The sequence below is a fragment of the Eretmochelys imbricata genome, chromosome 4, assembly GCF_965152235.1.
Source record: "Eretmochelys imbricata isolate rEreImb1 chromosome 4, rEreImb1.hap1, whole genome shotgun sequence".
Taxonomy (NCBI): Eukaryota; Metazoa; Chordata; order Testudines; family Cheloniidae; genus Eretmochelys; species Eretmochelys imbricata.
In genome coordinates this window covers 100,361,474-100,433,562 of record NC_135575.1, presented here as the reverse complement: position 1 = coordinate 100,433,562, position 72,089 = coordinate 100,361,474, and the positions used below count along the sequence as shown (strand labels likewise).

The 72,089-nt window shown below is 43.8% G+C and overlaps 1 protein-coding gene across 1 annotated transcript; it reads left to right on the top strand.

Annotated features, from left to right (window-relative positions):
• The first annotated feature begins 40,032 nt into the window (after positions 1–40,032).
• CHRNA9 (cholinergic receptor nicotinic alpha 9 subunit) lies at positions 40,033–48,057 on the top strand. The gene is made up of 5 exons (XM_077814597.1): positions 40,033–40,102; positions 42,268–42,413; positions 43,219–43,373; positions 44,987–45,519; positions 47,489–48,057. The coding sequence occupies exons 1-5, from the start codon at positions 40,033–40,035 to the stop codon at positions 48,055–48,057; spliced, it is 1,473 nt and encodes a 490-aa protein (XP_077670723.1).
• Positions 48,058–72,089: the final 24,032 nt, after the last annotated feature.

Here is a 72,089-nt window from a genome sequence, read left to right as displayed (position 1 = left end):
TGGTGTTACTGTGTCGGCGTAACAGGCCACTTATGTCAGTGGAAGACAAATTTAAGTGTGGACACATAAACAACTAGGTTGATGCAAGGCAGCTTACATTGACCAAACTTTGTAGTGTAGACCAAGCCTAAATAACTCCCTAGTAAAGTCTGAGTCCTGCAGAAAAGGAAGAAATAGTTTTCTTATGTTTGTGTGAGGTTATGCTGTCTGCTACATTGATAGCCTTGGACACTATGGTACCATATTTACCCAAAGAACAGGTAGAGCATGGGTAGTGCATACTTTTCCATGCTGCTCTTTGGAGAAGTTCAGTAGCCATGACTATTCAATCTTTGACACCTCCAATGAGAATGCTACACAGGGATGCCAATTAATGTCATTTGTAATGTGATGTGGGTTTTGTTTTTTTGTTTTTTTTTTTTCCCATTCGGACATCTGTTTACTGGAAACTGACTGAGACCACTAACTCTATTTATTATTACAAGCATTTTTATAGTAACCATCACTTTCTTATCAATGGCATTTGTCATATTATAGGCCACCAAATAGCAATGGACTGGAGTTGAACCTAGAGGCAAAATGTTCCCATATCCTTTGGTCTAACCCAGTCTGGCCGTTCTTATGTTCTTATCCCACTGCAATTTTATTCAACTATCTAATCCAGTGATACTCAGACCTCATTGGTTCAAGAGACAAATTAGCGATCAGCATTATCCCAAAGAGCCACAGTAGTGTGAATTCATTGTTTCATTTATTATAGTACTATATATTCATATTTAAACAGTATGATGGGAAATATTGTGTGAAATAAGATAAACACTTAGTGCAAGTTGATAACTTAATTGGTTAATAACATAGTAAAAGCATTCTGACTGGTTAATAATTAAATCACACAGTGTTTTAATGTCACATGCTGCAAAGAGCTGTAGGAGATGCATTAGAGAGCCACTTGCAGCTTCCGTGCCTCAGTCTGAGCATCACTGATGTAATCCCTCTTGTATATGAATCTCAAAGACCAAGATAAAGTTATTTCCTTCTCTCTTAGGTGATAAGCAGATATTTCAGTGTTCTTCACTGCAAGGCCCGCGAGCCAGTGGTGGTTCCCATCGACCCTAAGTGTGGCTCACTAAGTTCCCTCTAAGCGGCACAGCTGCACAGCAGGCTATAAATAGCCATGCAGCAGCTCTAAAGGGCCACACAGCAGGGACCTGGAGAGGAGAGAGGTGGTGGTGGGGAACTGGGGAAGAGAGCAAGTTGGGGTTTGCAAGGCTGCTGTGGTCCTCTCCCTCAGCCCCAGAGCTCCTTGCTGCTGGAGGGGAAAGAGGGTCCCCTCCCCTGGAGCTCCGTGCTGCCTGCTGGCAGGGAAGAGAGAGGCCCCTTCCCCAGAGCTAGATGCTAGTCCTGTGGCCCCAGGCCCAGTGCAGCCTGCCTGCACCCCAAACTCCTCATCCCCAGCCCCATCCAGAGCCCACACCCCCATCCAGAGCCCTCACCCATTCCCCACATCCCAATCCTCTGCCCCAGCCCTCAGCCCCCTCCTGCATCCTGAACACCTCATCCCTGGCCCCACCCTGCAGGCCTCACCCCCACACCCCAACCCTCTGCCCCAGCCCTGAGCTCCCTTCCACACCCCAAACCACTCATTCCCAGCTCCACCCAAGAGCCCTCACCCCCAGCCAGAGGGGGTGAAAAGAAAACAGGGAACAAACTGACCAATGAACATATGGACTGCCTTACTAGTATTGCGATGACAGATTACAAATACTGCATGAACAAAGTTAAAGCGGAACAGGCACACTTTCACTCATCCAGTTTTTAAAGTAAGTTTTGCATTATTCTGCTCTTAAAAAGTTCACTCACATAGGTGTCTTTTTAATTCCATATATTTTCCAGGTTATTATTTTATTAAAGAAGTATCGTTTTATTGTACTAGCAGACTTTGTTTTAGTTACACGACTGGCTTTGTAACATTACGTCATTAAGGAGTAGTAAGTAATGTGTTAATTTAGTAGGTGATGTGGCTCTCACACTGAAGGTTTTTTGCCAAAGTGGCTCCCCTTTCAAAAATAGTGAAGAGCACTGAGATATTTGTTTCCTTCCTGTTCATGCTAAGGACTGAGTTCTTTCTTAAAGTGTGGGTGCAAAAAACAGTTTAGCATTTCGGTCTTTCTACCCCTCCATAAGCTGTAGTAAAATTAGAAAGCATTTAGCCAAGTGGAAGGAATATTATTTCATCATAGTAAGACAATCACCTTCAACCTTTATAATGAAGCCACATGAAAAAGTGAAACTGCAGTCTCATGAAGTTGTTTGCAGAGTATATGAGTCAGAATGGTTCTGAATTTCCATGCAACAACTCATTAGGATTGTGTATAGATTAATAATTTCCATTCTCTGACAGAGATATTGCCATATTTACTGTATATGAAGTATACTCTGTGACCTAATAAGTAATCTCCAGCAAATTTGCTGTACATTTTCAGTTCTTAAATCATTACAATGTATTGAAATGTTTAGTTTGAATTGTTTTAATACTTAGGCTTCTTAGACCATGTCTAAACTAGGAAAAAGGTGAGTTTTTAACATTTGTTAACTAACGCATTAAAATCCCAGTCTAGATAAGGTCAGTTGTAGTTTTAACACTTCTTTGCTGGTCAAGGTGAACTCCAAACTCCTCAACGCTTTAATTCAACCACACAACTTGCCTTGTCTACACTACGATTTTAACATATGTTATTTAACATGTACCACAGGTTAAAAAACATACCTTGTTCCTTTTGAAGATAGGCAAAGCCACTATGAACGGTGACTTGCACTGGTTACCATAGACTTGAAGTTGCAGTTTATTCTGATTTTGAGCTGAGTTAAGCTACACAGGTGCAGTCATGGTTTATAGCAATTGGGCCTATATTCCATGCTCGAGACATCCTTTGTTGCAACTAAATTGGCTGAAATCTCCAGTCTAGAGAGAGGATTTAGGTCTTGTCTAGAAATAGACATTGCACCAGTTTAACTAAAATCAATTATTGACTTTAAACCAAAATAAGACACATTTAAATGAAATAGGCATCCATACAGACTTTGCAGCAGTTAAGAGCTTGTCTACACAGGAAAGTTAAATCAGAATAAGGTAGGGTGTGAATTTATAGAGGAATATGTATATCAGAATAACTACTTGTGTAGATAATCCCTTTCTAAATCAGTTTAAAATCACACCTTAAATTAAACTGGTACAACTTTCTGGTGTAGTCAAGCCCTTAGTTTCAGGTGTCTCATGTCATTCCTTTCTTTCTCCTCTTGTTCTCCTGTGGGACAGTTTTACACTTCAGGTTACTTGATCTGCACCCCTGTATCCTCATCCACAAAAACGTTTATACAGATATACACTCTGAGAACGCTATGACAGTCTGGTATGAAATACCCATTTTATGTGTCCCAAATCCATGCATAATTTTATTCACTGCTTTGGACAAGCTGTTTGTGATTCCTGTTATTTCTTTTTGTGTATGTCAACTAAAGAGTCTCTCTTTAAATGTCAGGTTTCAGAGTAACAGCCGTGTTAGTCTGTATTCGCAAAAAGAAAAGGAGTACTTGTGGCACCTTAGAGACTAACCAATTTATTTGAGCATGAACTTTCGTGAGCTACAGCTCACTTCATCAGATGCATACCGTGGAAACTGCAGCAGACTTTATATACACACAGAGAATATGAAACAATACCTCCTCCCACCCCACTGTCCTGCTGGTAATAGCTTATCTAAAGTAATCCCCCACTGTCCTGCTGGTAATAGCTTATCTAAAGTAATCATCAGGTTAGGCCTAACCTGATGATTACTTTAGATAAGCTATTACCAGCAGGACAGTGGGGTGGGAGGAGGTATTGTTTCATATTCTCTGTGTATATATAAAGTCTGCTGCAGTTTCCACGGTATGCATCTGATGAAGTGAGCTGTAGCTCACGAAAGCTCATGCTCAAATAAATTGGTTAGTCTCTAAGGTGCCACAAGTACTCCTTTTCTCTTTAAATGTGCCTCACATAACAGTTGTCTCTTAGCCTATCTGATCTTATCATCTTATTTCTTAAATAAGCACCCTCCACTTCAAATGCCCTCTGTTTTTTTTCCCTTGCCTCATGTCCACCTTTTTCATGTTAATTCACCAGAGGTATCAATCTGAATCCAGACACTGTTTGCAGAAAATGACAGGATATATAATAATATTATTTGATACTTCTTTCTTATATTGCTATATATTTGTCTTATAATTCCCTCAAGTTTATTTTACTCTATATTAAAAAAAGACCTCATACATTAATGCTCAGTCACAGAGTTATTCATAAGAGTTAGGTTTCAAGTGTGGCATGTTACAAAAAATACCTTTGAAGTGTAATTAGAGGTAGATTCTGACCAATTGAAACAAAAACTCTAAGAAGCGTGAACTGCCTTCATTCATCTCAATAGGGTTGTAACTTGAACGGCTTATAATGAAAATTTAAATTTAATTTAGTTCCCTGCTTGTAATTTCAACAGTCACAACCAGTTATTGTGCTTATCTAGTAGAATGTGCTATTCATTTGAAAAGTTGTTCCCTAGGAATGTAACTAACATGTAAAACATTGAATGGGGCGCCGCAGGGATCAGTTCTGGGACCGGTTCTCTTCAATGTCTTTATAAATGATTTAGATAATGGCATAGAGAGTACATTTATAAAGTCTGCAGATGATACCAAGCTGGGAGAGGTTGCAAGTACTTTGGAGGATAGGATTAAAATTCAAAATGATCTGGAGAAATGGTCTGAAGTAAATATGATGAAATTCAATAAGGACAAATGCAAAGTACTCCACTTAGGAAGGAACAATAATTTGCACAAAATGGGAAATGACTGCCTAGAAAGGAGTTTGCAGAAAAAGATCACAAGCTAACTATGGGTCAACAGTGTAACACTAAAAAGAAAAGGAGTACTTGTGGCACCTTAGAGACTAACAAATTTATTCGAGCATAAGCTTTCGTGAGCTACAGCTCACTTCATTGGATGCAGAAAGCAAACATCATTCTGAGATGTATTAGCAGGAGTGTTGTAAGCAAGATGCGAGAAGTAATTCTTCCACTCTACTCTGTGCTGTTTAGGCCTCAACGAGAGTATTGTGTCCAGTTCTGGGCGCAATGTTTCAGGAAAGATGTGGACAAAATGGAGAAAGTCCAGAGAAGAGCAACAAAGATTATTAAAGTTCTAGAAAACATGACCTATGAGGGAAGATTGAAAAAATTGGGTTTGTTTAGTCTGGAGAAGAGAAGACTGAGAGAGGACATGATAACCATTTTCAAGCACATAAAAGGTTATTACAAGGTGGAGAGAGAAAAATTGTTCTCCTTAACCTCTGAGGATAGGGCAAGAAGCAATGAGCTTAAATTGCAGCAAAGGTGGTTTAGATGGACATTAGGAAACACTTTCAAACTGTCAGGGTAGTTAATAACTTGAATAAATTGTCCAGGGAGGTTGTGGAAACTCCATTACTGGAGATTTTTAAGAGGAAGTTAGACAAACAACTGTCAGGGATGGTCTAGACTAAATGATACTTAGTCCTGCCATGAATGCAGGGGACTGGACTAAATTACCTCTCAAGGTCCCTTCCAGTTCTACGATTCTATGGTTCTACATAAATAAAGCTTCGTATTTATTATTGATCGCTCAGAGTGTGTTTGATGCTATACAAAACCTGAAGTTGCAGATCTGAAATGTCTAGTTTCAGAGTAACAGCCGTGCTAGTCTGTATTCGCAAAAAGAAAAGGAGTACTTGTGGCACCTTAGAGACTAACCAATTTATTTGAGCATAAGCTTTCGTGAGCTACAGTTCACTTCATCAGTATGCATCCGATGAAGTGAGCTGTAGCTCATGAAAACTTATGCTCAAATAAATTGGTTAGTCTCTAAGGTGCTACAAGTACTCCTTTTCTTTCTGAAATATCTAGGTACTCTGGAAGCAGAGGTTCAAATCCTTTCTAGGCTGAGCAAGCCCTTCATTCATTTAAGGCCATGACGGTACTGGGATCTCAACCACTAATGTAAGCTGCCCCCAGTGCAAACCCCTAGTATAGATACAGTTTACACTGGTACACATCTCGAGGCATCTGTGTAATGTGTAACTAATGTGTTAAAATCCCAGTATAGATAAGGCTAGTTGTAGTTTTAATACTTGTTTGCTGGTTAAGGTGAACTCCAAACTCTGCTGAGGGAGGCTTTAATTCAGCCACACGACTTGCCTTGTCTACACTAAGATTTTAACATGTTATTTAACATGTACCAACCACAGGTTAAAACACACCTTGTTCCTTGGGAAGATGGGCAAAGCCACTATGAACTGCGACTTGCACTGGTTACTGTATACTAGGATTTGCATTTCAGTATTATCTACATAGCTGTCACCACCTTCCCCAAATTATTTTAATAACATTATCTGTTTATATTTAGATTGTTTTTCCTGATTTGCAGTCTCTGTCCATACTTTCTGATTTCAGGCAGGGGCTATAAGCATTAAGCTGATAATGTCTTGGGCAGGAATCATCAGAGCAACATTAGGTAACACTCAGCCAAGGTCAAATTGCTGGGCTGGGACTCTGTTTATGGATAGACAAAAAGTTCCTGTATTCTGCTTGCTCCCCTATGGAGCTAGACCTGGGAGAACAGGAGGATACCCCTACATTTTTATTGCAGGAGATGGACAACGATTCACAGGGTCCTGGGAAATAGTCTCACATTCCACAACTGGCAAAGACCAGTCAGGCTCCACTCACCACCACTTTGGATCATGGTAGGAGGCTCACACCTGCTGTGCCAGCCATCTAGGAAGCAAGCAGACATATATCAATTGTCAATTTTAAAATTTCCCTCATATTAAAAATAGTTATAGAACTACTATCTATTTAGGCTAGAGAGAGGTAAGATGGGATAAGAAATCAGGAAATCTAGAGGCTTACTTTAATATCCCTACTTTGGGGTACATCAGCATATTTCCTCTAAGATCTAGAGTTACACCTAAGTAAAACTGGTATAACTGAAATCAAAACTAGGCTCATGAGTTTTATTCCTGGCTCTGCCACAGTCTGCCTGGTAACATTTAGCAAATCATTTATTCTCAATGTGCCTCAATTTCCCCAGCTATAAAATGGGGATAGCAATACTTCCCTATCTAACAGAGGTGACATAAAGCTAAGTCAATGTTTCTAGTATGCATTGCATACTTAGGGCTTGTCTACACTGGCACTTTACAGCGCTGCAACTTTCTCGCTCAGGGGTGTGAAAAAACACCCCTCTGAGCGCAGCAAGTTTCAGCGCTGTAAAGCGCCAAGCCGCGCTCCAAGTGCTGGCAGCTACTCCCCTTGTGGCAGTGGTTTTTCTAGACCGCTGGGAGAGCTCTCTTCCAGCGCTCTGTTGCGACTATATAAGCCATGTTAAAGCCCTTCCGTGGCAGTGCTTTAACATTGCCAGTGTAGACTAGCCCTTAGATGGAAGTTATTAAAGAAGTGCAAAGTATTATTTATAGTTGGTATGGTGTTTGTTTCAAAGATTCACTCGAGCAGTGCCAACATAGTTTCTCTAGTTTAGAGTTTGTGGGTATTGCAACAGAAAAGTGATTTTAATCCAATAATACAAATATCTTCTTTCAGTTACCCTGAAGTTTCAACATTTGTGTAAAATAGTTATGTTTCAGTGTTACTGTGTCCCACAAACTCTGGAGTTTTTCACAACAGGCCCCAAATAAAGTGGTTGAGCCTCTTATGCTCTGAGCTGATTGGTGAGTGCGATGAAGTACAGTAAACTTAGCAGCCTAACCACAGAGAGATGTTTTCTTTCTGCACCGGAAACACCTGCCAAAAACGCTGGGTTCACTCAAACTGTATGTAGAACAGCTCAGAATTAAACTTCCATCTGTACAAAAGTTAGAGAGTGATATATTACATTTGGTAAATCAATTTATATTAAGTATATATATTGTATTATATTGCCAGGTATACAACAAACATAACTGCAAGTTGAAGCAAGCTTTGTAAATTGCACTTTTCGCAAGTGACCATGCACTGCCAGTTTTAGACTAGTAATTAGAGAAAAGTGCATATTTTACTCCCAAATGAAATGAAAAGACCTTGGAAAACACACCACAGCACAGTGATTAAACATGATTTGTGTCCATGTTGACTTCATACCCATATTTTATTCGCTTAAATCCAGCTAACAACCAAGGCTGATGCATGATTGTTGCTAAGTCCAGTTACAGAAACAGTCCCTCTGTTCAGATGGGAACACAGTCATGACTGTAGCCTGGCTAGTAGGTCTTCCCAAAGCATTGCATCACACAATAACCAGGTTTCCCCACCACATTCCCATTAGAACAGATATTCCACAAAGAAGTAATACTTGAATAAACAAGAAGTTCAATACTTTTTGCCCACTCCTTGCTGTAAATAGTCACAATGCACAGCTCAATGTCAGCGTACTTTCTTTCTTTTCTTTTAAATAACTATGCAGTTTGCTAGCTATTCCCATCTCATCAAATGGAGACCTTCAAATCTGTGCATGGTCAGATATCAAGATTAAGACCTTCCTTGCAGCTTGGGGTGAGACCATCCAACCTGATCTAGCTTTTTGCCAGTGGAACCAGCAGGGGGTATAAACAGATTATAGGCACAAGTGCCAAATCTGTTAGGCACATAATGATGAGAGACAATAAAAACACCAAGGATCGGGTATCACTGAAGGGTACTAATTGTAACTCAGCAGTTTCATGGCAGTCTATAAGGTGCCAAAGGACTTTTTGCTGCTTTTATTTAAAATGAGATGATCCAGCCTGACATACAATCCTCATTGTGATGTTGTACCTGCCACCTCTTGAGACCAACAATTGCAACAGTGCTAATATTGTCATCACAGATGAGGGTGTGGTGGCAGCCAGGGGACAATGGTGACTCGTCTCCAGAGTATTTTCAGGGGAATCAATCCTAGGACGTATGGCGTTTAATACTGTAATCAAATCGTGCAATGGCATTAGTACTTGTGAGAACTAGAACTCAGGAAGGTGTGGTGGGGCCCTTGCCCTGCCCGACTGTCAGCCGGGTAACTATGGGTAGATGTAGATCTCACACTCCTTAAGGAGTTACTAAAACCTAGTTGAGGAAAATCTACCTCCCCACAGCGAACCAGCCCTGCCCTGCGTTTGCACCTCGCCTTGCATGGCTCAGTCACTCCGCAATCCACGCTGGAGGGCGCTGTTGGCACCGGCCTTTAGCCACACGCCAACAACAGACGGCCCAGGGAAGCGGGTTATGGGCGGCTGAGCAACAACCACTTGGGTGCGAGGAGCGCCTGCCCAGTCATTGGTCAAGACACCAGCGAATCGCAGCGTCCTCCGGAGTGGGCGGCGCAACTTTGGCTTGTCAATCGCCAATTTCACCAATCAGGAGAGTCGGAAAAGGCGCCCCGATTGGCTCGAGAGGGCCGGCTCCGATACAAAAAGGGCGGGGGAGGGGGCGCCGGCTGTGGTAGGTAGGACGCTCGTTGTGGGGGTTCCTTTGCCGCTTCAGCCCGGCAGAGGCCAGTGCCACCGATGCCCGGCTGGAGAAGCCGCTGCCCGCACAGCACGGCCGAGCCCGCTGCCTGCCCGTTCTGGGCGATGCTGGGGCTCCTGGCCCGGGACCCCGGCATGGGGTGGCTGGCGGAGAGTCTCTCCGAGCGGGCGGTGGCCGTTGGGCAGCCGCAAGCGGCGTTAGCGCCAGCCCAGGTGTTCATGCGGCTTCAGGCCAGGCGAGGATGCGGAGCCCCAGGGAGCAGCGGGGCTGCCTCGCAGCCGCGGACAAGCCGGAGCGGCCGCTGCCGTGGAGTAGGCGTCAGGAGACGCGCCCAGCGGTGAGTGCTGGGCTGCGGCCGGTGGGGACTCCAATCCCCAGCGTGCACTGCGGCGCGGGCCGCAGCGGCCGGGCGGCTCGGCCCCGGTGCACGCCGGGGGCTGGAGTCTCGGAGCGGGGGGCGGGGCTTGCGTTCCCCGCTCTGCGCGGCTGGGGCCCGAGGGGAAGTGGGGCATTGGGGTCGGGGGACAGCGGCCAGGGCGGCTTGCCGGGGGGGGGGGGGGGGAAGGGTGTCTCGGCGGGCCGCTCACGGTGGGTGGGACTGTGTCACGCAGCCCCGACTTGAGGCGGAACGAGCGCGGGTGCCTCGCGCCACGTGCCGCCAGCAGGCTCGCGGGGCGGGCGCAGTCGGGGTGCTGCGGAGCGCCTGGGCGGCGGCGAGCTCCCGCCGAGCGGTGCGGTGGGCCCCGCGCTCCCCGGGAGTAGGGTGTGTCTCCCCTCGCTCCCGCTTTCCTCGGCCGCTTCTAATGTACGTGATCGAAGCAGCTGGAGGGTTGGTAAACAGCCTCTGACAATACACCTGGAGACGCGGCTCCGCTTCCTTCTCTGGGGTTGACATATGTGAGGCCTAGCGTTTGATGCTGCGGGCGGCGGGGACAGGCTGTACAGGAAGATAGAATATCTTTAAGTAAAAATCTACAAAGGATTAAAAAGCCTCAGAACAATCCTTTGATCTCTGACAAAGGTCTAAGCGTTTGGGGTTTTCTAATAGGATTTATGGCTTGCTTATTTACCTTAGACATGGTAAAAGCACACATTCTGGTCCTCTCGTTCTGAGCTCAAACCTCCAATTGAAGAGGTGGGTGAATCTCTATTAAATGCTTTCTTACCGGGTACAAGAGGGCTTGCCGAAAGAGTCAGGCTTTAAACAGTGAAACTAATAATCCTCCCCTTGCTTACTTGATTTGAGAGGGCTAGTAGTAACTTCCTTCCAGCACGAACCAAGGGATGCACCCCACCCTTGTGCTTATTCACTACCCCAATACTGACTTTGGTTCTAAATACATTCTACAGGTGACATACCTGGGACCACTTATCCACTGATGTTTTTAAAAACTCACGCACCCCAATCTAGGTCTAAGATGGTTACGTACTATGTATGTATCCTGTGAACCTTGTAACCAATACTTATAATCCCTCATAACTCAAGCCTGACCCCAGATATACAGTACCTTCTCTCTTAACTTGTGTAAATTTGATTTTAAACATTAGCTTTAATAAAATTTTAAATCTCATTTTAGTGTAATGTAAAATTAAATCTCTCAATTTACCCATTTGGTCTGCTTTCACATGGGAAACCAAACTTGCATCAATTGGGCTTTTGGGAATGTAGAGTGTTGCTGCAGCACCTACAGTTATTTGACTTCTTGTCACTTCAAGATGGTTGTCTCAGTGTGGTACCTGTTGTAGTTTACCATTTGTAGTATTTAAACTCATCACCGCTTTACGTCTGTTTTCTGGTGTAACCTTTTGGAAGGCCTAACTGGTTAAACTATCTGTGGACTTGCAAATGTACTTTGCCGATGAGGGTGGCAGCTAGGTTTCAAGAGTCTGCTAAACTACAGACTTTTAGGGGAGGGTAATCTGGCCCACTGACTTCAGAATTATTTCCAGGCATATCAGTTGCTGAATTTTCTCCCATTTTGGTGGCAGGCCTCAGGTTGGGAGGATGTTGAGATTCCTTAGAATGCATGGTATCAGACGAACAAGTGCTGAGACTAGAATGGGGACAGCCATCTGTCCAACTTCTAACCCTTATTTTATGATTCGTGTCAGATGTTAACTGATTCTGATCTTGTTTATTGCAGGTGGATGTATTTCTGGACCTCATATAGGAGATGGACCTAGCCTTGTCTCTGATCAGAGTATGTTGGGCTCTTGGCCCTGGAAGGCCTTGGACTTGTTGGAGCGTGCAGGAGATGCCAGAATTTGGCAAGCCTACCATGCAGGCCTGGTGTACTACTTTCTCTTTAGAGAGAAGAGATGGGAATGCCTACAGTTTGGCCAATTCCAGAGGATCAAATTAGAGGGTTTGTGGGGGCTATGGAATCACAAGGCTTGTCTTCACCAAAAATACTGATGTACTTGGCATCACTCTCCGATATCTCCAAAATCACAGGTCACCCTGATCCTCTTCAAGATTTTGTAACCTGTCATATGGTGACAGGGTTGCAGTGGAGGGAAGGTAATCAAAGATATTGCAGATCTCATGTAACCATTGAGGTGTTGCGATCTCTCTTGGGCACAGTACAGTCTGTGTGTAGCTCTCTTTATGAATGTTTGTTGTTCCGTGCCTTGTTTACTGTGGCTTTTTTTGGGGCTCTTCGTGTGGAAGAGGTGGTAGCAGAGCACCGCAGCTGGGCACAGCCAGAGCTCCTGTACATGAGTGATGTCCAGCTGACTGAGGAAAGAGTGAACATTTACCTGCATACATCCTACCTGGGCCAAGAAAGGTTTTTGATCTCTCATGGATTATCTAGAGACATGGGTATGCCCTGTTAAGGCACTGTGCAATTACGTGGCAGCTAGGCCACGAGGGGACGGGCCTCTCTTTGTACACTGGGATGGCACACCATTGACAAGGAGACAGTTCTTGGTTGTCTTCCGTTCTGCTTTAAGGTTACTTGGCCTTCGACCAGAGCAGTATGGTGTACATTCTTTCTGGTTGGGAGCTGTTGTGACCGCTGTATGCTATAGATGTTCTGAAGAAGCTATTCTGCACCTGGGAAGGAGGCAAGGTATCCACCCAAAGAGGAGACCAGAAGTAGTCAACCACAGAAGCCAGAAGAACAGCTAAGGTTCTCTGGTCTCTTCCCCTTGCTGATGCAGTATTGTTTCCTACAGTGTGTGATCTAGTGCTCTGATGCGTAAACTTAAAAGTAATGGAGCAATTTCTTCAGAGAACATTCTAGTTAATTGACTTTTCTGGAGTTTGCAGTGTGCTGTCCTCTGCATTTGTTTGTAAGCTGTATCTGTCTGTTGGGGATTGGACTTCCATGTCTCTTTGCAAAATTAATTTGCAAGAATTGCTTACCTAGTACAGTCTTCATGATCAATAAACTTGCAGTGCATTTTCCTTTCAAACTTGTCTGGCCTTCATTGTGGCAAGTCAACAAGCTGTTTCTATGCCACATCTTAGCAGCAAATAAACTAAGTCTTGCATCCTTATTGCTGTTAGATGGTATTTTTACGTGGGACATGAGGACAAACAATCTTGTAGGTGGGGATTGCAAGCAGTATATTGCTAAACTGAAACTTTCTAAATATAACTTTAGGCAAAGTGTGCAACTGTTAAGTCAATTTTACAAATCATAGATAATGAAAGAACAAGATATGTTCAATTAAATTAAAAGGTGAGAAATTCAAAACAATAGTTTAAGTAAAAGGATGGCAGAAGAATGGAACTTGCTGTCACTGGAACTCATTGAGGGCAAGAACTTAGCTAATACCTTTCGGAATCATGTTATCTACGTGGATATCCAAAGTGAGCATAATTGACTATAAACTGTTTTAGCATTCCTTCCAATAGCTAAAGTCCGTCTGAGACCTAGATGTGGTAGATATAACAGCTCCCCAAATTCTACCAGAAGTTTAATTGCTAATAGTCACACTTATGGCTGAGAGTTCAGAGAATTTAAACTTTCAGCATCAACTTCAGGTCTCTCCACTGACCCTTTGCCTGTTGGCCAAAGAAGTTGAAGTTACTGTTAGAAGGATTGAGCTGTCTTCAGTATTGCTAAAGATTAGTTAATATGTACTGAACAACAAACTGGGAGCATTAACTCGTCCTTCAGTAACCGTGAAGGGCCTTTTGCTGGGGCACACAAACTCTTCATAGGGATGGAATTAGAAATTAGGTGGAAGACTGGAATCCCTGCTCTGGCCCATTTAACCAGGTGAAAAGGCAGAAGTAGCATAGAGGTATTTAAAAACCCTGGATGTGGCACTGAGGAACTTGACCATGAGGCAGCCCCTGTGTAGAGGAGGCTGTGGCCTGCAGGGATTCCAGACACTGCTTGGCCCACAGGTAGCTCGGGGTAGACTGTGATAACTTAGGCAGCTTCCCAGGGCTGTCTAAGGTCATGCTAGAGCAGCCAAGGAGTAGGACAGTACAAGAGCTCCCATCCCCGTAGTTACAATTTCTGCATATCTCCTAATGATGTAGCACTGAATCTTATCCCAAACTAGGATCACACTAATATGGGAGAGGCTTTAGGAAGCTTATTCTCCACTCCCAGTCAAACCCATTTTCAACCAATACAGATATCTAGATCCCAAGATGCTATCTGCTGGTTGCTTCCACTTCTACTATACTGCCATCTTAAACATTAAATATAAGCTATTACTTAAACCAGTTTCTATTTTTGCTATTTTCACTTACCCTAAGATTGTTTTAGTAAACATACTTCCGATGATGATGCTAAAGTCTAGCTCAGGATGAGATATACTGAAGTTGACTGATGGCTTATCAAGAGGGCTTGAGTTCACGGGAGAAAATTCAGGCAATGATGTCCTTGGAAATAATTCTGAAATCAATGGGCCAGATTATCCTCTTCACGAAGTCTGGAGTTCAGCAGACTATCTCTGAAACTTAGCTGCTACTCCCATGTGCAAAGTACAATTGCACGTCTTAAGATAGTTACCAGTTAGCCCTTCTAAAAGAGAGACCAGAAAATACATTTAAAGTGGTGGTGAGTTTAAATGCTACACAGAGGGTGAAACTTTTTATCTTGTTACTGCTTTATCTGTGTGACAATGTTGGATTCTTGTCTTGCTTGTTTCAGCCTTTCTCCATTCCTTTTGGTCTCACCTTAAGTTCTAGAGTTTCACTCATTTCTGTATTCTGACTACCCTGATGTCATTTTTTCTTTCCATGATTTCAAAGCTAATTACAGTATCCTTTCTCTTCTGTTTCCATATATCACATGACTCATTCCACTGTTTTTATCTAACCTTGTTTGATCAGTCTTTGGTAAAGACCAGGTTGAGAGAGGGACCTAAACAGCAAACAGGGGAGTTAGTCCAAACAGCTTTTCTAATTTCTCACTGAATTCCCTGTCTGAATAATTGCTGTCCAATGCTGCTTATTCTGCCATAATTACCTTATACTTTTCAGTCTCTATTTAACCTGTCTGCCTCAGCTGCTGCTTTGTCTTTTTTTGCTACCTTCCATTAATGCTATAGATTACTTCCAACTCTGCAATTGAGTGATTGGCTTCCCTCTAACGATTTATAGTGAGCTTGTTGCTGTAACCCTGATGCAGCTTTGAGAGTACTTGTATAGATTGCCAAATGCTGGTGGCCCGTCTACTGTAGTGCTCTCACCATTGCTAATATTGAAGTTGCATTGAAAGAAACAATGGGAGATTTCAGAAAAAGTTGAGTAGAGAGGCTGTGTCCTAATCTCTGCTGCAGTGAGAATCCATAGCATTGCCTATATAACCTGTAAACAGCTTTGCTTTCTGAAGTGAACTCTTGCACTGCTAATTCTTTGTCTTCTACCTTACATCTGGAGAGCAGATGTAAAGCAGGCCATGTCAGTCTTGCATTAGTCCTCTTCACTCTAAGCAGCCTTTAGATGAGGACCTGGTTGTTCTCTGGGATTAGTTAAATCATTAACTCCTGCTGTAGGAAAAGTGGCAAGCCTCTTGGGATTCTTGTTTGGGGAACTATGCCTAAGGTATAAATTGAGGTTGGATGCAGAAGGCCCCAGCTACCAAGGAAGAAGCAGTTTTTGTCCTTACCTACTTTGAGCAAATTGTATGGTTTCAGGCTGGAGCTAAACAATGGGACCTCTGCCTTCTGGTGGTGGGAGATGAAGAAATAAAATCCCAAAGATAAACTTCTGAGTATTTCCCAAAAAGCTCCCCAGGAACAATTTTAATGGGTCTGTGATGGTTGGTCTTCTGGTACCCTGAGTTCTAGCCAGGTTGACATCTCACAGCTTCCTCGCTATATTCTGGGTAACCATTAATTTGGTTTAGGCAGAGTTCCTTTCCTTGTGCTCTCTGGAACCAGCAACTGTGATTCCTTGTTATGTTGTCGTCCCCCTTACATGCTAAATGCTGGGTAGCCTGTTCAAGTGGCTTTAACACACTGGTGTTCCCAGAGATGGTGTCAAGGTTCCTCCCCCACTCTGAACTCTAGGGTACAGATGTGGGGACCTGCATGAAAACCTCCTAAGCTTACTTTCACCAGCTTAGGTTAAAACTTCCCCAAGGTACAAATTAATTTTATCCTTTGACCCTGGATCTCCACTGCCACCACCAAACTCTAACTGGGTTTACTGGGAAACGTAGTTTGGACATGTCTTCCCCCCCCCCCAAATCCTCCCAACCCTTGCACCCCACTTCCTGGGGAAGGTTTGGTAAAAATCCTCACCAATTTGCATAAGTGACCACAGACCCAAACCCTTGGAGCCTAGAACAATGAAAAAGCATGCAGTTTTCTTACAAGAAGACTTTTAATAGAAGTAAAGGAATCACCTCTGTAAAATCAGGATGGTAGATACCTTACAGGGTAATTAGATTCAAAACATAGAGAATCCCTCTAGGCAAAACCTTAAGTTACAAAAAAGACACACAGCTAGAAATAGTCATTCTATTCAGCACAGTTCTTTTCTCAGCCATTTAAAGAAATTATAATCTAACACATACCTAGCTAGATTACTTACGAAAAGTTCTAAGACTCCATTCCTGGTCTATCCCCAGCAAAAGCAGCCTACAGACAGACACAGACCCTTTGTTTCTCTCCCTCCTCCCAGCTTTTGAAAGTATCTTGTCTCCTCATTGGTCATTTTGGTCAGGTGCCAGCGAGGTTACCTTTAGCTTCTTAACCCTTGAAGGTGAGAGGATTTTTCCTCTGGCCAGGAGGGATTTTAAAGGGGTTTACCCTTCCCTTTATATTTGACAGATGGAGATAAATTGTTCATGTAAGAATATATAAGAAATTAATGTGTAATATAGATGACACATCTTGCTTGGGCATCTGGAAATTGAGTCAAAATTGATCAGTGATGCCATGTTCTTCTGGGAACCTGGTATCTTGCAAACATGGAAACAAACTTAGTGACTGTCACTATATAGTACTTTAACAATGGATGTTTTCCTTTGCATAAACCAGTATTCTCAGATCACGAACAAATGTTTTAAGGCTTTCTAGGCATGAGAGCTTGGAAAAGAGAAAACTAAAGTGTTTATTTCTGTTTACATCCTGTAGGCATGGCTGGAATCACTGATCTTATACACATAGAGCAGGAAGTGAGTCTTGCAACCAGCTAGAGGAAGATTTCAGAGTGGTAGCTGTGTTAGTCAAAAAGAATAAGGAGTACTTGTGGCACCTTAGAGACTAAACCTCTTCAGCGCATCATCAAGGATCTACAACCTATCCTGAAGGATGATCCCTTACTCTCTCAGATCTTGGGAGACAGGCCAGTCCTCGCTTACAGACAGCCCCCCAACCTGAAGCAAATACTCACCAGCAACCGCACAACAAAAACACTAACCCAGGAACCTATCCTTGCAACAAAGCCCGTTGCCAGCTTTGTCCACATATCTGTTCAAGGGACACCATCATAGGATCTAATCACATGAGCCACACTATCAGAGGCTCATTCACCTGCACATCTAGCAATGTGATATATGCCATCATGTGCCAGCAATGCCCCTCTGCCATGTACATTGGCCAAACTAGACTGTCTCTGTGTAAAAGAATAAATGGACACAAATCAGACATCAAGAATTATAGCATTCCAAAACCAGTCAGAGAACACTTCAACCTCCCCGGACACTCAATTACAGACCTAAAAGTTGCAATTATTCAACCAAAAAACTTCAAAAACCGACTCCAAAGAGAAACTGCAGAACTGGGATTAATTTGCAAACTGGACACCATTAAATTAGGCTTGAATAAAGACTGGGAGTAGATGGGTCATTATACAAAGTAAAAACCATTTCCCCATGCTAATTTTTCTCCTCCTGTTACTCACACCTTCTTGTCAACTGTTTGAAATGGGCTGTCCTGATTATCACTACAAACGTTTTTTTCTCCTGCTGATAATAGTCCACCTTAATCGATGAGTCTCGTTAGCGTTGGTATGGCAACACCCATTTTTTTCGTGTGTGTATGTGTAGATAGATAATCTTCCTACTGTATTTTCCGCTGCATGCATCTGATGAAGTGGGCTTTAGCCCATGAAAGCTTATGCTCAAATACATTTGTTAATGTCTAAGGTGCCACAAGTACGCCTTGTTCTTTCAGCTAGAGGAAGTGACTTGGGCTGAGGAATTTGTTATTGACTTTAATGACTTGTGATCCCAATAGAGCTGAGAACAAAAATTATATTTTAAAGGAACACCGATGACTGAGAAGGTTAGTTCTTTCTTACTAGCAAAACTTTTTTGATGGTTTGACATATTGGATAACAATGTATATATAATTCTTTTAACACTTGAGCTACACCTTGGCAAAATTGCAAATCAACCTTAAATATGACAAATTAAGAAAAATCTCATTTGAGTACAAGTGAAACACTGTGTGGTTGTGACGTTGCACTCTATTTTATAAAAATATGCTAATGAGTCTGAATATAATGTAACTGGGATATGCTTCATGCAAAAGGTCTCGTGTAAGGTATCATTGCAAAGTTTATAATCTACTGAATGTGTTCATCCTATTTGTCTGAGTGTATCATTCTTATACCTGAAACTAGAAATATAAAATATAACTGAAGGCCTATTGTAATTATGCAAAGTGTGGGCCATTAATGGTGGCTTGGAATCTTGATGGCTCCCATTAACCAGGACAATTGACTGTAGATGGCTCTGTTTTACTTCTAAGTCTTCCTGTATACATATGTGCTGGCAAGTGGGTGATGAAGTCTTACAGTGACATCTGATCATGTCACCTGAACTGGAATCCATCTTTAACCTGGTGCTTTTCCATTGAGAAGGAGGGGAGGGAACCCAGAAAGAGACAAAGGATTCCTGCCTAATACAAAAGATATATAAGTGGGTGGAATAGAACAAAAGGGGTTGCAGTCATGAGAAATCTCCTAGCTACTACCTGAGCTGGAACAAGGGCTGTACCGTGGGAAAGGATTGTGCCCAGACTAGGAAGGCATCCAGTCTGTGGAAGAAACTTATTGAAACATCTCTGAGGGTGAGAGTTTATCTGTATTCAGTTTTATTAATGTATTAGGCATAGGCTTGTGTGTTTTATTTTATTTTGCTTGGTAATTCACTTTGTTCTGTCTGTTACTACTTGGAACCACTTAAATCCTACTTTCTGTATTTAATAAAATCACTTTTTACTTATTTAATTAACCCAGAGTATGTATTAATACCGGGGCGGGAGGGGGCAGGCAAACAGCTATGTGCATATCTCTATCAGTGTTATAGAGGGTGAGCAATTTTGAGTTTACCCTGTATAAGCTTTATGGATTTATTTGGGGTTTAGACCCCATTGGGAGTTGGGCATCTGAGTGTTAAAGACAGGAACACTTCTTAAGCTGCTTTCAGTTAAGCCTACAGCTGTTAGGGGATGTGGTTTAGACCTGGGTCTGGGTTTGCAGCAGGCTAGCAGTTCTGGCTCAAACCAGGCAGGGCACTGACTAAGAAACTTTTATTTTCTACTTAGCCTTCAAGAGTTTCATGTCTCATCAACTCAGAATCCCAAAGTGACACTTATAATTTAAGTTCCAGTACCAAATTAAGTGTGTGTGTGTGTGTGTGTGTGTGAGAGACAGTAGTCTTTTCAAGGATGATACATCCCTTTTTATTCCAATTTAACAACAGCATTCATTGATTTAAGAAACAATGGGATTATCTCATTTTATGCCAGATGATGATTTTCAGAAATGATAAATTATTACAAATTAATTCAGTTCTCACGCTTAGAAATGTAACATGCAGAGTCTGGAAATGTAATAGCTAATGACTAAAGGAATTGTGATCACTGAGAGAGGAAACTTTCACATAGGTACATCCTGCTAGTATGATTATGGTAGTGGTGCCTTTTTCAAGTACACACTACTTAGAGTGCCCAGTGTTAACTGCTTATGCAGTAGTGTTACTGGTACGGCTCTGACAAGCAGAGTAATCAAATGTCTAGGAAGTGGGCTGGTGCCCAGTCAATCGGGCAATAAAATTTCTCATAATTGAGGTTCTGTGTGCCAGAGTTAACTCAGACCCTGGACTGCAGGAAAGTTGGAGATAGGGGGGCCTCAAGAGAGGCTGACAGTGCTCCTGGTTCTATACCCCCTGAAGTTGAGTAGCTAGTTCAGGGGTGGGCAAACTTTTTGGCCCGAGGGCCACATCTGGGTATGGAAATTGTATGACAGACCATGAATGCTCACAAAATTGGGGGTTGGGGTGCAGGAAGGCATGAGGGTTCTGGCTGGGGGTGCGGGCTCTGGGGTGCGGCTGGGGATGAGGAGTTGGGGGTGCAGGAGGGTGCTCCAGGCTGGGACTGAGGGGTTTGGAGGGCAGGAGGGAGATCAGGCCTGGGGCAGGGGCACAGGAGAGGGTCAGGGGGCAGGCTCCTGGTGGCGCTACTCTCAACCAGCTCCCAGAAGAAGCGGCATGTCCTCTGTCCGGCTCCTATGCGGAGGCGCAGTCAGGTGGTTCTGCACGCTGCCCTTTGTGCAGGTGCCACTCCTGCAGCTCCCAATGGCTGCGTTTCCTGGCCAATTGGAGCTGTGGGGGTGGTGCTTGGGATGGGGGCAGCATGTGGAGCCCCCTGGCTGCTTCTATGTGCAGGAGCCAGAGTGAGGACATGCTGCTGCTTCCAGGAGTCATGTGGAGTGGGGCAAGACGCAGACCCTGCTTCCTGTTGGCAGCTCGAGGGCCAGATTAAAACATTTGGAGGGCTGGATCTGGCCCCTGGGCCGTAGTTTGCTAGAACCAGTCCAGGACATTAGACAGATACACCACTTGTTGCTCTGGTGGGTGATTTTCTCCTTTGTAGGCAAGAGAACATCCATGCTAATTGCACCTGGCTCTTTCTACAATGCTTTGTATTGTTTGATCACCAAATTCCATGTCCAGGGAGCTAGGGCCAAATGGAAATACCCTGATATGGTCCAGGTCATTCCCCTTGGGGGGATTTTTAGGGGCAACTGTTCATCCTATAGGAAGCTGTTGAGGGAGATTATACAGACAACATCCATTTTCTATATCTTTACATTAAATTATAAGCAGTACCATCTCCAAACACTTTCAGGGCCTGGCCAAAATCAACGACTAGATGAAAAGCAACTGGCTAAAGGTGCACGGAAGCAAGATAGAGGTTACAGTTTATTAACTCAGTCTAGTATTTTTTTGTACTCCATAATGTTTTCAGATGTCTGAAAAAACATTGCAGCTGGCCAGAAAGTTATCTGACATGGACCTAGCCAGGATGTTTCATGCATTTGTTTCAGGCTTGATTACTGCATCCCTATTGTAGGAATCTGGCTACACTCTGCAAGAGCTTTAACTTGTGCAAAATGCAGCAGCCTGTGTTCTTAACAGCAAGTTGCCCCAGCACTCTGTTCTGCCTTGGCTCTTTGTTAGATACAATCCATTTCAAGCTCTTTAGTCTGATACGAAGAGTACTCCTCGGGGAGATTCTGTATGACTATGTGCCAGCAGAAAAGGGCTCCCCCTATGGAATTTCTGTGCAGAAAATGGTAGGGAAGTTGTGTGGAGGAGGGGAGGGGGAGAGAGGTGGGCAAGCTACGGCCTGCAGGTCCATCCTGGCCTGGGAGGCTGGCCCCTGCCATGCGGGCAGTACAGCTGGCTCTGGCCAGGTGGTGGGTCTGAGAGCTTCTGCTGCACTGAGTGGCATGGTAAGGATGGGGCGGTGGTGGGGAGTTGAATAAGGGGTGGGGAGTCCTGGGGGGCAGGCAGGGGGCAATTGGATGGGGTGGAGGTTCTCACATGGGGGGCTGGATGCGGGGGTTGGATCTATCAAAGCCTAGAGAGATCTTCAGAGACCACATAGGGCCAGATAGTGAGCTTGGTGACACTAATGTAAATCCAGAATAATTTCATTGACAGCAGCAGAGTAGACTTACACTGGTGTTACTGAGATCAAAATCTGCGGTTACCATCCACAGCCTCTCCTCCTCAAAAGTGCTGCTTACAGGGCTGATTTTTTTCTTCCCCACACTTAAATTCAAGCTGAGGGAGAGTCTGAAGTACATCATCAGCTACTTAATAAGTCCTAAGAAATACCTAAAACTGTCCATCAGAAAAGGAATGTTTTAATAAACTCTCTGACAGGAATAAATACTGCTTGGTAATCCTATAATGATAGTTGTCAGACCTAAATAAGAAGATTTTGCTCTGGGATAATTTATTTTTTACAGTCATTACTTTCACTCTTTTTTTTTAATAATCGCAGTTATTTAATTGTTAACATGAAGTTTATTTTTTGTCAGCTCTGGAAGACTCTGATTCCAGGAGTGGCTTACTAACATGGTGGTTCAAAGCTCTGGATGCAGCAGATTAAGTTTGGTCTCCACCTCCAACTATCAGAGAGAAGGAAAAATCCACTTTGAGTAGCACTGGACATTAGTCAAAGAAAATAAATGCTTGGGTAAGCACAAATTTTCCATTGGAAATGTGTCTGTAAATATTTTTTCAAATGTATGTATATTACAAGAGAAGCTTTACTCGCAAAACTCTACAGCAATTGTTAAATACAGTCAGTGAATGAGATAGACGGCTTGGCTACACGTGCGAGTTACAGCGCAGTAAAGCAGCCCAGTGTGCTCTAACTCATGACCCGTCCACACTGGCAAGGCACGTAGAGCGCACTGACTCTGTAGCTACAGCTCTGCTGGTACTCCACCTTGGTGAGTGGAATAACGTTTGCTACGCCCCCACTGGAGCGCCGCGGCGCCAGTGTGGACGTCCTGGTCTATTAGTGCTCTCTGATCGGCCTCCAGAAGTGTCCCATAATGTGTATGCTAGCCACTCTGGTCATCACTTTGAACTCTACTGCCCTGCCCTCAGGTGACCAACCGTCAGACCCGCCCTTTAAATTCTCTGGGAATTTTGAAAATCCCCTTCCTGTTTGCTCAGCCCAGCCGTGGAGTGCTCTCAGCGAATATTTCCAGGTGACCAGGCCTCCACGCGCCAGGCGAGCCCCAGTATGGAGCAATGGCGAGGTGCTGGACCTCATCAGTGTTTGGGGGGAGGAAGCTGTCCAGTCCCAGCTGCACTCCAGCCATAGGAATTACGATACCTTCAGGCAGATATCAAGGAACATGATGGAAAGAGGCCATGACCGGGACACACTGCAGTGCAGGTTTAAAGTGAAGGAGCTGCGGAATTCCTACTGCAAAGCCCGCGAGGCAAACCGCTGCTCCAGTGCTGCCCCCACAACCTGCTGTTTCTACAAACAGCTGGATACAATACTTGGGCCTGACCCCACCTCCACTCCGAGTACCATCATGAACACTTCAGAGCCCAGTTCAACAAGGCAGGAGGAGGAGGAGCAAAGTGGGAACGAGGGTGCTGAGGTGGAGGAAGACACCCCGGTATCCCCAGATGCGTGCAGCCAGGAGCTGTTCTCAAGCCAGGAGGAAGGTAGCTAGTCACAGCGGCCGGTGCTTGGGGAAGGACAAACACCAGAGGAGGTTCCCGGTAAGCATCTTTTATTTTGGGAAGGAAGTTATTCGGTGTGGGCTCTTGGGGTGGGGAGGGTGAGGGCTGCATGCATGCCTAGAGGCGAAATGGGGTGTTGATGTGCTCTCTCACATCACGGTAATTGGCCTCAGTGATCTCTTTAAAGGTCTCATCCAGAACTTGGGCAATGCGCTTGCACAGGTTTCTCGGGAGAGCCACTGTGGTCCTTGTCCCAATCAGGCTAACTTGTCCACATCACTGTGCTGTGAGGGGCTGGGAGACCATTGCTGCACACAGGCAAGCTGCATATGGGCCAGGGCGGAAGCCGCATTGCAGTAGAAGACCCTCCCTTGCTTCCCAGGTCACCCTCAGCAGCGAGATATCTTCCAGGATGAACTTCTGTGCAAAATGTGGGGACAGTGTTCAGTATAGGGGCCCCCTGCCGCTGCTGGCTCTCTCCAAGGCACAGAAACCTACAGGACAGTACAGCCATGAAACAATCAGTCACGCTTGACCCTGTGCTTACCATTTTGGGGCTCCTGTGGGTTATGTGCGCTCACTTTGGGACTGGCAAATTATGCTATTTTGTAAACTGTGCTTGCCCTTAAGTATGGGGGAATTATTGCTCTGTCTGGTGTGAACAATGCTGCCTCTGTTAAGTGTTGCATTTTGCCTTTACAGATGCAAGCTTGAGATCTCAGCCATCTGTTTTATCACCGACCAAAAGACTCCAAAGAATCAGAAAGAGGCCACGTAGAAGCAAGGAAGACATGTTGCATGAAGTAATGAAAATTGAAAAGTGCAGGAGTGGCGGGACACTGAAAGGAGGATCTGCCAGCAGAATGAGGAGCGCCGGCACAAAAGCGCTATGCTCCAGCAGCAAAGCAAAGATCGGCTGATAAGCATTAGGAGAGCCAAGTGGACTCGATCCAGGTGCTCGTAGCCATGCAGGTGGAGCACTACCACGCCTGCAGTCCTTGTCCCAAAACTCTTTCCCTTGTGCCCCCATGTCACCTCCAACCCACTTTTCCGAACATCCAGGTTCTTACTGCCACCAGCTTCTCCAACACCTGTAGCTTCACCACCCAGCCCTGAAAACTATGACCCTTACCCACTGCACTCAACCACCATCACCATGCAGGATAGCCATCCTGAAGTGCAGCACTCATTGCACAGCACTCCAGACAGGAACGCTGAGTATGATAACAGGACATACTCAACTCTGTGATTGTACTGTTCCCCACCCCACCACCTTGCCCTTTCTGTTTCCCAAGCAGTGGTGTTTCTTTTCAATAAATGAATTTTCTTTTCAATAAATGGATTTTTTGGCTTTGAAAACATTCTTTATTATTGCATAAAGTAAAAGATACCTTAGCCCAGGAATGAAACAGGCACTGCAAACACAGATTCCTACTAACATTGGAACCACTGCACTTCACTCCTGTGCAGGGCACCAGACATTACTGTTGGCTTTCAGCCTCAAATTGCTCCCTCAAGGTATCCCTAATCCTTGCAGCCCAGCGCTGGACCCCTCTAATAGCCCTGCTCTCTGGCTGTTCAAATTCAGGCTCCAGGTGTTGAACCTCCAAGTTCCATGCCTGAGTGATTTGTTCACCCTTCCCTTCACAAATGTTATGGAGGGTACAGCACGCGGATCTAACCTTGGGGATGCTGTCATCGGTCAGTTCCAGCTTCCCATACAGAGAGCACCAGCGGCCCTTTAAACAGCCAAAAGCACACTCCACAGTCATTCTGCACCAGCTCAGCCTGTTGTTGAACCGCTCCTTGCTGCTGTCAAGGCTCCCTGTGTAGGGTTTCATGAGCCACAGCATTAAAGGGTAAGCGGGGTCTCCAAGAGCATCACAATGGGCATTTCGACTTCCCCTATGGTGATCTTCTGGTCTGGGAAAAAAGTCCCGGCTTGCAACTTCTTGAACAAGACAGTGTTCTGAAAGATGCATGCATCATGCACCTTTCCCAGCCTGCGTTAATGTCAATGAAACGCCCGTGGTGATCCACAAGTGCCTGGAGAACCATAGAGAAATACCCCTTCCGATTAACGGACTCGGAGGCTAGGTGGGCTGGTGCCAGAATTGGAATATGCGTCCCATCTATCGCCCCGCCGCGGTTAGGAAAACCCATTTGCGCAAAGCCATCCACAATGTCATGCACGTTACTAGGCGTCACGGTTCTTCTGAGCATGATGCAATTAATGGCCCTGCAAACTTGCATCAACACGATTTCAATGGTCGACTTCCCCACTCCAAACTGGTTAGCAACCTATCGGTAGCTGTCTAGAGTTGCCAGGTTCCAGATTGCAATAGCCACCCGCTTCTCCACCGTCAGGGCAGCTCTCAGTCTCGTGTTCTTGCGCCGCAGGGTGGGGGCAAGGTCCTCACACAGTCTCATGAAAGTGGCTTTTCTCATCCGAAAGTTCTGTAGCCACTGCTCATCATCGCAGACTTGCATGACCATGTGATCCCACCACTCAGAGCTTGTTTGCCAAGCCCAAAAGCGGCTTTCCACAGTGGTGAGCATGTCTGTGAATGCCACAAGCAAACTCGTGTCATATGTGTTACTCGAGTCGATATCATCGATATCATCGTTGGAGCCCTCACTGTCACTTTGGATCATAAGGAATAACTCGACTGCCAAACATGATGTGCTGGTGAGACTCAGCATATTCCTCAGCAGTTTGGGCTCCATTCCCGCAGACCGAAAGGGAAGAGTGCGCGCGCAGTACAAAAAACGTTGAAAGATGGTGCCATATGTGGACGGAAGCAGAGGGATTGCTGGGATGCGAATCGGTGCATTACTGGGCGTTGGGACAGGACCCAGAATGCCCCCTCTGCCTCCTTCCCACAAGCCACAGCGCCAGAATGGGAAGAAGTGCTCTGTGGGATAGCTGCCCATAATGCACCACTCCCAATGCCGCTGCAAATGTGGCCATGCCAGTGCACTTGCAGCTGTCAGTGTGGACAGATTGCAGCGCTTTCCCTGCTGCGCTCTCTGAAGGCGGGTTTAACTCATAGCGCTCTACATCTGCAAGTGTAGCCATGCCCTCAAGTAATCATCTGTTTACCTCCCTAATCTGGAGTTACAAGACTGTATCTGTTAAAGCCACAGTTAAACTTTGGTTGATACATTGTGTCTTTTACTTTTCCAGTTATCTGCATCTTTGGGTACCTTGCCTGCATTGCTAACTGTGCTGCTTCAGCCTCTGTTGTAGCTCCCTTTGAATTTGCAGGGAACTCTTGCAGTCTCAGGAACTAAGACAGGAGCTCCAATTCTTCGGCAATTCTCATAAAAATTTACTTTATTCCCTGATGCTGGGTGGAAGTAAGTTTACCCATAAGGTAGATGTCAAAGGGCATTAGACCTTCAACAGGTCCTCATTGGTGTGATATTTTTAGTAACAGTGAAGACCGAGTTACTGTTTTTAAAGGGATGCTATTTTTCCTTTCTGAGTCTTACAGAGGTAATAAAACTAAAATGTTGCCTTTTACTCTTACTTTATATAATACCAAGTATACTATCACTTTAATATCTGATATGCCCTCAGTTTGGGGGAACTGTATCTGAAGCAACTGCTATCATCTCCAGTTCCAAGCTGCAGGAGGGCTGTCGCCCTTGTCCCCTGCTCCCAGGTTAGATTAATTTTTATTTAGAGGTACTCTCCTTTGTCCTCCATGTCAGTATGCTAGTCGGGCAGAGAAAGACATTGAAGTTGTCATCTTTACACCTGTGTAATAGGGAAAACATTTCTGTAGCCCAGTTCATTTTAAAACACTGGGATGTCTATCAAAGCCAGACTTATGATCTGTAATAGTGTCTAGGGCCTAGAGGTTTTTGTGTGTGTGTGAAGAGCAGAACTTTTATGATCAACAATTCAAGGACACAGTGCGAAGCTGGGCATGACATTAATAATACAAAGCTGTATACGAAACATTTTCTGATCTCAGCAGATAGGCTTTACTACCAGGGACAAAATGTTTCTAAAAAGCAGACACAAAACATTTGTTAGTTTGTATTCATCCTCGGGGAAGAAGTAGTAGTGAATATGACACCTATTTTAGATCACATAAATAATATCAAATCTTTCAGGGCAAAAAGCCACCCTTCTTCAGGTTTTGAATGAAAAGCAGACAGTAAAGGTGTGTGTCTGTGTATCTCTATCTTAAAAAAAAAAAAAAAAAAATACACCAGAGGGGGCCAATATTTCAAACAAACTCTAGCTGGACTACTTATGTTTTCCTTGTCTGGAAAGTGTGGCCAAGATTCCATATTATCTGACATAGGCTGACATTTTTCTTAGTGTTTCCTGTTGTGTGTGTATGTGAGAGAGAGAGAAAGCAAAAGAGAGTGTGAATGAGTGTACTGGTTTCAGGGGCAGGGGATTTTGAGAGAGAGAAGGAAGTAGGGAAGGAGGTGGGTGACCACAAATCACCCCCCCCCCACCGTATTTAAATATGAGAAGTGGGCCCAGTAGGGCCATATTACTGCTACTGATAGCTGACTTCCCAGTCCTATTAAGATTGCAATTAATCTGATGAAAAAATATTGTGATTGTGAAGAACTAGCGTGCTGCTTGATTCATCACAGGAGAATATTCTGTAGCAAAAAACTGCCCATGTGAACACTTTTAGGGAGGAAAAACTGGCATGAACTTAAATAGGACCAGACTGTGAGACCGTTCTCACAAACTGTCCTTGGAAACCAATCTGTTCTTCTCAGCTGTTCTCTGATGGAAGGTATTTGATTGTACAGACAGCATTAAGGCCTGTGACAGTACAATACCTGGCGGGTTTCCAGTTAGGGTTTTAAACTCTCCTTAAAATCCTGATCGAAGCAAAAAGATAAGAATGGGTTTTTATAAAATTCTGTGTGGAGGAGGCTGATGAAACATATTTGCTGAGACATCAGTCCAAGGAGCACAGGAATTTTTTGGGGAGGAAAAGAAATATTGACTTCTAATAGAAAACACCAATTTTAAAGCATCTTTTTTAATATAAAAAAGTCACAATTTGCGGAGGATCAAACACCTAAAGCTGGAAGCTCTTTAATTACATGTTCATATAAAAAATAATTTTTCTGTTGATATTTAAATCTCTTTGAAAGTGCATGATCAGCCAAATGTCACTTAGATGGCAGCTATGTGCCAATCCAGAGATTTTTGCATGTCTTGCTGATGAACAGCATGCAGAACCGTCTGCTTGTCTGGATCCTCAAAGAAGTTATAAAATGTCACGTAAATGACATGGAAAATATGAACAGGCTTAGTGCATTGATGAATTAATGTTACATGAATCATCCCCAAAGAATACAAAAGAGGCACAATGTTCTGTCCATAAACAAAATCATCATATTATTTTATTCAGATATTTGTCTTTGTGAGATGGCAGAACCAGCAATCGGACCTTGTGCCATGCAACCTTAACAAATATCTATGGCAGCAAAAGCTGATTGTACTTTAAGTGGTATCTCAAGTTGTCAAATTGTCAATGCTGATTTATAATTGTGTGTACTGAAACCATTTTGCAACTACAGTGTCATATATTGAATAAACTAAAGTGCAGTCATTTTTCTTCTTTTTATATCATTTCTTGTTTTAAATAACTTCTTGTTTCTGCTTTGGCTTAGATGAGTGTGAGGCAAATAATCACTTCCTGGGATTAATCAAAATAGATTAAAAATAATATCATGTGATCTTGATAAGATAAACAGAAAGTCATCTTGAATGCATTGAGAAGTAAATGGGATGGATAATAGGGACATCTAGAGGTTGATACACGGAATGAAATAACTTAAGTTTGCCTGAAACGTTTTTGAAAAGCTTAATGGTTTGATTCCATTTTTAAAGGCCCATTTCTCTTTAGATTGTTTTTGTAAACGTCTTTATATTAATTCCTTTCTTTATAGCACCACTTGCTATTGTGAAAATGGAGAACTGCTTTATTGCATATTTAACCTTTATCCAAACTTAAAGATATTGTTTTTGTCTGTAATAGTACTTCCATAGATGAAGCTATAATTAAACAATCCCTCCCTCAAAAATCTTGTTTTATTGCTTGATCACTAATATAAGGCCATTATATAACAAGAAGAAAACTGTTATAATGTTTGTGAGAGGGTTGGTTGGTTTGTTTTTAAACCATCTGGCTGCTTTTCAGTGCTTAAACCCATCAGTGAATAAAAGTTGATGCAGTGGGGAATAGTGCTTCCCCGTAGGTTCCTCTATATCAGACCACAGGTCTTGCCTATTACTTGAGCCTCATTTTTCTGAAATGTATTTGAAACGTGGTTGGGGGGGACATAACTTCTCCAGACTTCTTCAGTAGTAAGTCCCATGCTCTTTGTGGCAAAGTCTTTGTAGTTTTTATAAGAGAATACAAGAATGATTTTATTTTCTCTCTAGGTAGGTGAGAATGCATAGGATTATCCATCCAATTTTTCTATTTCTCTATTCCACAGTTAGGGTATGTCTACACTACGGAATAAGGTCGAATTTATAGAAGTCGGTTTTTTAGAAATCGGTTTTATATATTTGAGTGTGTGTGTCGCCACAGAAAATGCTCTAAGTGCATTAAGTGCATTAACTCGGCGGAGTGCTTCCACAGTACCAAGGCTAGAGTAGACTTCTGGAGCGTTGCACTTTGGGTAGCTATCCCACAGTTCCCGCAGTCTCTGCTGCCCATTGAATTCTGGGTTGAGATCCCAATGCCTGATGGGGCTAAAACATTGTTGCGGGTGGTTCTGGGTACATATCGTCAGGCCCCCCATCCCTCCCTCCCTCCCTCCGTGAAAGCAAGGGCAGACAATCGTTGCGCGCCTTTTTTCCTGAGTTACCTGTGCAGACGCCATCCCACGGCAAGCATGGAGCCCGCTCAGGTAACCGTCACCGCATGTCTCCTGGGTGCTGGCAGACGCGGTACGGCATTGCTACACAGTAGCAGCAACCCATTGCCTTCTGGCAGCAGACGGTGCAATACGACTGGTAGCCGTCATCGTCGTGTCCGAGGTGCTCCTGGCCACGTTGGCTGGGAGCGCCTGGGCAGACATGGGCGCAGGGACTAAATTTGGAGTGACTTGACCAGGTCATTCTCTTTAGTCCTGCAGTCAGTCCTATTGAACTGTCTTATGGTGAGCAGGCAGGCGATATGGATTGCTAGCAGTCATACTGTACCATCTTCTGCCGGGCAGGCAAGAGATGAGGATGGCTAGCAGTCGTACTGTACCATCTTCTGCCGAGCAGCCATGAGATGTGGATGGCATGCAGTCCTTCTGCACCGTCTGCTGCCAGCCAAAGATGTAAAAGATAGATGGAGTGGATCAAAACAAGAAATAGACCAGATTTGTTTTGTACTCATTTGCTTCCCCCCCTCCCCTGTCTAGGGGACTCATTCCTCTAGGTCACACTGCAGTCACTCACAGAGAAGGTGCAGCGAGGTAAATCTAGCCATGTATCAATCAGAGGCCAGGCTAACCTCCTTGTTCCAATAAGAAAAATAACTTAGGTGCACCATTTCTTATTGGAACCCTCCGTGAAGTCCTGCCTGAAATACTCCTTGATGTAAAGCCACCCCCTTTGTTGATTTTAATTCCCTGAAGTCAACCCTGTAAGCCGTGTCGTCAGTCGCCCCTCCCTCTGTCAGAGCAACGGCAGACAATCGTTCTGCGCCTTTTTTCTGTGCGGACGCCATACCAAGGCAAGAATGGAGGCCGCTCAGCTCACTTTGGCAATTAGGAGCACATTAAATACCACACGCATTATCCAGCAGTATATGCAGCACCAGAACATGGCAAAGCGATACCGCACGAGGAGGCGATGTCAGCGCGGTCATGTGAGTGATCAGGACATGGACACAGATTTCTCTGAAAGCATGGGCCCTGCCAATGCATGCATCGTGGTGCTAATGGGGCAGGTTCATGCTGTGGAACGCCGATTCTGGGCTCGGGAAACAAGCACAGACTGGTGGGACCGCATAGTGTTGCAGGTCTGGGACGATTCCCGGTGGCTGCGAAATTTTCGCATGCGTAAGGGCACTTTCATGGAACTTTGTGACTTGCTTTCCCCTGCCCTGAAGCGCATGAATACCAAGATGAGAGCAGCCCTCACAGTTGAGAAGCGAGTGGCGATAGCCCTGTGGAAGCTTGCAACGCCAGACAGCTACCGGTCAGTTGGGAATCAATTTGGAGTGGGCAAATCTACTGTTGGGGCTGCTGTGATGCAAGTAGCCCACGCAATCAAAGATCTGCTGATATCCAGGGTAGTGACCCTGGGAAATGTGCAGGTCATAGTGGATGGCTTTGCTGCAATGGGATTCCCTAACTGTGGTGGGGCCATAGACGGAACCCATATCCCTATCTTGGCACCGGAGCACCAAGCCGCCGAGTACATAAACCGCAAGGGGTACTTTTCAATAGTGCTGCAAGCTCTGGTGGATCACAAGGGACGTTTCACCAACATTGACGTGGGATGGCCGGGAAAGGTACTTGACACTCGCATCTTCAGGAACTCTGGTCTGTTTCAAAAGCTGCAGGAAGGGACTTTATTCCCAGACTAGAAAATAACTGTTGGGGATGTTGAAATGCCTATATGTATCCTTGGGGACCCAGCCTACCCCTTAATGCCATGGCTCATGAAGCCGTACACAGGCAGCCTGGACAGTAGTCAGGAGCTGTTCAACTACAGGCTGAGCAAGTGCAGAATGGTGGTAGAATGTGCATTTGGACATTTAAAGGCGCACTGGTGCAGTTTACTGACTCGCTTAGACCTCAGCGAAACCAATATTGCCACTGTTATTACTGCTTGCTGTGTGCTCCACAATATCTGTGAGAGTAAGGGGGAGATGTTTATGGCGGGGTGGGAGGTTGAGGCAAATCGCCTGGCTGCTAGTTACGCGCAGCCAGACACCAGGGTGGTTAGAAGAGCACAGGAGGGCGCAGTACGCATCAGAGAAGCTTTGAAAACCAGTTTCATGACTGGCCAGGCTACGGTGTGAAAGTTCTGTTTGTTTCTCCTTGATGAAACCCCCCGCCCCTTGGTTCACTCTACTTCCCTGTAAGCTAACCACCCTCCCCTCCTCCTTTCGATCACCGCTTGCAGAGGCAATAAAGTCATTGTTGCTTCACATTCATGCATTCTTTATTCATTCATCACACAAATAGGGGGATGACTACCAAGGTAGCCCAGGAGGGGTGGTGGAGAAGGGAAGGAAAATGCCACACAGCACTTTAAAAGTTTACAACTTTAAAATTTATTGAATGCCAGCCTTCTTTTTTTTGGGCAATCCTCTGTGGCGGAGTGGCTGGTTGGCCCCCCACCGCGTTCTTGGGCGTCTGGGTGTGGAGGCTATGGAACTTGGGGAGGAGGGCGGTTGGTTACACAGGGGCTGTAGTGGCAGTCTGCGCTCCAGCTGCCTTTGCTGCAGCTCAACCATACACTGGAGCATACTGGTTTGGTCCTCCAGCAGCCTCAGCATTGAATCCTGCCTCCTCTCATCATGCTGCCGCCACATTTGAGCTTCAGCCCTGTCTTCAGCCCGCCACTTACTCTCTTCAGTCCGCCACTTACTCTCTTCAGCCTGCCACCTCTCCTCCCGGTCATTTTGTTCTTTCCTGCACTCTGACATTATTTGCCTCCATGCATTCGTCTGTGCTCTGTCAGTATGGGAAGATAGCATGAGCTCGGAGAACATTTCATCTCGAGTGCGTTTTTTTTTCTTTCTAATCTTCACTAGCCTCTGGGAAGGAGAAGATCCTGTGATCATTGAAACACATGCAGCTGGTGGAGAAAAAAAAAAGGGACAGCGGTATTTAAAAAGACACATTTTATAAAACAGTGGCTACACTCTTTCAGGGTAAACCTTGCTGTTAACATTACATACATAGCACATGTGCTTTCGTTACAAGGTCGCATTTTGCCTCCCCCCACCACGTGGCTACCCCCTCAACCCTCTGCCCTCCCCATGGCTAACAGCGGGGAACATTTCTGTTTAGCCACAGGCAAACAGCCCAGCAGGAACGGGCTCCTCTGAGTGTTCCCTGAAGAAAAGCACTGTATTTCAACCAGGTGACCATGAATTATATCTCACTCTCCTGAGGATAACACAGAGATAAAGAACGGATGTTGTTTGAACGCCAGCAAACATACACTGCAATGCTTTGTTGTACAATGATTCCCGAGTACGTGTTACTGGCCTGGAGTGGTAAAGTATCCTACCATGAAGGACGCAGTAAGGCTGCCCTCCCCAGAAACCTTTTGCAAAGGCTTTGGGAGTACATCCAGGAGAGCCGCAAATGCCAGGGCAAAGTAATCCTTTCACATGCTTGCTTTTAAACCATGTATAGTATTTTAAAAGGTACACTCACCGGAGGTCTCGTCTCTTCTCCTGCCGGGTCCAGGAAGCAGCCTTGGGTGGGTTCAGGGGGTACTGGCTCCAGGTCCAGGGTGAGAAACAGTTCCTGGCTGTCGGGAAAACCGGTTTCTCCACTTGCTTGCTGTGAGCTATCTACAACCTCATCATCATCATCATCTTCTTCGTCCCCAAAACCTGCTTCCGTGTTGCCTCCATCTTCATTGAAGGAGTCAAACAACATGGCTAGGGTAGTGGTGGCTGAACCCCCTAAAATGGCATGCAGCTCATCATAGAAGCGGCATGTCTGGGGCTCTGACCCGGAGCGGCCGTTCGCCTCTCTGGTTTTCTGGTAGGCTTGCCTCAGCTCCTTCAGTTTCACGCGGCACTGCTTCAGGTCCCTGTTATGGCTTCTGTCCTTCATGCCTGGGAGATTTTGACAAAGGTTTTGGCATTTCGAAAACTGGAACGGAGTTCTGATAGCACGGATTCCTCTCCCCATACAGCGATCAGATCCCGTACCTCCCGTTCAGTCCATGTTGGAGCTCTTTTGCGATTCTGGGACTCCATCATGGTCACCTCTGCTGATGAGCTCTGCATGGTCACCTGCAGCTTGCCACGCTGGCCAAACAGGAAATGAGATTCAAAAGTTCGCGGTTCTTTTCCTGTCTATCTGGCCAGTGCATCTGAGTTGAGAGTGCTGTCCAGAGCGGTCACAATGGAGCACTCTGGGATAGCTCCCGGAGGCCAGTACCGTTGAATTGTGCCCACAGTACCCCAAATTCGAGCCGGCAAGGCCGATTTAAGCGCTAATCCACTCGTCAGGGGTGGAGTAAGGAAATCGATTTTAAGAGCCCTTTAAATTGAAATAAAGGGCTTCATCGTGTGGACGGGTGCAGGTTTACATCGATTTAACGCTGCCAAATTCGACCTAAAGTCCTAGTGTAGACCAGAGCTTAGTGTCTTTAGAGAAGCAAGGACACACTTGGCAATTTTCTGTGCTACAGGGAGATAGAAGTGTCTGTAACTATTACTCTGATATTGGTGAGTATTATAAAACTGAAGTGCATATGAAAAGAATTGAGGAAACATAAGTACTATGTGTGGCTGAGTTAAATTTGTTTGTTGGAATAGTAGTGTTAATTCTTTATTATCACTTGGTACCCATTTAGGATTCCATAGTGAACATTAAATGGAATATATATATATGTATGGAATAAATTGAATATATATGTTATATCTTTATCAGGACACTTTGTTGCAAATCTGGGTGCTGGTACAAATAATGTTTGGAGCAGTACACTTTGAGGGACAGCCCTGTTCATACTCCTGTAATTACAATAAGCTACAGTTGTATGCAGTGGTGTTGTAGCTATGTTGGTCCCAAGATATTCCAGACACAAAGTAGGTTAGATAGTATCTTTTCTTGGACCAGCTGCTGTTGGTGAGAGAGACAAGTTTTTGAACTTACACAGAGCTCTTCTTCATGTCTGGGAAACGTGTTCAGTGTCACAGCTAAATACATGGTGGAACAGATGGTTTAGCATAAGTACAGGAGTATGAACAGTGCTGTCCCTCAAAGTGTACTGCTCCAAACATTATTTGTACCAACGCCCAGATTTGCAACAGAGCGTCCTGATAACGATGTGCTCAATTATGTCAACATTACGTATTTGAGGTATACTGTAGACCGATGTGCTGTAAAATTTGCAGTATAATGCATAAGATTATGTCTGATAAAAAATTTATACCTCTTTTGCAATGCAAGTTTTACATTGGAATGGTATAAATCATGCAGCACCTCAAGTATAAGAGGAAGCAAGTGTGTTCCCATATGTATTTGTATATATAACATATATATTCAATTTATTCCATATATAACACACATTTCAAGGGACCATTCAAGGTGAAGTGGCCTGTTAATACCCCTCCATTCATAGGGACGGAAGAAAGGTGGAGGTGGGAGGTCAGCGAAGTAGCTGAGGGTAGGATTGTTAGTGGGTTACAGATTGTTGTGATAAGCCATAAATCCAGTGTCTCTATTTTATTTACTCATGATTTTTAGTGTCTAGCAAAGTTATGAATTTAACCTCTCAGGTTTGTCTTTTGAAATTGTTGTGCAGGTTTCTTTTGAGGATGAGGACTGATAGGTGAGATATAGAGTGATCACTTTGTGAAAAGTTTCAGAGTAGCAGCCGTGTCAGTCTGTTTGCAAAAAGAAAAGGAGTACTTGTGGCACCTTAGAGACTAACAAATTTATTTGAGCGTAAGCTTTCGTGAGCTACAGCTCACTTCATCGGATGTGAGCTGTAGCTCATGATGAAGTGAGCTGTAGCTCATGAAAGCTTATGCTCAAATAAATTTGTTAGTCTCTAAGGTGCCACAAGTACTCCTTTTCTTTTTGTGAAAAGTGTTCACCCACAGGTGATATAGTATTTTTGTTTTTTATCATTTTTCTGTATGAGTTCATTTGAGAGCATAGTGACAGGGCCGGTGCAAGGAGATTTCATGCCCTAAAAGAAACTTCCACCTTGCACCGCCCCCCACAGCCCCTGCGGTAGCTCCCCGCCCCTCCCTCTCCGCCCTGAGGTGCCCACCCTGCAGCAGCTCCCCGCCACCACCACCCCCCCCGGCCAGGGCAGCCCCCCCGTGGCAGCTCCCTGCCACTCCCTCCCTCCCCCTCGGCCCGGGGAGCCACGTGCAGCAGCTCCCCACCCCAGCTCACCTCTACTCCACCTCCTCCCTGAGCACGCTGCCACTTCTCCCGCCTCCCAGGCTTGTGGCGCCAATCAGCTGTTTGGCACACAAGCCTGGGAGGGAGAGAAGCAGAGCGGGGCGGTGCTCAGAGGAGGAGGCGGAGCAGAGGTGAGCTGGGATGGGGAGCGGTTCCCCTGTGCACCCCCCTGTCCCGTTACTTGCTGCAGGCGGCCCTCCCCGCGCACCCCTGCCCCAGCTCACCTGTGCTTCACCGCCGCCCCCAACCACTTGGCACCCTAGGCGACTGACTAGTTCACCTAGTGGTTGCACCAGCCCTGCATAGTGATTGTTTGTTTTCACCCTATGGTTACTATTTTAATGCACTAGATGAGGTACACCACATGTTGTGGTAGCCATGGGTAGGACCCATGGATCTTTAAAAGTGTGTTGTTGCGGGGTATTGATCACTGTAGCAGTGGAGATAAGTCTGCAGGTTTTGCATCTGTTCTGGCAGGGTCTGGTGCCACTTTGAGTTGGTGTGTCCTGGTATTGTCAACAGCTCTCCAACACCACCTACTATAAACAACTCAAAGACAACCTCACAACACAATTTACCAAGGAATTTAAGAATATCATCAATCCTTCCCCAACAACTCCTAGAGAAACTCTACAAACTCCTCCTCCACGAACTCACCCCAGGGACCTTCTACATGCTTCCCAAGATACACAAACAAGTGAAGCCAGACCCATCATATCTGGCCACAGCACTCTTACTGAAGGAATATCGGGACTCAGAAACCATCCTCAAACCACTCACCACACGGTGCCAGCTTCCTCCAGGACATAACCAACTTCCTCCACAAACTACAACATTAACAATCTCCTTCAGAACACCATACTCACCACCACTGATGTCACTTCCCTATACATCAACATCCCTCACAATGAGGGCATAACTGCCTGCCTCAAATATTTACAAGACAAAGGACAACCATCAGATATCCACTACAAGCACATCTCATCCATTTCATCCTCACCCATTACAACTTTACAGTCAACAACAAACACTTTGTCCAAACCATGGGAACAGCCATAGGTACTGGGATGGCTCCTCAATACGCCAACCTCTTCCTGGGCCACCTTGAAGAAGAATTTCTGGATATATGCACCATGAAACCAGTGATATACCTGAGATACATTGATGATATTTTCATCCTATGGACAGATGACTTAAAGTCCCACATAGATTTCCACCACAACTTCATAGCTGTCTTCAACTACCTGAAGGCGAGTTCCAAAGAGGATGAAGCTAGGCTGGTCAAAGTGGTGGCAGATGACAGAACAAGGAGAAATGGTCTCAAGTTGCAGTAGGGGCGGTCTAGGTTGGATATTAGGAAAAACGATTTCACTAAGAGGGTGGTGAAGCACTGGAATGGGTTACCTAGGGAGGTGGTGGAATCTCCATCCTTAAAGGTTTTTAAGGCCCGGCTTGACAAAGTCCTGGCTGGGATGATTTAGTTGGGGTTGGTCCTGCTTTGAGCAGGTGGGTTGGACTAGATGAGGTCTCTTCCAACCCTAATCTTCTATGATTCTATGACCAAACTCTCTCTGGAACACTCCCACACCAGCTCAGATTTCTTGGACACCACAATCAGCTTCAGCAATGGAACCCTACAAAAAACTATATGTAAGAAACCCATGGAACACCACATCTATCTTCATAGATCCAGTAATCACTCCAAACACCAAGAAATCTGTAATCTACAGCCAGGCACTCAGATACCACAGAATACGCTCTGAGGAAAAAGTGCAGGAAATACACCTTAGCACACTCAAAGCCGCCTTCACCAAACAAGGACACTCCACTAGAGAAGTAAATCGCATCCTGGAACAGGCCAAATACTCCGAGAGAACCTGCTTCAATACAGAAATGCAAACCTCCTCTGATCACACCCCCCTAGTTGTCCACCATACTGGAACCCATATGATCATCAAACTGCTACAACTCATTCTCGATGGGGACCCCAACCTGTAAGAAATCTTTCCTGAACCTCCTCTTCTGGCCTTCAAACAACCCCTAATCTCTCCAATCTCATCAAAAGCAAGCTCCCCACAGACGAGGACACACCAATAGTATCTACTCCCAGCCTAATGACAAATACACTACAAACTGATGTTTGAGATTCCCTGAGATCACATTGACCTGACAATATCCCTGCTATCCCCTTTAACGCTGTGTGCCTCTGCTTCCTAAAGAGAAAGCAACGTTACATACAATCTAAGGGCCACCTTGACCTCTCTTATTTCTAAACTACTTATAACCTTTTTCCTTTTGGGAATTCAGCAGATGATGTGACAGAGAGAGATATTTCATTACAAGTACTCTTATTGAAATTACTGGTTTTAGCTGTTAAACTTGGCCACAGATCTCAGTGGTGTATGTAGCCAGCGAAGCACATACACTGGTCACATGGTACCAAGAATGCTACTAAAAGGAAAGCATTTTTTTGTTTGGAAATATCCGTTCACTTTCACCAGAAAGAACTGGTGAGTGTAAACTGGTGAGCGCAATGTATAATCTTATTACACAAGCCAGATGTGTCCTGGCTAAATTCTGTTATTGGTAATTTCATTCTATTATGTACACTTCCTCTTGCAGTTTCAGCTAGATATATAGTCTTCACTGCCTATTCTAAAATGCGATGGCAAAAATGATGATGTAGTGCCCCTCACTGAATCCTAGTGCTTTTCTTCAAACTGGATTATTCTATATGGAAAGGAGAGAGAGCAAGGTGGAAATGGACAATGGCCCTATCAGTTGAAAGGCACCTATGATGCCAGCAAACTACAGTTTGACCACAAAGAGAGTAGCGAATTTCTCTGACTAACAATATGAGGAATATAAACAAATGAGTAACACTGGGCCTCCATCAAATTGGCATTGAACTGTCCTGGAAGAATTCTATACTTATGGGGCCAGATTCTGCCACTGTTCCTCATGTTGAGTAGTGACTTACTCTGCAAGAATTTCCCTTGATTTCAGTGGACCTACACAGACTGTGCTACTGCTTACATAAGGGTGACAGAATCTGACGCAGATTGAGGGAGTGTGAATGGACTATTCTTCATATACTGACTTTCTACTGATGCATTAATAGTAAGAAAAAAGAACAGTAACACCGTGAAAAGAATGAGATTTACATGAAGTGTTTCCTCGTGATATCCCATCTGTCTGGCTTCTCACTGAGCAGCAGAGCGGGCAGCTCTCAGGTTACCAGGGCAGAGTGGGGTGCGCACTGGGGCCCCGCTCAGGGCACAGGAAACTTGCTGCCGTTGAGAACAGAGCTCTTACCAGCAGCACATCCGTGTCTCCAGTGCTTTTGTGCTGCTGCACAACTCATTGGTCTCAGCTTCGGAAGGTGAAAACAATTTTTGTGTTCCTGGAGGAGCAGAGTTACTTCAGCATTCAGAATGAAGAGAAACAGCCTGCCCTTCTGCTGTGTCTCCCTTTGGTTGGTTTTCACAGCAATGGTACTTCGAGGTGAGAGCCCTTCCCCATACCAGTGTGCAGCTTAAGGGTTGCTTTATACACTTACGACTTCATCCATCACTCCTTGTGCATCCCCTGACTTCACAGGGCTGAGTGCACAAAAAATGCAGTTTGGGCAGCTGTGGAGCCTCTTAACTGTTTCAAGCTATTTTATTTCATTGCTGAGTAAGCACTGCAGAAATAGAACTATTTTCTGATTGCAGACTGTTGAACCTAAATGCTGTTTAAATGGTTTCATTAGCTTTGATTGCGTTTTTTCCAGTGAAGGTGGCGTTTGAACTGTAGTTAGTCCTGAACTGCACTACTAAATAATTGAACAGCTAAATGGCTGAAGAGTGAGGTACGCTGAAATACTTGCTGCGTACTTGTGTGAATTTAAATTTGCGTAGGTCAGACAAATGTTAACATCCTTGTCCTTTGCTTTTTGAAATCTGTGACTCCATCTAAAGATAATGCAGTATAACACAGAGAAACTTCAGAGGACAGAGCAATCTGCCTATGATTTTAAATAAAGTATTTAAAATCAATCTATGATTTTAAAGAAAGTATTTCAGTGGATTATCTGTAGAGCCGGATGCATAACAGAATAAAAATCTTTTTCACATATATGCTATTCTTTGGAAAATCTTGCAAAAATTAATTGAAGGAATTATTCAATGAATGTATTCACTAATTATTCAACCAGCTCTATCCATTGGCCAAATAATGAACAAAATTCATCTAATTTTTTATTCAAACATGAATGCCATAAAAGAGGAGCAAATTTTAGAAGTAGTATTCAACTCTCTCTTGTAGAGAGCAATATTTATGTGTAGGGAGACAGCACAAGCCGTTGGCTAGGGTAGAGGACTGGAAGTCAGACCTGGTTTCTATTCTTAGCTCAGCAACTGAGTGACTGTTTAAGCAAATCACCAGATTTTGAAAAGTATTTAGGCATTGCTGCCCTCAGTGATGCAATAGCTAACTGATTTAGGAGCCTAAATCTCATTTTCGAAAAAGGATTTAGGCACTTGGGAGTCTAAAGCCATTGACAGTTTCTGTGATTTAGGCACCTAAAAGCCTAAATCCCTCTTGAAAATGAGATTTAGGCTCCTAAATCAGGTGTGGGCAAACTACAGCACACGGGCCGGATCTGGCCTGTGAGCTGTTTTAAGCTGGCCCCTGAGCCACACCATGCGGCTTGGCCCCCCTCCAGCTGGGGCGCAGAGTTGGCTCCTGGAAGCCGTGGCATGGCCCTGCTCTGGCTCCTACCTGCTCCAATGGGAGCTGCAAGGGCGGTGCATGCGGACGGGGCAGCGTGCAGAGTTGCGTAGCCATGCCTCTGCATAGGAGCCACAGAAGGGACATGCCACTGCTTCCGGGAGGCACTTGAGGTAAGCGCCTGAGCCTCTCCGCACACCCCAAGCCCCTACCCCAGCCCTGATCACCCTCCCACTCTCCATACCCCTCAATCCTAGCCCAGAGCCCACTCCTGTACCCCAACCCTCTCATCCCCAGCCCCACCCCAGAGCCTGCACCTCCTGCTGGAACCTACACCCCTTCCCGCACCCCTGCCCTAGCCCTGATCCCCCTCCCGCCCTCTGAACCCCTCAGTCCCAGCCCAGAGCACCCTCCTACACCCCAGACTCCTCACTACCAGCCCCAGTTTTGTAAGCATTCATGGCCCACCGTACAATTTCTATTTCCCGATGTGGCCCTTGGGCCAAAAAGTTTTCCCACCCCTGTCCTAAATCAATTAGCTGTGCTCACATTGCAATGCCTATGCCTGAATTCCTATAAAAATCTGGGCCTTATTCTCTCTGGGCCATATTTTCCACCATCAATAAAATAGGGATAATGATATTTGTCCTCCTGTGAAAAGGACTGTCGTATCTATGGATGAAAAGGGCTATATTATTGCAGAGTGTTATATAAAATGGGTGTAAAACATTAATTTTATAATATCCATTTAGTTACTACAACATAATGACCTATTCTGCATGGGTCTCATCAGATTTGCTACATGTGTTCTATATTAAATATGATATAGTACAGTATGTGTATATTACCAGCTGGATGGCAGTATGTATTCTAACAGTAACAAAATGCTATTTGGAGCCTTGGGGATAGCATGCACACTACTTAATGTGATATATTTGATATACTATTTGATGTAGGTGTGGAGTCTGCACAAGGAAAATATGCTCAAATGCTATTCAGTGAACTGTTTGGAGACTATTCAAATGCTCTGAGACCAGTGGAAGACACAGATAAAGCACTGAATGTCACCCTTCAGATCACGCTGTCCCAAATTAAAGATATGGTGAGTAACAAGACAGTTCCGTGTTCTAGAAATGTGCAAACTTCCACACCTACAATTTGGAAACTCTTAGAACAGCATGCGTTTCAGAATTTGAAACTTCATGCCTTACTTGGAGATGTGAGGACAATTTGCATTTTCCTGCATAAAGTGATACATTTAATAATGTTTCTTCATAGGTTTCTGTTCCTAATATGTACTCATCCATTTACACCGTTATGACCTGACTAGTTAAGATGTTAGACTTCTTTTGTAATAACAATTAGATACTGATTTTTTCAGCATCAAAGCGTTTGTTTTGTCCCTTTGCACTGAAGCAAAAAAAAAGAAAATTGAGTATCTTATTTTTCTTTATACCTGTTGTTTTGCAGAAGTAGTAGTTCTTCACAGTTAATGCTGTATCCAGCTTCCAATAAAAAGTCCTAGTTTAGCCCCCCTCCCCAATAGCTTTTGCTTGGAAAACTGGTTTGGTTCGAAAATTGTCAGATTCACTTTGAAGGCAAAGCAGAATGTGTCTGCAAAGAGTGAAGAAAATTCTTCATATGGTTTTTTAATTACAGGTAGTTTAAAATAATGTAAACATTAACAGGTGTACTACCAAACTAAGGTCTGAGCCTGCACACCTTTCAGAGAAATCAGTGGGAATTGTCATAGTTGATTCCTCTGAACTGACATTATAGACTTCTTACCGTACAGTAAGTCTTAGAAGAAACACATTATGTTTATAAAATGAACTCCCCCTGAAACAAAGTGTGTCTTTGTTGAGTCATAGATTAGAAATGTTTATGTATAGAGTAACTCCTTACAGGATGAAAGAAACCAAATTTTGACTGCGTATTTATGGATTCGACAAAGTTGGTATGATGCATATCTCAAGTGGGACAAAGATGAATATGATGGGTTGGATTCTATCAGGATTCCTAGCAACCTGGTATGGAGACCAGACATTGTCCTGTATAACAAGTAAGTACAATTGAGGGGCAGTTTCTTAGCACAACCACATAGTTAGATTTAATATTTTTCTTTTATAAATGAATATATGAAGAAATTTTCCTATGGGTGAGTTAACCCATAACCATCCACTTCCAGTTTATTGCACCTTCCTTTGGAGTGACTGGATCTGGCCATAAGATATTGGACTAGACAGACCACTGGTCTCATCTGGTATCGCAATTTCTGTGTTAATATGATGCTGTGAAAGGGGCCTTGAGTCCTACTACTACAATCTGGTCTCTGCACAAAGTATGTATGGTTTCACTTAAGTTTATTTTTACTGCTTATTAAGAGACTATACTGAGCAAATGTGACTTACGTGAAATTGTGGAGCAGTGGTTTCAAGGTCACTTCAAAACCTTTCTCTGTCCATAAGAGATTAATTTTGAGCATATGTCTGTAGTCCTGTCTACACTTCAGTTACAGCTGAATTAGGAATCAAGATACAATAGGTAACAGTTGGTACCCTTTCACCCGCTCTGTGGGGCTGCGCCAATGGAGCTTCAGTGTTTAATTTGTGTCAGGGCTTGCCAGGACTTAGCCCTGGCAGTTCTTAGCCCCAGCGCCTCTGGGTTTGCCGCCTCAGTTACGAAAGTAAAAAAATTGCTTGAGCCCCAACACCTCTTTCATTACAAATTAAGTACTGGGGAGCTTCCAGATGATTGACTCATTACGTGGAAAAAGTACCCTTTGTTGCTTCTTTAGAAAAGAAGTTGAAATGTTTTATAAGGAGAAACTATCTTTCAAAATCTGTTTAAAATTGTTTGCTCAAGCATTTACATTAAAGAGCATGAGTTCACAATATCACCCACTAGAAAGGGGCACCATAAGAGAAAATAAAAACTTTGGAAAAAATATCTTTACTTGTGTTGTGAATTAATCTAATTTTCAAACATTTATTTACCATTATCTGAGCTAGTTTATTTGTTGTTATGACCGATAGTAAACTAGAACAATCAGTTTTACTAGCACAGTGGTCCCATATTTAGGCTTTTGGCATGGCAGGGAATGTTTTAATAAGGTAAAATGTAGCCCCAAATATTTACACTCCATGAGACCAAAAGACACATCTTTGTGTTGCACATGATGTAAAGGGCTCAGGGGTTCCTCACATGGGATAGTTCTAAGGCGGCTTTGCTGCGGAAGCAGCAGAACCAGACCTAGGTCTGGGAGACCTATGGACTCTGATCTGACTCTGCCTTAACAACAAGGCCATCTTTCTTCTTAATGTTAATTTGTGACAGCCTAAATACTGTAACAAATCCATGGTCATCTAGGATTTCAAGTTTGTTGTTAGTGCTGCACACTGAACTTTACAGTTGCAGCAGGAATAACACTCAAATCCCCTGCTGCAAAAAGCAGAGACCTCCTTACTGCTTGAGCTAAGGAGAATTTCAGTTATATGTTGGCAGTATTGGATCTTTGACACACAGCTGAGTCTGTCCAATAATTGTCATTATAGTGGCCATATGTAACAGCCAGTACATATTCAGTAAATGATGTGAATTCAGAGGTGTGCTTAATAACTTTATTTTCTGATTTATTTTGTGTTCTAATTTTTTTTTATCATTTTGTCTTTTTAGGGCTGATGATGACTTTTCAGAACCAGTGAACACAAATGTAGTATTGAGATATGATGGAAAAATTACTTGGGATGCACCAGCTATAACAAAGAGCTCATGTGTGGTGGATATTTCTTATTTTCCCTTTGATGACCAGCAGTGTAACCTTACCTTTGGTTCCTGGACCTACAATGGTAATCAGGTAGACATAATAAATGCTTTGGACAGTGGAGATCTATCTGACTTTATAGAAGATGTGGAGTGGGAGATTGACGGGATGCCAGCTGTTAAGAATGTAATCACTTATGGCTGCTGCTCTGAGCCGTATCCAGATATTACATTCACACTGATCTTGAAAAGGAGGTCTTCCTTCTATATATTTAACCTGCTGCTCCCTTGTGTTTTGATCTCTTTCCTGGCCCCACTGGGATTCTACCTTCCTGCAGATTCTGGGGAAAAAGTGTCGCTTGGCGTTACAGTTCTGCTTGCTCTAACTGTATTTCAGCTAATGGTTGCAGAAAGCATGCCTCCTTCTGAAAATGTGCCCTTGATAGGTGGGTATTTCAGATTTTTATCATGGCTTATAAATAGTGGTTGTATAATGTCAGGGAGACTGTACATCATTAATGGAATCTGGAAAGATAAATATTGTGATGCAAAGTTTCTAAATCCTTGTGTAATACTTCAAATGTGTATGGTACTTGTACAAATATAGTGAAGTTCTATGACAAGATTATTTTGTGCTGCATGGGGATAAACTAATAATAAAACATGGATGTGCTAAAACCTGGGCTGCAGTGTTAATGAAGGAAAATTGAGGGTGAGGTCAGACACTTCAGGATGTCATCTTCATAGGTTCACAAGCTGTAATGGGTCAGTAATTGGCTGAGAGACCACAGGGTGCTCCAGGTACTGGTGTAGTGATTCATTTGGTTGAAGTCTGCTGTCTTGAGACTTTGGATGAGAGCATTGTGGGTTGTGTGTTGGAAGCAAAAGGGAGTTTGTGGGGGTGAGGATCACGTGACTTGTTGGATGGGAAGAGGGAGAGTTGCAGGGAATGCAGAGTTGTGATGGAGAAGGGGTGAGCACTAAGTCTTCCCTGCCTTCTGCACCGGTTAGACCTGCTATAGCTCACCAGAGATGACCACAAGACATGGGGCGGCAAATCATAGCAACTCTGTCAAGTAGAAAAGCCAGACAAGCATTAGTGCTCCCTATGACTGTTTCTGCACAGCTGAGCTGTGGAACAGCACCTTTGCTATGGCTAGGGGATTGGAGAGGTCAGGGCATGTTGGGTGGGGTGGCACTTTCTCTCCCCTCAGGGTCATAGAAGGAAATCTACTGGCTCAGTTCCATTCCAGACTCTGATCCTGGCTTAAATCCCACAAGCAGCCCCGACTCCAAGGAGCAGGGTCTGGCTGTCGGGGATTTGAGCTAAGGACAGAGGTTACGTGAGGATTTGGGGACAATTCACAGGAGAAGAGGTCAGATGTGGGAGCTGAGGAGCAGCTCAATTATACAGGAGGAGAAGGTGGGGGAAGCGCTAGTGTCTTCTCTGGCCCACTTGATGGATATTCTGTGGCTTGTCTGGGAGTGGGAGAACCCTTTTAATACAATCCAGAGCAGGTATGCTGCAGAAGACTTTCCTTATGGTGCAGGTTCCTAGCTTCCCATGAACCATGCAGCCCACTATCCCAGGGTGTAGCTCTCATATAACAACTGGTTCCTAGGTGGCCTGGTTTGAGAACCTGTTAGGTTCTATAGAATCTGAGCACACCTACAGCACAGCTTGTTCTGCCATGCAGAACTAGGACTCCTCCTAACTCCTTTCTTTGGTGAGCCCTAGCTGATCTGTTGGGGAAAAAGTAAAGAAGCGTGTATATGCCTTCTTCTCCTGCACAGCTCAGCTTCCAGACTCCTCTTTTCCCCCATTAGTTTTGCCAAGCTGCAGACATTCCCAGCCCCTCATGCATCTGGAAACCCAGAGATGAAAAATGTGATCTTCACTGCTTCTTTGTTGAAAATCAACAGTTATGATAATTTCATATAATCACTTACATGATGGGTGGGCTTTTTTCCAAATTAATTTATGAATTTGGAAAAAAAAGTGGTGTAACAAATGTGAAGTGTGTAAATGTTGATACAAATTTTGTAGGGATCCTAAAAATATGTGAAATTCACTGTGAACATTTTTTAAAAAGACTTTCACATGGTTGCTTTTGAAATTGGGGCATTAGAGAGTGTGAATATTTACCTTGATAATTATGTGGTTATTCTTTTGAAATGGTATAATATGGGTCATGATCAGTGGGAGATTTTATTTGTTTGAATGGACTTAAATGCTATTTTAAGTGGCAAATTCCAATGCAACCATAACTACAGAGCATTAGGATGATTCCAGAATTCTGACCATAGCTTCTCACATTTCACTTTATGTTGTAGGATTTTTGTTCCTTTCTGAAGAGGTGATTTTAACTTGAATAATACTTTTAATATACATTTCCATATTTTTTTACATTACAGGCAAATATTACATAGCAACTATGACAATGATTACAGCATCCACTGCACTGACAATCATTATAATGAATATCCATCACTGTGGAGCAGAAGCCCAACCTGTTCCACAATGGGCCAGAGTGGTTATTTTGGACTACATGTCAAAGATCTTTTTTGTTTATGATGTGGGTGAAAATTGTACAAGTCCACAAAGAGTGAAAGCACAAGAACATAAATTAAGAAAGGATTTTAAGTATCAGAAAAAGCAAGACAGACACGAGGGGGTGACCAGTCAACTTACCAGGAACAGAAACAATGACAGTGATCTAAAGAAGAAGCTAAATGGACATTTAAATAACAGTAATGGAATTCAATGTGAAAATGCTAAGGATGCTGTTAACTGCTGCTCCTGTTATAAAGTACTGATAAAAAATATTGAGTATATTGCTAATTGCGTCAGAGACCACAAAGCAAACCGCGCGAAAGGAATTGAGTGGAAAAAGGTAGCAAAAGTGATGGACAGATTCTTCATGTGGACTTTTTTTATTATGGTCTTTTTCATGAGCTTCCTGATTATTGGCAAAGCAATTTAACTGAAGATACTAGAGTGTATTTATTTTTATGTATGAAGGAATGTTTAGCTAGTTTGGCTTGATGGTACTTTGTTACTGAGGGATGTATCTGAGGTTTCTGTATCTTTAATTCTGTAAAAACAAACAAAATAATTTGAGAGATTGCCATTATGTGAGTCATCTTGTCAGAATGATTCCATCAGATCAGAGGCATCCAAACTTTGCTCAGCGAGGGTCATATTAGCAACTTGCCAGGAGTTAAGGGCGGAGTCTAACATGCATTAAACTGAACAGTTGTAACTGCCATTATCTGTAACATGGAAGTGCACCCTATGAAAGAGCACTGGACAAGTATGTTGTACTCTGTCTTGGTTAAAACAGGTTATGGCCTTGGTTTGGCTCAGGAAGGAGCATTGTGTCCTAGGAGCAGTGATCCCAATGGGATGCACCTCCATATTAAAGATAATAGAATTCCAAGGGCTACATTTAATCTGTGGCCTGCAGTGTGGCCAACTTGCTGTGTGCTAGATGGAAAAACACACTCTAAATGTGAATATTTGACAATTCCCCTGAGACTTTCCCTGCCTAGCTGCTGCTATCTCTTCCTCCCTCTTTCACTCCCTCATTTTGCCTCATCCTTTTCTTCTGGCTTCTTCCAATGAATGTTCAAACATGTTTATGTCCTAACACCCACCTGCCTCTAACTACTGTCCCATCTCCTCCTTCCCTTCTCAATTCTTTGAACTGGTTAAAAACAATAGCTACCTTGATTTCCCTTCAGCTAATTCCTGCCTGGATCCCTTCCGGTATTACTTTTTTACGCCATCAAAACCGGGCTCACCATGATTTCTAGGACTTTTTTCTGGCTAAGTCTTGCATCCTCTTCCCTATCATTCTCCTTGAACCTTGTTTTTTCCTACCCCCCCCCCCCAGACGTTCTGGTTAAACTTGGATTTAAACTTGGAGAGTGGTCAGTTTGGATGAGCTATTGCCAGCAGGAGAGTGAGTTTGTGTGTGTGTGTGTCCCCGGGGGGGGGGGGAGAAGGGGGGGGTGAGAGAGCCTGGATTTGTGCTGGACATAGCCCACCTTGATTACCATGCACATTGTAGGGAGAGTGGTCACTTTGGATGAGCTATTACCAGCAGGAGAGTGAGTTTGTGTGTGTATGGGGGTGGGGGGGTGAGAAAACCTGGATTTGTGCTGGAAATGGCCCACCTTGATTATCATGCACATTGTAGGGAGAGTGGTCACTTTGGATGAGCTTTTACCAGCAGGAGAGTGAGTTTGTTGTGTGTGGTTTTTGGAGGGGGGTGAGGGGGTGAGAGAACCTGGATTTGTGCTGGAAATGGCTCACCTTGATTATCATGCACATTGTGAAGAGAGTTGTCACTTTGGATGGGCTATTACCAGCAGGAGAGTGAGTTTGTGTGTAGGGGGGTGGAGGGTGAGAAAACCTGGATTTGTGCTGGAAATGGCCCAACTTGATGATCACTTTAGATAAGCTATTACCAGCAGGACAGTGGGGTGGGAGGAAGTATTGTTTCATGATCTCTGTGTGTATATAATATCTGCTGCAGTTTCCACGGTATGCATCCGATGAAGTGAGCTGTAGCTCACGAAAGCTCATGCTCAAATAAATTGGTTAGTCTCTAAGGTGCCACAAGTACTCCTTTTCTTTTTGCAAATACAGACTAACACAGCTGTTACTCTGAAACTTGAACTTTCTGCTGCCTTTGATGCTGTTTCCCTATTTTCTTCTTGATTCTACATCTTCCCCTGTATTTGCACAGTTTAAAGATGTACTGTATGCGGGTGGGAGGGGAGCTGATCCTGTCTGGAACCTTTAGGTACTACCCTAATACTGCTAAAGCATGGAGTTGTGACTTCTGCTCTTTGTTCAACATTGCTCATTCTGTTACTTCATCCTCCCACCCATCCCATCTCATTTATCTGTCTTGCCCATTTGTTGCATCCTGTTTTGATATCTAGATTGTAAACTTGCTGGGCTAGGATCTGTTTTCTTTGGCACTTGCCTATGCAACATCTAGCACAATAGGTTTGATTATCGGGCGACTCCCTTTACTCTAGTACAAATCATAAATTTTAAACAGTTTTATTAAACTGTGACGACAGTCAGCCAATTGACTATACAAAACTGTCTCCTTGCTCAGCACATCTACTGCTTGTGTGTTTGTTTGCTTTATGGACAAACAATTCTTTTAATGCTTTTTACTCCTTTTAGCCCTGCAGACCTTGTACGCCTAAGGAAGATTCCCCTTGCAGTGAAGCTAGAAGCTGATACACGAGGCATACCGAAGGCAAGTGAATGACCTTTACTAAGCACCTTGAGCTTTGAAACCATGATATTCTAGATGCAGTGAGAGACGCAGAATGACACTGAAATGGATCCCAGTCAAAAGTTCATGTGACAACACTCATTTTCATAATTGTTGCAACTAATATGAGCGCACCAGTGAAGATTTAATTTAAGATGCTGAGGAGTCAGACAGCAGAGCGTTGTCATTGTTATCCAAAAACTCACTGGAAGAAAGGGATTTGTATTATCATGTAAATGATACACTGAATTCTTAATGACTGGTTTTGTCTCTTGTGTGGAATAATTAAAGCTGTGAGCCTATCTGGATTCTCATACATAATGCAAGCCATAAAAGCCTAGGTTCTAGTGTAAAGATAATTTGAGTAGCTATCAGAGTAAACTAAGTATCTGACGAAGTATTGGAAGTTCTTTGTACCACACCATGAGTTCCCTGGAAATCAGGCACTTTCTGTTACATATTCTATTCAGAAGTCAAACTGCACATTTTCACAGTGCAGACAGATGGCACCATCCATTTGCTGTGGACGTCAATGCTTAGCTTTATGGCATATGTCTGAGGAAATGAATGTGTTCTATGCCATGGAAAAAATACTGTCCAAAGGTATGGGAAGAGGAGAAATATTGAAGATGAGGCTAAAATGTTGAGAGACTTCAAACTGCATTCAAATATGCATGCATCATTTCATACACAATATTTGCACTCATAAGTGCACTAGCTGTAAAATTTACATGTGCAAATATAAGTGTGCAGATATCTGTGGAGCTTGTGCTTTTTGAAATAAAAATTGTGCCCCTGTTTTTCTCCTTCAAGGAATGTAAGGGTTAGAATATTTTGCACTTCCCTACTACCTTCTGTTTGACGATCTCAAAGCATGAGAGAATTACCTCCCTCACAGGAATGGTGTTAAGGAGTGACTTGATTACAGTCTAACAACGTACATGGGAGACAAAATTAGATAAAAGAGGGGGCTCTTCACTCCAGCAGACAAATGTATAACAAGATCCAATGGTTGGTAGGTGGCTAGATTAGAAATAAGGTGCAAATTTTTAACAATGAGGGTAATTAACTATTGAAACAATTTACCCAGCGTTGGGATGGATTCTCTATCACTGGAAATCTTTAAATAAAGACTGGATGTTTTTTCTTACAGATATACTCCAGTTCAACTACAGCTATTGGACTTGAAGCAGGAATTAATTAAATCCTAAGGCCTCTGTTATATAGGAAATCAGACTAGATCATCACAGTGGTTCTTACTAGTCTTAAAATCTAAGCGAATCTATGACCTTGGGCAGGTGACAGTGAAACTGAGGCACAGAGAGGTTACGTGACCTGCCCAAGGTCTCTCACAATGTCTGTAGCAGAAAATGAAACAGAAAGCATATGTCCTGACATGACTGACCTCCACTGCTGTGTATTACCTCCCCAAAATCCTTCTAGCCTTTCTAGACTCCTAAGCACTGCATACAGCCTGTGGAATCTGGGAGGTCATTTCTCTTTTAATTCTTCCACTACTCTGGTATCTTATGTCTGTTATAAGTGCTGCCCTATCATAATTTCTATTCCCAGATGTGGTCTTCGGGCCAAAAAGTTTGCCCACTCCTGGTTTAAAGTACTAGTAACTCTGCGGAGGAGAGCTGGGAGTCTCCTGTTTTAAAAGAGTGACTGTTTGATGTACAATCCAGTTGCAGGAGGAGGGCTGGGACCTCCTGAACTGTGGCAAGAAAACCTATTGGGGCTCTAATATGGGCCCAGAGTGGGTGTGAACCTGAGCAACCAAGAAGTGAGTTAATTGTTAAACCAGAACCACAGATGGAATATAGGTTTTTAACTAATCTGGCCTGGGTAATTGATTGAAAAAACCTGAGTGGGTGCTGTGTATAAGGCATCTGCAAGGGGGCATGCCTGAGAGCAGTGCATGACACCTGCCTTCTCTTGTGTAACAGAACTGTTCTAGTTATACTGCCAGGAACTCCTCCTGTGGGATCTGCCCCAAAGGAGGTAAAACCCAGGAGTAGAAATCCTACAAGGTGGGGTTTTCAGAGAACCAGAATCACATAGCCTGTAAGTGAAAATTACATACCAACATCATACACATTTGTAGTAATAATAGCATAGTTGCTAATAGTCAGCTCATACATTCCAGACCAATACACTAACTGCAAACATCTCTCATATTGCATAGAGTAAAAATTGTCCTAGACCACATCAACTGAGAGCATTGGGAATCTAAATTGTATACAATATTTTTAGTGTTGAATGAAGACCGAGGAATCTAATATTCTCGTTGTCTCGCTTTCCTTCTCCCCTTCCCTTTTTATGTGTCTTTCACATACTTCCAATAATCTTTGAAGACTAAATAGTACAATGATGAATGTATGTGATTACAATAATAAAGAGAAATATGTATTAATGCACTCAGGTGAGAAGCCTTGTTGAGAATTAAGACTGTAGGATGACATTCTGGTTCTGTTTGCTCAGAAGGACAATGAAGGCTGTAAATATTGTTTGTGATCTGTATGCTGTGCCCTGAGTATGCTGTACTTTTAAGTACTGTGGGCTGGTAGGGAGGGGGGCTGTCCCAGCAGGATCTCTGGGCAGCTTTGCAGTGCACTGCTAGCTGAAACAGAGGCCCACTCCAGTCCTCCTTATATTAGGGAGGCTTATGCTGACAGTAGCTCTCACCTTGTATAGTCTTTTTGCTTAGGGAAATGTAACGGATACATTATGCCTGATGACTTACAGGCAGCAATGAGAGGCTCTAGGTGCCTGTTTTCTCTCTGACTCCTTCCTGCACAGCCTGATAGTCTAAGCTGTTGTAGGGGCAAGGTTGCGGAAGATTGGCGAGGAGCTAAGTGGTGGACTGAGTATGTGACTGGAGGTAAGTGGAGGATGCAGGCAGTTTCAATGAACTTTGTCTGACAGACCCTGCCAAAAGATACTGTAGCATAGCTCAGCATATTTTTGCCTGTAAACAAGTCCGTTTATGTAATAAGCATAAATCGTACATATAAGAATGTAGCCAGCTGTGACCCCATGTAACCCCAAGATAAGCACAGAGAATATAGTGCCACAGAGGACTCCTCCCCGCCCCCCTGCGGAGTCCTGCCTGGTCAGCTGTCCCGAATGGCCAGAGTCCCCTGCAGCCCCTCTGCGCATCCTAGGGACTCCTCGTGCAGATTGGAGCTTAAGTTCTTCCTTCCTTCAATAAAGCATAGTTTACTATTCTTAGGCCTGAGTGTCCTCCTTTTGCTGGTATCTCCCCCTCGCCTAGCCCTTGCAGGCACAGCTGTCTACTCATTAAAAACTTGTTAAAGAAAGACAAGCTCCAAACAGTCTGGTGTAGGGCATTTTGCAATTGAAATACTAACAATAGCAATCCAAAGAGCATTATTGTTCATTATCATTTTGTGGGCAAATCCAGCCCCTGATGGGAATTGTTCAAGCATTATGACAGAATGTAGTTCTGAGGGGCTTCAACGTTCTAACAAGCTGAAGTAGACGAGAAGGAAAGGAACAAAACAGAAGAATAATATAATGCTGAATTAGCCCATGAAAAGCTTACAAATGGTGGAATATAATGTCCAGAGCTGCCAGCAAATAGTGTTATTGCCAACAGGAGTTTGCATTTTCAGCCCAAGTGTTGATAATTTGTAATGTAATCTGAACTTCAATCTATGGCCCAACCAATGGGGAGCAATATCAGACTTCATTTGGTCTGTCATGATTTTGTCCTCACTAATATATTAAAAATGAATGTTTTTTCTTTCTCATGTATTCTTCATCTGAATGGCCAGGGAATGATGATGGTTTACTTCTTTTCCCAAGCATGACTGATAGATATTTATTTTTAACCTCACATCAGTATTCAAAAGTGGGGGTTTCATGTTATACTTTCTTTGGGTTGGAGATGTTCATTACCCATCAGACCCTCCAAACACTTATTTTAATAAGTTACTGTGTTTGTTCTTGGTTAACTCTCAGTGGTTAATTTGCATTCTGACTGGCTGTTTGACCTAGTTGTTTAATTTCTTCTGATTCTTGGTTGTAAGACACTGAGATGCTGAAGTTACTTCATCTCATTTATTTATATTAAAGTAGCACCTAGAGGCCCCAGCCAGGATTAGGACCTCATTCTGTTAGGCACACAGACTAAGAGACAGTTACTGTCCCAAAGAGTTTACAATCTAAAAAGGGAAAACCAGATTTAGGATGGGAGAAAAGGAATATTATCTTCCCTATTCTACAGATGGAAAACTGAGTTGCAGAGAAACCATGGTGTGACAAGGGATATGCAAGAAATCTGTGGCAACACTGACAACTGGACTTAAACCTCCTTTCTCCTAGCCCAGGACCTTAACCACCATCCTGAATACAGACCATCCTGCCCCCATCTTCTGCCTGGATTTTGCTATTACAAGATTATGTCCCATGGAAGGTCTTCCATTCAATGAGCCTTTACTTTGAGATCATAATTTGATTTCCCATAGAAACTTGTAAAATTTCAATACTACACATGTTGGTTCAGCACCATAATCTGAGGGGGGGTGTGTGTCAATCTCCAGGCTGCTACTTGTGATGAAAGGGTATAGAATGGACGCTATTTTCCCGACACAGTACAGGAAACCTGTAATCACTGGCACATTTGTCACCTTGTTCACATACTACTGCAACTCTTCACATAAAGCCATGCGAATTTCCATCACAACAGCACCCACCATGACACCTCAATCCTCACTGGTATCCAGTTGACTGACACCTACCTGGGGAAGCCAGCTTCTACAGCATAGCTGCTTTTTCCACCTGCAGTTAGTGGTGCTTACTAACTATAGACTGACCAGCACAACAGTGGTGTAGCATGACAGTGTTTGGGTGAGCTTCCTTTGGATGTACAAAAATGCGTTGATTCAGAAATTCTGTAGTCACAGCTGTTCATCCCAGGTTTCAGACAACTCAGTCCCAACAATCTGTAAGACATGAGCTAAACCCAAAAATGGCACTCTACCCAGTGAACCTCATCTTGAAGCAGGGCATGAAGCTGGCATCTCCATGTCTGAAGGGTATGAATCTTGTATCACGAGTTAGATTAACTACTGGTCTCAAACTTTGGTTCTCCACAGGTACCACAACCCTCTTCACTACCTCTTCTGAGTTGTGTGAGATTAGTTTTCAAGGACTCCAACAGAAATGTATCTAGCTGAACAAGGAGCATGTTCCAGTTGTTTGGCCTACCTCACTCTTTGAGACAATACCTTGGAAACTACAATGGGTTATAGGAAGAATTCACTCCTCCCTCAATCCCCTTGGGTATCTCATTTGGCTCTTCAAAATCTCCCACAAGTCACTGCAGTGATGCAAGAAGCTGAGATAGGGTATCCAGAATGCAGTACAACTGTAGTGATGGACTGAGAACTAGGATGAACATAGCGCGACATGCATCTAGTAGCTGATAACTAATATGAATGCACTGTGCTACTGATACACTGGTGGAATTCCACTGATGCAATTCAGTTTTTTAGTGTAGTAAATAGTGCAGATCTCCCTGTTCTGTTTTGATTGGTGTAGGTTAGCATTTGTGAGTCTCCAGGAAGATGACTCAGGGATATGAATGAGGAGAGGGTGGGATCTTGGTGCACTGGGATTTGATCCATGCGTAGGGGCCAGAACAGGAGACATGGAGGCTGCATGTTGAAGGTATGTCTACATTGCATTGTAGACCTGGGTTTGTGGGACTTGGGCTTGTGGACTTGGTGGTCCCGTGCTTGAGCATCCACGCTGCATTGTAAACCTGGGATTACAATTGCTGGACTGGGCCTCAGCCATGCTAATGCATCCATATTACGCAGGCTTTCTGACTAGGGGCTGTGGCCACACTGCAAAATGACAGGGCTTGGACCTGACTCACAGCATGGGCTTAGTGCTTGCCGACCTGAGTCAGACTGATTTATGTGTGGGTGGAAGGGAGGAGCTTGGGCTCAAATCTGAGTCAGAGCCCAGGCCTAGTGCAGAGTATAGTCAAACCTGGAGATACATACCAAGCAAAGAGAAAACATACCAAGAAACAGATTAGACATTGAGTTTGGGTGCAGGGGGGAGTTGGTGTTGGGCAGGACTTTGAAGGCAGAGATGAGAAGTTTAAACTTTATTACAGTGAGCAAAAAGAAGCCGGTGGAGGGATTAAGAGTGGGGACTGACATGGTCTGAACAGGTAAGGAAGATCAGTTCAGCAGCTATGTTCAAGACAAACTGGAAGTGAGTGATATTGGAGTTACATCCTATGAAGAAATAATTTGTCTGACCTCCGGATTGAACTGTGTGAATGCCTCAGGGCTCGGTCCTAGATCTGCATTAATTTTTGTGTTGACAACCTGTTAATTAACATGACAAAACTCACAACTGCTATTGATGATGCTCAGATTGTTTTTCTCTCTTTCCCCATAGTTCTGAGAATATTCACCTTCTCTCACAATGATTGACATATGTATTAACATAGTGAATACATCAGAGTTTCCCTAGGCTGAATACAGATAAAAGTGAGGCCTTGTTCCTAGACTTCAATGCCATCCCCCAGTTCCTGTTTCTTCAAGGTGAAGTCTTCTTGCATCACGGTGAGTAGTGAGGATTCTTGGTTTGGGTTCTGATGTACACTTTGCTTCTCATGTTAGTTCTGTTGCTAGATCCTTTAAATTGAATTTGTTTAATATTAATTAATATATATATATATATATATATATATATATATATATATATATATATATATATATATATATATATTAATATATCAAACAGATGTAATTATTCAGCTATACCTGCTGCTAAAATGTCTGTTCTCAGGTAATATTTTGCCTTAACTAGTATAATCTTGCTGGTCTTCCCTCTTCTTCTGGCCACTATCTGGAAGCTCTTCAGGTTTGGTGCTCTTACTTGTACTTTCCATTTTGGTATGGTTCGACTGTCTATTTGCTACTTCTGAAACTGAGAATCAAGTTTAAAATGTTACTACTGACTTTTAAAATGTTGGTCCTTTCTTTGAAACTGCATGTAACCAAATCTTCTCAGAGTTTACATTTATGCAATCCCTCTGAAGTCCATGAGATTGTGTCAATGTGCCAGACTGGAATTTGGTCCTATATTTTATTACTAATGCTATAATACATATGAGACAATATGATGGAGGCAGGGTGCACTGTTTTTTCTTTGGTGGGCAAGGGATTAACCTCAGCTCTGCTCTCCCTGTCTTTTGTACAAGAGCTCAGTAAAAGAGTTTTTTTTTCTTTTCTGCTTATTTATATTATAAAGGTCTCGTTCTTAGGGACAACACATTGCTGGCTTTTGTTTTGTTCTGCTGAGTCATTCCACCAACTACAAGCACATAAAATTATGAGGGTCCAAAATCTTCAAAAGTGGTTTGTGAGTTTGTATGTGTAACTCCCACTTTTGTACCTGCAGTCATGGCATTGGCACAGGCAAATCACGTTGGTTGGCGCTCAACAACTAGATCAGCACAAGCAAGTGCAGTAACTGGACAAAGCAAGTGCAACTTCCGGACAAAAACAGCCCCTTCCTCTGCAGGAGTTTGCACCTCCTTTGTGGTGTGAAACTTAGCACCACAGTGGCTCCCAGTGTGTAGGTATGAGTGTGCTCTGGACCACAGATGGGGTGGGAGCAAGGGTAGTTGATTCACTGTTATAGCACTGTTATAGCAGATCCTCATGTTTTTTCATGCACATCAGGATGGCAGGTTCGGGGGTGTGGCATTGGCCATGGAGCTGTTCTGCAGCCTGTCATGAGGACACAGGCAATTTCTTTTCTCTCTTCTCCCTGAAAAGAAGGCTACACAGTGGGTGTGAGCTGGATGGTAGAATTGGAACTTTAGGGGCCACGTTGAGATCAAGACCAAATATGACTGAATAGTCAAGCAGGTTGGTGACTGCAGCATGGGTAGGTAAGTGCAGACCTGCACTCAGCTAAAGGTGCAATTGATCTTTTGGAATCTAATAATCTGACTCATGGTCACTTCTGGCCTCAGAGTCTATCACAATCATCTAGTCTGACCTCCTGTATACTGCAAGCCACAGAACCTTGCCCTCCCATTCAAGCAATAGGTCCATCACCTCTAGGTGTGTTACTGAAATCTTCTAACCTTGATTTAAAAACTTTAAGTTACACAGAAACCACCATTTATACTAGTTCAGACCAGCAAGTGGCCCACGCTCCATGCTGCAGAGAAAGGCAAAAGGCCACCAGGGTCTATGTCAATCTGACTTGGGGGAAGGTTCCTTCCCAACCCTAAATATTGTAATCAGACCCTGAATATGTGGGCATGACCCACCAGCCAGACACCTGGGAAAGAATTCTCTGTAGTAACTCAGAGACATCCCAATCTAGTGTCCCATCTTCAGCCATTGAAGATATTTACTAATAGCAGTCGTGGATGGGCCATATACCATTGTAGGCAACCTCATCATATCAACACCTCCATAAACTTATCAAGCTCTATCTTACAAGAAGTTAGGTTTTTTGTCCCCACTACTCCCCTTGGAAGTGCGTTTCAGAACTTCACTCCTCTGGTGGTTAGAAACCTTCTTCTAATTTCAAGTCTAAATTTATTGACGGCAAATTTATATCCATTTATTCTTGTGCTAATATCGGCCCTTAACTTAAATAACTCTTCTCCCTGGCTGGTGTTTATCCTGCTGGTGTATTTATAAAGAGCAATCATATGTCATCAAAGCCTTCATTGTGTTGGACTAAACAAGTCAAGCTGCTTAAGCCTCCTTTTGTAAGGTAGGTACTCCATTCCTCTGATCATCCTCGTAGTCCTTCTCTGCACCTGTTCCAATCTGAAATCATTGTTCTTAAACATGGAAGACCTGAACTGCACACAGTATTCCAGATGAGGTTTCGCCAGTGCCTTGTATAATGGTAATCCCTGTCTTTGCTGGAAATACCTCGCCTGATGCATCCTCGGACTGCATTAGCCTTTTTCACGGCTACATCATATTTCTATGATCTACTAATAGACCAAGATCTTTCTCCTTCTCTGTTGCTTCTAAGTAAGTCCCTAGCTTATAGCAAAAATTCTTGTTAGTCACTACGTGCACGTTCTTAGAATCATAGAATCATAGAATATTAGGGTTGGAAGGGACCTCAGGAGGTCATCTAGTCCAACCCCCTGCTCAAAGCAGGACCAGTCCCCAACTAAATCATCCCAGCCAGGGCTTTGTCAAGCCTGACCTTAAAAACTTCTAAGGAAGGAGATTCTACCACCTCCCTACTAGTGAAAAAGTTCTTCCTAATATCCAACCTAAACCTCCCCCACTGCAACTTGAGACTATTACTCCTTGTTCTGTCATCTGCTACCACTGAGAACAGTCTAGATCATCCTTTTTGGAACCCCCTTTCAGGTAGTTGAAAGCAGCTATCAAATGCCCCCTCATTCTTCTCTTCTGCAGACGAAACAATCCCAGTTCCCTCAGCCTCTCCTCGTAAGTCATGTGTTCCAGTCCCCTAATCATTTTTGTTGCCCTCCGCTGGATGTTTTCCAATTTTTCCACATCCTTCTTGTAGTGTGGGACCCCAAAACTGGACACAATACTCTAGATGAGGCCTCACCAATGTCAAATAGAGAGGAACGATCACGTCCCTCGATCTGCTGGCAATGGCCCTACTTATACATCCCAAAATGCCATTGGCCTTCTTGGCAACAAGGGTATGCTGCTGACTCATATCCAGCTTCTCGTCCACGGTAACCCCTAAGTCCTTTTCTGCAGAACTGCTGCCTAGCCATTCGGTCTCTAGTCTATAGCGGTGCATGGGATTCTTCCATCCTAAATGCAGGACTCTGCACTTGTCCTTGTTGAAGCTCATCAGATTTCTTTTGGCCCAATCCTCTAATTTGTCGAGGTCCCTCTGTATCCTATCCCTACCCTCCAGCATATCTACCTCTCCTCCCAGTTTAGTGTCATCTGCAAACTTGCTGAGGGTGAAATCCACACCATCCTCCAGATCATTTATGAAGATATTGAACAAAACCAGCCCCAGGACCTACCCTTGGGGCACTCCACTTGATACCGGCTGCCAACTAGACATGGAGCCATTGATCACTACCAGTTGAGCCCGACAATCTAGCCAACTTTCTATCCACCTTATAGTCCATTCATCCAGCCCATACTTCTTTAACTTGCTGGCAAGAATATTGTGGGAGACCATGTCAAAAGCTTTGCTAAAGTCAAGGAACAACACATCCACTGCTTTTCCCTCATCCACAGAGCCAGTTATCTTGTCATAGAAGGCAATTAGATTAGTCAGGCATGACTTGCCCTTGGTGAATCCATGCTGACTGTTCCTGATCACTTTCTTCTCCTCTAAGTACTTCAGAATTGATTCCTTGAGGACCTGCTCCATGATTTTTCCAGGGACGGAGGTGAGGCTGACTGGCCTGTAGTTCCCAGGATCCTCCTCCTTCTCTTTTTTAAAGATGGGCACTACGTTAGCCTTTTTCCAGTTGTCCAGGACTTCCCCCGATCTCCATGAGTTTTCAAAAATAATGGCCAATGGCTCTGCAATCACATGTGCCAACTCCTTTAGCACTCTTGAATGCAGCGCAGCCGGCCCCATGGATTTGTGCTCATCCAGCTTTTCTAAATAGTCCCTAACCACTTATTTCTCCACAGAGGGCTGGTCACCTCCTCCCCATGCTGTGCAGCCCAGTGCAGTAGTCTGGGAGCTGACCTTGTTTGTGAAGACAGAGGCAAAAAAAGCATTGAGTACAGTAGCTTTTTCCACATCCTCTGTCACTAGGTTGCCTCCCTCATTCAGTAAGGGGCCCACACTTTCCTTGACTTTCTTCTTGTTGCTAACATACCTGAAGAAACCCCTCTTGTTACTCTTAACATCTCTTGCTAGCTGCAACTCCAGGTGTGATTTGGCCTTCCTGATTTCACTCTTGCATGCCCGAGCAATATTTTTATACTCTTCCCTGGTCATTTGTCCAATCTTCCACTTCTTGTAAGCTTCTTTTTTGTGTTTAAGATCAGCAGAGATTTCACTGCTAAGCCAAGCTGGTCGCCTGCCATATTTACTATTCTTTCTACACATTAGGATGGTTTGTCCCTGTAACCTCAATAAGGATTCTTTAAAATACAGCCAGTTCTCCTCAACTCCTTTCCCCCTCATGTTATTCTCCTAGGGGATCCTACCCATCAGTTTCCTGAGGGAGTCAAAGTCTGCTTTTGTGAAGTCCAGGGTCCGTATTCTGCTGCTCTCCTTTCTTCCCTGTGTCAGGATCCTGAACTCGACCATCTCATGGTCACTGCCTCTCAGGTTCCCATCCACTTTTGCTTCCCCTACTAATTCTTCCCGATTTGTGAGCAGCAGGTCAAGAAGAGCTCTGCCCCTAGTTGGTTCCTCCAGCACTTGCACCAGGAAATTGTCCCCTACCCTTTCCAAAAACTTCCTGGATTGTCTGTGCACCGCTGTATTGCTCTCCCAGCAGATATCAGGGAGATTGAAGTCTCCCATGAGAACCAGGGCCTGAGATCTAGTAACTTCCGTGAGTTGCTGGAAGAAAGCCTCGTCCACCTCATCCCCCTGGTCCAGTGGTCTATAGCAGACTCCCACCATGACATCACCCCTGTTGCTCACACTTCTAAACTTAATCCAGAGACTCTCAGGTTTTTCTGCAGTTTCATACTTGAGCTCTGAGAAGTTATATTGTTCCCTTACATACAATGCAACTCCCCCACCTTTTCTGCCCTGCCTGTCCTTCCTGAACAGTTTATATCCATGACAGTACTCCAGTCATGTGAGTTATCCCACCAAGTCTCTGTTATTCCAGTCACATCATAATTCCTTGACTGTTCCAGGACTTCCAGTTCTCCCTGCTTGTTTTCCAGGCTTCTTGCATTTGTGTATAGGCACTTGAGATAACTTGCTGATCGTCCCTCTTTCTCAGTATGAGGCAGAAGCCCTCCCCACTCACGCGCTTCTGCTCGTGCTTCCTCCCGGTATCCCACTTCCCCATTTAGCTCAGGGCTTTGGTCTCCTTCCCCTGGTGAACCTAATTTAAAGTCCTCCTCACTAGGTTAGCCAGCCTGCTTGCGAAGATGCTCTTCCCTCTCTTCGTTAGGTGGAGCCTGTCTCTGCCCAGCACTCCTCCTTCTTGGAACACCATCCCATGGTCAAAGAATCCAAAGTCTTCTCTCTGACACCACCTGCGTAGCCATTCGTTGACTTCCACAATTTGACGGTCTCTACCCAGGCCTTTTCCTTCCACGGGGAGGGTGGACGAGAACACCACTTGCACCTCAAACTCCTTTATCCTTCTTCCCAGAGCCACGTAATCTGCAATGATCCGCTCAAGGTCATTCTTGGCAGTATCATTGGTGCCCATGTGGAGAAGCATTAAGGGGTAGCGATCCGAGGGCTTGATGAGTCTCGGCAGTCTCTCGGTCACATCGTGAATCCTAGCTCCTGGCAAGCAGCAGACTTCTTGGTTTTCCCGGTTGGGGTGGCAGATAGATGACTCAGTCCCCCTGAGGAGAGAGTCCCCGACCACCACCACCTGCCTTCTTCTCTTGGGAGCGGTGGTTGTGGAACCCCCATCCCTAGGACAGTGCATCTCATGCCTTCCAATCGGCGGAGTCTCCTTCTGTTCCCTTCCCTCAGATGTATCATCTAGTGCTCTCTCCGCATTAGTACCTGTGGAGAGAACATGAAAACAGTTACTTACCTGTATCTGCATTGCTGGTACATGGACGCTCCCCTTTCTTCTTCTGGAGGTCACATGCTGCCAAATTTCTTCACCGTCCTCCTTTCCCCACTGTGCAGTCTGCTCTGAATCTTCAGAACGTTGTGTCCGTAGAAGCATATCCTGACGTCTGTCCAGGAAATCTTCAGTTTCTCTTATGCAATGCAGGGTCGATACCTGTTGCTCCAGACCTTAAACCTTCTCTTCCAATATGGAGACCAGCTTGCACTTTGTACAGACAAAGTTGCGTCTGTCCTGTGGAAGAAAGACAAACATGCCACATCCAGTGCAGGTCACAACAGCTGAACACTCCCCATCCATATTACCTTCCTTCTACGAGCTTCCTCAGGAATTGTAGTAACTACTCAGAGAAGCCGGCAAGATGTAAGCCTCAGTGGGCTCTCCCCAGGCGAACTCCCAGGCAAACTGCCTCTGTTAGCCTCTGTGCTGTTTGCTGCTCAGTTGGTTTGCAGCTGACTGGCTTTGTATAACAGTCCAGGCCCACTCTAGGCTCACCTGGAACAAAGCACTCCCAATTCACACTTTTCAAACAACCAATCAAGCACACGGTCAAACTGTCAAACTGTCCCCACAACAGACACTCAGATACTCACCAACTCAGCCTCCTTAATGCAGCCCTTAGCGTACCTCCTCTCAGGCAGATCCCAGGCAAACTCCCTCTGTTAGCCTCTCTGCTGTTCGCTGCTTTGCAGTATTAAAATTCATCCCATTATCTTTAATCTCCACCCCATTTTCAGTCTCACTTCTTCTTTCCTTGTTTTCATTTTATTTATATGGCTAAAGAAACTTTTACTATTGGTTTTAATCTCCTTTGCAAGATCCAACTCTGCTTGGCTTTTGGCTTCTGGCCCCTGGAGCTGTGGGTGGCAGGAGTACCCCGCAGCTCCAAGCTGCCGCTGGTGGCAGGGTACCCCGCAGATCCTGGCCGCTGCAGGCGGTGGGGAAACGCTTGAGCTCCCATCCGCTGCAGGCAGTGGGGGCCCCTGGAGCTTCCGGAGGCAGGGGAACCCCCGAATCCCTGGCTGCCAGTGGTGGGGGAACTCCCCAGCTTGCGGGCAGTGGAGAAACCCCCGAGTTTCTGGCTGCTGCAGATGGCAGGGGAACCCAGAGCTCCTGGCTACTGTGAGCCCCCAGATTTGTGGGCGACAGGGGTATCCTGCAGCTCCTGGCTGCCACAGGCATTGGGGAACCCCTGGAGCTCGCGGGCGGCACGGGCCCCCAGAGCTGCGGGTGGTGGAGGCACCCCACAGCTCCCGGCTGCCTCAATGCATCCCACTGAGAATCTAGCAGTATCATTTGTTCCCACATGAAGGACAATCAGTGGATTCTTTTCTGCTCCCATTAGGATCCTCTTCAGCCTCAGGTCCTGTATCTTAGCTCCAGGCAGACAAAACACCCTTCTGTTCTCTGGATCAGCTCTGGTGACAGGCCTGTCCGTTCTTAGTAGGGAGTCCCCAGTCATGTAGACCTACCTCTTCCTCATGTTGGTGTGATTCTCCGGCCTTCCCCCTTCTGTTTTCTCTGGCTGCAAGTCCTCTTGTCTTCTGTTCTAACTTGCAAACTTCTGTTAGTCATCCTCTATCCTCCTGGCTATCTCCACTGAGATACTATCAAACTCTGGCTATCTCCACTGTCTCTTCGCCTCCTCTTGTAGACTAGCTGCTCTTCTTTTCTTCCTTGCTCTCCCATCTTCTGTTAGTGCCTGCCTCTCCCCCTTCATTTTCTAACTCCGTAAACCTGCTCCTCAGCTCTATTTCTGATGTCTCACTGCCACTGAAAATGGAAGCTATGCAGGATGGAAAACAAACAAGCAAAACACAAACCAAGAAACAGAGGATGAAATAATTTTTAAAAAGTAAAAGAATAAAAACCAAACAACCTACATCAACCAAAAATGTGTGCCCTATTTAAAACTGTGTTCGTGTTCGTATTCTGCAGGAAGCTACGCTGAATTGCAAACTTACCCTTAGTGCTATTAACCTTGCTATCTGCTTCCCCTAGAGTGCCGTGTATATACACTTTGAACACCAAGTTCCCCACCTTGTGACATTCATGCAGTTACTGCAACAAATTCTTGCCACTGCTGTAAAATCAAACTTTAAACAGACTTTGTGCCATTATATTTATATCTTATTGACTGTTGTGTTGAGTTGGTGTGTTGTAATTGTAATTGTGCTGTAAAGGCAGTGGCATATCTGGCACATAGGCATAGTTGTGACAGGTGCTGTGTAATTGTATAGTCACTAGAGAGACAGCATCATTTTGTAAGCACCTGGAGGATAAGGTTATAAGGAGAGAACAAATCCATGCCAAACCAACTTAATTTCCTCCTTTGACAGGGTTACTGACCTAGTGGATGGGGGGAAGCAGTAGACGTGATATATCTTGATTTTACTAAGGTTTTTGATACAGTTCTGCCTGACGTTCTCATAAGCAAACTAGGGAAATGTGGTATAGGTGAAATTACCCTAACAGACCACACTCAGAGTAGTGATGAATGGTTTGCTGTCAAATTGAGACAGCATCTGTATCTAGTGGGGTTTCACAGGGGTCAGTCCTGGATCTGGTACTATTCAATATTTTCTTTAATGATTTGGATAATGGAGTGGAAAGAATGCTTATAAAATTTCCAGATGACACCAAGCTGTGTGTGAGGCACACATTTTGGATGACAGGATTAGAATTCAAAATGACCTTGCCAAATTAAGAATTGGCCTGATATCAACAAGATGAATTCAGTAAAGACAAGTGCAAAGTCCTACACTTCTGAAGGAAAAATTAAATGCACAACTACAAAATGGGGGATAACTGTCTGGGTGGTAGTACTGCTGAAAAGGATCTGGGGTTTATAGTGGTCCACAAACTGAATATGAGTTGTCAATGTGATGCAGCTGCAAAAAAGGTTAGTATGTTTTTGGGGTGTATTAACAGGAATGCTGTATGTAAGACACAGGAGGCAATTGTCCCAACTGGAGTTCTGTGTCCAATTCTGGGCAATTTAGGAAGGATGTGAACAAATGGGAGAGAGTCCAGAGGAAAGCAACAAAAAATGATAAAAGGTTTCGAAAACCCGAACTATGAAGAAAGTTTGAAAAAACTGGACATGTTTAATCTGAGGGGCAACCTGATAAGTGTCTTCCAATATGTTAAGGGTTGTTATAAACTAGACAGAGATCAGTTGTTCTCCATGTCCACTGAAGGTAGGACAAGAAGCAATGGGTTTAATATGATGCAAGGGAGATCTAGGTTAGATATTTTAGGAAAATCTTTCTAACTATAAGGGTAGTTAAGCTGTGGAATAAAGTTCCAAGGGACGTCGTGGAGTCCCCATAATTAGAATCTTTTAAAAACAAGTTAGAGAAACCCCTGCCAGGGATGGTCTAGGTTTACTTGGTCCTGCCACAGCACAGCAGGCTGGAATTGATGACTTCTCGAGGTCCCTTCCAGCTCTCCATTTTTATGATTTTCAGAGCTTATTTAAATCTAATCTCAACCATAAGTAAAGCTGTTTCAGTGAACAAAAATGATTACATTGAGAATTACTGGATTCTTGCTCAGTATGTGTGATTATTGGCACATAGACCTTATTAACAATAACTTCCAAATGTAGTTTAACTTTGCATTCAGTTTTTTTTACATGCATTTACTAGAGATTTCTAATATGCCAACAGGAAAATATCAAATCAATTTGTGTGAATTGTAATTTGCATGTGCATATATTAGTACATATTAGCAACAGTATTTTTACAGTATGCCTGCCAGATTTAAGAATCTAGAATAAATAAAACAGATGCTTCTCAACCCACTAACCATTCATGTTCTGTCTCTATAAAATATTTCATCAGAATTAAAAATAGATTCAAACTATGACGTTATATAAGTGTCAGTGTTGTCTGGGTCCATCCTAGCAAGTCCCTTTGAGGAGGGATTGGAAAGTCTATAAGTCTGTGGTCCAAATTCAGTAGTGATAAAAAGGGTGGAGTGAGTTACTTTGGGTAGAAGTTGGTCAGCAGAGGGATGTAAGTGGATCTATGTGGCAAGTAATTTGCACTAATTTGACATGATGGGTGTGCAAAATGAGTGTAACTTGCATGCCAAGAAAGAGGAAGAAAAAAACAATTAAAAATAAGATGTGAGATATAAAGTTGCCCACTCCTTATTTATTTTTCATCTTCCAGTTAGCTGATTTACTGGTACACCATCTGCAATCCCACTGGCATGCAATTTAAACTCATTTTCACATAGTATAGCAGATTGGTTCAAATTGCTTCTATCCCTTACACTTATTTAAATTTTCTGTTCAACGTACACTGCCATTTATGCCATCTTTGCATATGGCTGCAACACTTCCATGGGAATTGCACCAACTCTACACCAGGTCTCATTTTGGCTCAATACTATTTAGAGAGATTGACCTATTTGAATCATTAACCTTTAGGCTGTATCCATTCTGCCAGCCATAGGAATGGTGTAGGTGGATGACAATAAAATACCTATGACAACCTAAAGATTAGTTACACATGAGGTAATAAACTTTATCTACCATTTATGGTTTGATTGTTGACAATAAAAGCATAGGAGACTGTATTGCCGGTGTAGAATAGAAATGATCTTTGTGCTCATAAAATTTCCTTATAACTAAATGGTGGGAACTTTTCTTAAAGGTTTGGCACTTATGTCACAAAATTGAGGAAGAAGTTCTCAAGGTAGGTTTTTAACTATGCTTTAACATTGACTATCATACAAAGATCCCGTCTGCTCTATAAAAATAACCATGTTTAAGCGCAGTTACTAGGAATAGAATTGATTTAACTTTTTGTGCTTCCTTGATACAGCACAGTTTGGACATAATCATGTCTCACAACGATGTTTCAACTTGATTATTTTTGTTGTGCAGACCAGGCTTTAAAATAGGTATGTACAAGAACAGTCCATGTTCTAAACAATGAGACCTCTAGAGGTCATGTGTGTGCCATTCTATTTTCCAGAGCATTCAGAAATGAAGGAATACCACAGACTTTATGCTTGTTTTTTTTTTTAATTGTTTTATTTTTAAATGAGTGCAAAATGCACTTAGTTCTGGGTCTGGTTCCGTTCAATATCTTTATCAGTGATTTAGATAATGGCGTAGAGAGTACACTTATAAAATTTGCAGACAATACTAAGCTGGGAGGGGTTTCAAGTGTTTTGGAGGATAGGATTAAAATTCAAAATGATCTGGACAAACTGGAGAAATGGTCTGAAGTAAATAGGATGAAACTCAATAAGGACAAATGCAAAATACTCCATTTAGGAACAATCAGTGTCATGCATACAAAATGGGAAATGACTGCTTAGGAAGGAGTACTGCAGAAAGAGATGTGGCCTTCATAGTGGATCACAATCTAAATATGGGTGAACAATGTAACACTGTTGCAAAAAAAAGTAGTCATCATCCTGGGATGTATTAGCAGGAATGTTGTAAGCAAGACACAAGAAGTAGTTATTCTGCTCTACTCCACACTGATTAGGCCTCAGATGGAGTATTGTGTCCAGTTCTGGGCGCAACATTTCAGCAAAGATGTGGACAAATTGGAGAAAGTCCAGAGAAGAGCAACAAAAATGATTAAAGGTCTAGAAAACATGACCTATGAAGGAAGATTGAAAAAATTGGATTTGTTTAGTCTGGAGGAGAGAAGACTGAGAGGGGACATGAGAACAGTTTTCAAGTACATAAAAGGTTGTTACAGGGAGGAGGGAGAAAAATTTTCTCGCTAACCTCTGATGATAGGACAATAAGCAATGGGCTTAAATTGCAGCAAGGGCAGTTTAGGTTGGACATTAGGAAAAACTTCCTAACTGTCAGGGTGGTTAAGCACTGGAACAAATTGCTTAGGAAGACTGTGGAATCTCCATTATTGGAGATTTTTAAGAACAGGTTAGACAAACACCTGTAACGGATGGTCTAAATAATACTTAGTCCTGCCATGAGTGCAAGGACTCGGCTAGATGACCACTCTACGTCCCTTCCAGTCCTATGATTCTACGATGTAGCTAGTGCTAAAGACATGGATGGTGGGTGAAACAAAGGCTTGGGGAGACTAGCCCCCAGCCCAACCCACCCCTTCTGCCTGAGGCCCCGCCCCTTCCACCCCCAAAAACTCAGAGCCCCCCCGCAGCTGCCATCTGCCCCCTAGCCCCAGGTCCACAGGCCCCTCCCCAGCAATGGAGTGCTGGGTGGGCCAGTGGAATGCGGCCTGCCCCCAACCCTGGAGTGCTGAGTGGGTGCATGGGCGGTGCACAGTCCCCCCATGCCCTGGAGCACTGGGTGGGCAGCGCATGGCCACCCCCTCCCAGCACCAGGTGGGTGGCTGTGTGCACAACCCCCCCCCTCCCCTCGGAGCACTGGGCAGTGTGCTCTCCCCTCAGCTCTGGGGGCCCCCCAATGCTGGGTGGCCCCAGCCACCCAAGTTCCAGCTGCCTTAGCCCCAGCAGGCTTCCCTTCTGGGAAGCAGAGCAGCCTGCCTGGGCTGGGGCCAACTAGCAGCAGGAGGGGCTTTGGGGTGGAGTGTGGGTGGGGCCAAGTTGGGCTGTTTCAGGAGGCACAGCCTTCCCCAGCCTATTATATGCACCACCCATGACTAAGGGGTTGCTTCTCCTCTGCTTTAGAAACAGAAAACAATGGTGGTGCGGATGGTCACTGACTTGGCCCTATGGTGGGAGAGAGAGAGTTGAAAAACACTTTTTATGTCAGAGGGCCTTCACCATGGCACACTGATGGCTATAGAAATTTGATCTGTCCAGTTGTAGTTTTAATAATGGTGTATTGGTATATTCTGTTTTGTTGGTGCTAGCACGTCTCTGGTGGATCGGTGCCTTGTAAATAAAGGTATGTTTATAACAATCCTGAATAGGATTTGAGAAATGGGGATAGTATTTATTATAGAGAATTTCCTTCTCCTACTAGGCGTGTTGACTACAACTTGTGGAACCAGTGCTTTCAGCCAAAGATTGTTCATTCCTTTCAAAATTCAATTTAGATTTTTACTCTGGTGTGAATCCCTTCCTGGAGTGAAGTCGCAGTAGGAGTCTTGTACTATAGTAGCCATAACCAATAGGCAGAAAGCCATAGTTGGTCACAGGCTAATTATATTTCCTGGAATCTTGGATATGGAAACCTTGCCCACAATCAGAGCCGCACAGAAAAAAATGCCAAAACAGAGCATTCTGTGGTATAAAACGTACTGCCCCTAGTGCACAGAGTAATATGCTTACGCTGATTCCTACACAATGCCCACTTGTGGAGTTGAACACCAATGCTGTTAGTACGGAGGGGGGCCTAATAAGGGGCCAGTGACAGTAAGCTCAGCTCAGGGAATAGGATTTGATAGTTCTGCAGCAACAAAGCATAAATCATTGTTTGGCTCCGTTACCCAGCAGCTATTAATGTTACATTTCTCGGTTTTGTAGTGGTGTATTTAAAACAACAACAACTAAAAATCTAGGTAATTATGCTCACTCAGATTTGTATGAATAATACTTCAAATCCATTCTATTAAACTATAAAATGGTGCAAGCACTCCTTCTGAAAATACATTTGTCTGTGAAACACTTCTTTTGGAGGGCATATGTAATACCTGAGGGATTAAAAAGGCTAAAATAAGATCTAAAAAGATAGGGACTCCTTATGAGATTACAACAATTCTATGGTTAGTCAAATTCTGCACTGAAACTGGTTACTATTAGTACTCAATGTCTGTATTTAGCATTAGAGAGGTGTATGGTGGTGCTTTATAGAAAGAGTAGAGATAGTCCTTGTCCCAATGATTTTACAATCTAATGCCCCAATTCTGCAAACACTTAAGCAGGTGCTGTACTTACAATGTGTAAAGAAGAAGCACCTGTATAAGTCATAGTGGTGTAATGGGAGCCAAAATTGAATACAAGGCAGGTAGCTGAGATGAGAGTATATCAGGAAAGGGCAAGGGAGCCTGGGAGAGAGAAAGGAGCTAATATGTACAATATTCCATGGGACTGCTTGGATGGGACAGTATGTGTCCTATTCCTTCCTTCCTTCCTTCTTTCCACAGTTTAATTATTTTAACTTTCACTTATTTACAGGGATATCACAGGAGAGTTGATCTTGGCTTAGAGTTAATTCTGTCAAATATCTACTTTGGGTAAGACACTGGATGCTTATCATTAGTCCCCCAAATCCAGATCTGGGCATCTCTCACTAAAGTCACTGGGAGTTCCAGGGTGCTCAGCACGTTTGAAAATCAGGCCATTTACTGCGATGTCTAAATATGGATTTAGGAGCTTAATTTCAGTTGCTCATTTTTTAAAAATATTGACCTTTCAGCTGAAGCTCTGGGTTATCACTAGGGAAATAAACATAGAGACATAAGGGCCTATATATGTTGCAGAGATATGGATCTCTTCTTTCTTTTTAAAATGAATGAAATGTTAACTAATCTACAGATGGGAGGAAGAGAATATTCAGCCAAGGTATGATCACACACCTCTGAGAGGGTGGGAGAGAGCTCAACAAAAAACACCTTGTAAGACTTCTACAGTCACCAGTCACCGAAGTCTTACCACCTTTCATTAGTTTTATGGATTATGCTATCTCATCCTAAGTAATATCTTTCTAAGAGCAGTTTTATCTACAAGAGCAATTACCTAATTGTATGTTATTAAGAGAAAAGAATCTCATTCTGGTATCACGCTAGAAGTTCCAAGGTTCGCTATAAAATTGGGTGAAAATCTTATCAGCAATCTGTACAGTCATATGAAGTTTGTTGTTACTCCGCTAAATACTGTTCAGTGAATTCTGGCCCTGTTTAGAAGTCTAAGTGAATTAAGTTAGACAAACCAACTATTTGGTTTTTCATTAAACTTCTTCTGTTAGAGGATAAAAAGTGACACTTTTTTATCTTCACTCTTATTCAACCACACTAAG

Bases quoted from the DNA above. Each gene is read 5' to 3' on its own strand.
- CHRNA9 (XM_077814597.1), top strand. From the start codon at position 40,033: ATGAAGAGAAACAGCCTGCCCTTCTGCTGTGTCTCCCTTTGGTTGGTT. The intron at 42,414-43,218 runs GTGAGTAACAAG...AACTCCTTACAG, and splicing joins TGTCCCAAATTAAAGATATG to GATGAAAGAAACCAAATTTT. The intron at 45,520-47,488 runs GTGGGTATTTCA...TTTACATTACAG, and splicing joins TGAAAATGTGCCCTTGATAG to GCAAATATTACATAGCAACT.